The sequence below is a fragment of the Miscanthus floridulus genome, chromosome 1, assembly GCF_019320115.1.
Source record: "Miscanthus floridulus cultivar M001 chromosome 1, ASM1932011v1, whole genome shotgun sequence".
In the NCBI taxonomy this organism is placed as follows: domain Eukaryota; kingdom Viridiplantae; phylum Streptophyta; class Magnoliopsida; order Poales; family Poaceae; genus Miscanthus; species Miscanthus floridulus.
This window is the reverse complement of record NC_089580.1, coordinates 73,293,597-73,365,685: the sequence shown is the minus strand read 5'-3', so window position 1 is coordinate 73,365,685 and position 72,089 is coordinate 73,293,597. Positions and strand designations below refer to the sequence as shown.

The window sequence follows — 72,089 nt, the reverse complement described above, 5'->3', positions numbered from 1 at the left end:
ATACGCTCGTACCTCCCTACACTATCACCTACATCCTAGGCAGTAGTGGCACTGCCCTAGCTGGTCAACATCCGTCCCCTACCCATCTGGGAGCGAGCGGTGTGTACAAAGGGTCCTATGATACAGTTCTCTCGACATACCAGTCCTTAGGGGGACTAGATAGGACATCTTCTCAAGTGAGGTTAACCGACACCCCATGCCTTGACGGCACCTCCTCCCTAGGGGCTCACCCTCACATGTACCCACCACAAGTACCTCTTAGAGGATGCTCAGGTAACACCCTCCCAGCAAGACTTGTCCTAAGGACTCGTCATAAAATCCTATTCGGTCGACTTAACCCTCACCACACACCCAAGACGCACACCAAGATCTCCCCAAGTTATTACCACATTATTGGCACCAAGTGCCTTAGCCACTCACAAATAATCCTCCACCAAACATCACATCATAGATATAATGCGTAGTAGAAGTAAGAAGTAAGTAGTAAGCGAGCATCTAGCCTATCAGCGGGTGTGCAGGGGTAAAGGTTGCATCAAGGTAATGGCTTCAAGCAATTCTACCATGCAACCTATCATAGTTCAATTGCATAAAACAAAGCACTAGCAGCTATATTATTGCATGTCTAATAGGATTCTACAAGGTTGGGTGGGACGTGGCACCTGTTCACTGATCATCTCTGAGATCCTCAGTGTAGCCATTTCCCTCCAAGTCCTGCTATCGTTCATGTGTCCTTCCTCCCACGAGTTCCAGTCCGATCATCGTCATCCTTGATGTAACTACTATGATAGAGCGACAAACAAGGCAAAAAGCAATCAATCCCTAACCAAAATCCAACAACTCCCAAAAGGCAGCAAGAACCAGAAGATTGAATAACACCAAAAGAACACTAAAGGAAAAAGGACTTAGCCTTGTGGAGGATGTCCGATCCTAGGGCTTGAAAGAGATAGGAGTGGTGTCTGCTAAGCACAAGCTCAAGTCATGGCCTAGCCAATACTTCCTAGGCCGATCGTGTCGACCTGTACGGCTTCAAGAATAATGGCCTAGACCCTAGCCCAACTTAAGCAAACACCATGGCAAACAAGGCTAGCCCTCATAGAGCGATTTCGTTTTCCTTAGTCTTAAAAGGGACAAGGGAGAAAGTCAGCTAGGCACGTCCATGTCACATCCTTAGTATAGATAGCACTCTAATGGTCGATCATCGACTCTCATGGTTCCAAGAATACAACATAGACCTAAGCTTCACCAACTAGAAGTGATAGTCTGGTCTTTGATCCAATCGTCATGGCTAAGGATGGGATTGAACAAAGCAAGCTAAGGAGGAAGGGAAATAGTTCTGGCCTCTCTTTTAATCTGTACACCATTGTAGTTGATGAGAATCAAAGAGAGGGTGGAACAGGAAGAGAAAAGAGAGGAGCAGTGGTCTGCTTCTTCCAATCCACATGCCATGGCAAAAGATGGAGCATCAGAAGGAAACAACACACAAAAAAACACGAACACCTGAGCCCACTCGTAGGGTACCTCGACCTACGTGCACTAAATGGCACCAAAACACCCCTAGGGTCTTAGCGGTGTGGTTGTCACCGTGAGAACCTAAAGAGTGCTAAGGTCTAAAATAGGTACAAGCATACAAGAGGCTCGAGCACGAAAGAGCCAAAAGAGGGACAATATGGATTCACATTCCTTTGATCCGCTCACCATAGCAATCGATGGGAATCGAAGGATGGAATCAAGAGAGCAATAAATGAACACCAAAAGATGCAAACAAGCGAAAATGGATTTTTGGTTCCATGGTACTTTGGTCCACATGTCATGGCAATTGATAGGAATAGAAGAAGTTGGAACAAGAGGGCTCAATCCACATCTTACTAAATCGATGAGGATTGAAAGAGGGAACAAGAGAAGGTAGAAGAACGGTATCCGCATCCTTTCAACCAACTCGTCATGGCAACAGATGGAGGTTAAAAGAAAAGAGACAAGTCTCGTGGTCCCTCAATCCACACCAATTCGTAGGGCACCATGACCTATGTGCAATTAGATCGGCACTTTGCTATTCCTCGCGTTCATAGCGGTGCGGTTGTCACCGCAAGAACCAAAGATATGCTACAGTCAATGTGGCACAAACATACGGGGTGGTTAGGATGAGCAAAAGAACAAGGGAGAACAAAAGATCAAAAGAGGTAGAGCCCGATGATCAAGGTGAGGCAACTCACAGCCATGAGCTTTACCTGCATGAGTTGGCTTCCATAAGTTCCATGATGGTCACCCCCTAGTTTGCCTCCTATAGACCAGGTCATGATGGGCTCATCATGTGCGGGTAGGAAGCGCACCGATGTCGAGCCCGTGGTGGCCTCATCCTAGGGCCATAGGAGGGGCCAACCATCACGGCACTACAAAGTCAACTAAAAATGAGGGTTCGGGTTAAGCTCAGCATCATGGCCATGGCAGGATGAACCCATGACCAAAACATTTGAATGAGGTACAATCCCTCAACCAGCTCAAAGGCTCGGTCCATAGACAAACAATACAAACACACAACGAACCACAACACAAATAGCAACCGGAGGAGTGGCACATATCCATAGCAAGAGATAGACACCATAGCATAAGAGATAGACTGGCACGAAGGCACAACATAGGCATGGATAGATAGATCATGTATTACAAGTACGTGATGAAAAGAAAAGCAAGAGCATTGCCGACGTCGAGGATGGCATCGATGGGGTTTAAGGGTTCGACCTTGGAGGCAGAGGGCTGTTGCGGCATGGCATGGTGAGGTACGGCCAGCTACTAGCTACAGCTGGCTGTGGTTGGCTACGACTGGCCAATGGCATGCTGGACATGGCAGCAGATGGCTGGGACGTGGCTGCTATTGCTAGACGCAGCTCTGGTGGCGAGGAAGGCGACCAGCAGGGTGGCATCGACGTCCAGCTTCCAAGCAATGGTGTAGCAGGGTAGTGGCCTCCCTACATAGTGAAGAACAACGACATGAAGGTCGGTTTCAGACAAGAATGCTGGTGAGGTAGAGAAAGGTGGAAGCTTTGGTCTTGGGGAGGCTCACCGGCGGTGGAGAAGCTCTGACGAGGTGGTGCTACTATCCTCTGGTGAGGTGAGGTGCGGTGAGGGCAGGGCATGGTCAGCATTGTTGGCAGCCCCAAGGCAGCGATGTGCTGGGTCATCGGGTGGCCATGGCAACAAGGTAGGGGCTCGACAGGGCGCACTGATGGCCTACAGATGGTGGTCGAGGTCTGGGTGGCTACTGTAGCTCATGGTCATCGAAGGTGACGCCAGCTGCTTGGTCGTGGCAAGGTCGGCGGCCCAAAAGGTAGTAGCTTGGACGTGGACAGGGATGCCGTGGTCACAGAATGTGGTCATGGTTCAGCTCGATGGAGAGGTTCGGTGCGGCTCGGCAAGGACATGGACATTGTGGAGCTGAAGAAGCATGCAAACATGGTGGTGGGTCTCCAGCTCGACGCGACTGCAGAGAATGATGTCGTGGCCTCGAGGTGGTGGCGATGCTCGACGTCATGGCAGCGGGCATTCTTGGCGGGGCAAGGTGGAGCGTGGCATCGTAGAGGAGGCGGTGTCCTCGGCTCCCATCAAGGCATGGATAGAGGAGGCGGCGGAGTGGCCATGGTCATCAAGACGAGACCTTGGCCCGCTCATGGTTGGCTAGGCATGGACGCGACGAGGACAAGGCTGAGCTCGACGTCGTGGTGATGTAGTCATTCAGTGCGGTGGTGACCAGCTTAGAGGCAAAGAAGGTTGCGGTGAGGATGGCGTGAGGAGAAGGTCGCGGTGGTCGAGACCTGCTCGCGGTCAGCATGGTGGACGTGCTGGACGCCCACTGCGGCAACCGTGATGGTGCGTCACGACAATGGCAAATGGAGGCAGCGTCATGAGCGGCTCAGAGCGGAGGAAGAAGAGGTGGACGCGACGCGATCCGAGCTTAGTGAGGTCTGCTGGTGGCTTGGGGAAAGAACGGTGAGGCAGCACACGACCAGCTGTTCAGTGAATGAACCTCATTAGTTTGGTGGAGGTGGGTCATGGCTCCGCTAGTGGCCAGCCCGTAGCGTGGTGTGGCACGATTGTGGCCAGCTGTGGTCGATCGAGCATGGTGGCGCGATGGTAGCGGTGAGGCTGGGACACGCCATGCCCGGCTACGATGTGAGAGAAGTGGCGCAGTGGCTACGAGGAAGAGGGAAAGAGAGTGTTGGCAGCTGGTGGAGGAAATGGAGAAGAGAGTGGCGGCTGCTGCCTCTTATAGGTGCTGCGAGCTAGGGGTATAGGGGCTCCGGTGATCCTCGTCATTCGTGCTATAGACGGGACACACGACGCTAGATGTGGAGCTCATCGTACGGACGCCGAGGCATGGGGTGCGGTGCATGCGGATCCACTCAGGCGGCGGCGGTGTCTGGGAGCCCCTGCTCCCGCTAGGGTTTGGGTAGGGGCGCGTCGGGCCTATGGGGGCCAAGCGCGTGGGCTTGCGAGGGCTCGATGGTGTGGGCTACTGGGCTGCATGTGCGTGGGCCAAGGCGAGGCACGTGGTGCTAGGCCAAAGGCAGGGGTGAGCGGGCCTTTGCGAGAGAATGGAGGGGAGGGCGAGCTAGGCTGCGCGGGAGAGAAGGAGAAATGGGCCGACGGGATGAGGAGATGGGCAGCTGGCCCAAGTAGAAGTGAGGTGGACTGGTTAGGGTAGGAAGGAGGAAAAAGATTCTTTTCTATTTTTGCTAATTAATAAGAGAGGAATTTCAAAGGGATCGAGAGGTGATTCAAAAGGGATTTCAAATGAATTTGCTATAGATTTGAGATGGATTCAATGAGGGAATTTTTGCTATGGATTTTTGCACTCCAAACGAAACTCAAATCCAAAACCAACTCACGAAAATAGGCACTCTCCTAATATCAATTCTATATGAATGTGACCATTTTATTTATAAACTCTCCTAAGTTGACTTAGGTTGGACCTAGAGAATATATGCTTCACACATTGTAGGAAAATTTTTAAAAAGCTCGTATTTTTTGATGTACGAAAACCCAGGTTGTTACACCGAGTCGTACACCAAGTAATATGGAGAAACACCTGTGTTACGACTGGTCTGGGTCTGGAGTCCCCAGACTACCGTTGGCAATTCTTTGAGCCATCTGTCTGGATGCTTCTCATCTTTCTGATACAATCTCTTTTTGAGGACGTCAAAGATCATGCCATTTGCCCGTTCAACCTGACCATTGGCTCTATGGTGGGCAACTGAAACGTACTTGATAAAGATGCACCGGTCTTTGCAGAAATCCCAAAAATCATTACCCGTGAACGTGGACCCTAGGTTGGTGATGATGTTGTTCGGCAGACCAAAACGATGCACAGTTTCTTCTATCAGGTCGGTCGCCTTCTTCGCGGTTGCGGTGGCTAGGGGCTTGTACTTAACCCACTTGGAGAACTTATCAATGGCAACATATACATATTTGAAACCTCCCAAAGCTAGTTTGAAGGGCCCAATCATATCCAATCCCCAGCATGCGAAAGGCCAAGATGCGGGGATGGTCTAAAGGGCTTGTGCTGGCACATGTATCTGCTTGGCAAAAAATTGGCAGCCCTCGTACCGGCGAACGAGTGCATCAGCATCTGCTACAGTGGATGGCCAATAAAACTCAGCTCAAAAAGCCTTGCTGACCAGATTCCTAGACACGGAGTGGTTGCCACATGAATTGGCATGAATCTCGAGCAGTAACTTTTCTCCCTCCTCTTGGGTAATGCATTCTACAGCAGCTCTTTCCTAGCATTCTTCCACATTAGTTTGCTATCGACTAACACATAGTGCTTGCTACGACGAATGAGTTATTCCATCTCTATCTTATTGCTTGAAACCTCAGCCGAGGTGAGATATTTGATAAATTGTTCTCTCCAATAAGGGATAGAAGCAGGTATCGCCATGACTAACTGCTCGGTGGGTGGTGTCTCATCGACTGGCTGCTCTTCCTTGATGGATTGGGTCATGAGGTCTTGAACAAAAACTCCTACTAGAACTTTGGCCCTAGAGGGCCCCAACTTAGATAGGCGATCGGCCGCCTAATTAGCATCTCGAGGAATGTGATGGTAATCGATGCCATAAAATTTTCCTTTGAGTTTCCTAATCTCCGCACAATAAGCGTCCATCTTTTCGTTGGTGCAAGACCAATCTTTATTGACCTAGTTAATGACCAAGGTAGAATCACCGAATACCAAAAGGCGCTTGATGTCGAGCTCGGCGGTGATGCGAAGACCGTGGAGACATGCTTCGTATTCGGCGGCGTTGTTGGAGGCCAAAAAATGAATCCAGAGTACGTAGTGGAGCTCATCCTTGGAGGGAGTAACAAATAGTATGCCTACCTCGACACCTTCAATGTTGAGAGCTCCATCGAAGTACATCTTCCAATGCTCGGGGCGATCGGCTGGGATAGGCTCTTTGAAAGGACCTAGGATGCCGCCTAGAGGGGGGTGAATAGGCGTTTCTAAAAATTAACACCTTTAAATGCAAAAATAATTAGAAAAGGGAGTTTCCAAAATGGAAACTCCAAATTAAGAGTAATACCACCCCTCACAAGTTAGCCATAGAGTAAACAAGGTATAAAGAATATATCTAGAAGCTACAACCCTGCAACATAAAGTTAGAACAGAGATCAAATAATATTTAGTACGGAGTTCTAATACCGAACGTGTCCGGTATACACGATTTCTGCAGAGCAGCCCCAAACTTGCTCCTTTCAATTTCTATCTTCAAACTAAACTGCAAGCACCTACTAGAGATGACAATATACACAGAGAGCCTGCACAAAAGCTGGAGCAACACAAATATCAAATGAAATGCGAATTGAGACACAATATTTGTTTTACCGAAGTTCAGACTCGTTCGAGTCCTACTCTCCATTGAGGGGGCTGCGGGCGACCCAGCGAAGGTCAGCCCTATAGGGTACCATGAAGGTCACTCTAGCCAGAGTCTTTTCAACTCCTTTTCCTCCTTCCACTAGTTGATTCTAAGGTGGTGGAATTGACCGTTACAAACTTTCTGAAGCACACCACAATCTCTCGGGTGCTCTTCGGCGACGTCTAACCGTCTAGGACCAAAGAGTCCAAGAGTAACAAATGCAAATCACGAGATTGACAATATGCACAAGTGCTCAAGTGGTGGCTTGCTCTCTTTTTCAAATTCTCTCTTAACCCACAAATGGATTTTGCGATTTGGATCACATACTCACTAAGAGAGGGTTTAGGAGAGTTGGCAAGGCTAAAAAATGTGTATAGCAACTAGCAAAATCAGCAACCTCCAAAGGTGGAGGCTTGGGGGTATTTATAGCCCCCTTGGAAAAACTAGCCGTTTTATAGCCGTTGCCATAGCGGACACATCCGGTATGACTTACAATACCCCAATGGTAACTAAGTTACAGTGACAATGTGAGGCGTCGCAACTTCCGACCGTCGGAACTCCCGACTCACGTCGGAACTCCTGACCCTCAGCATATTTGAAAACTAAGTAACTGAGTTGAAGTTTGTGAGGTGTCGGAACTCCCGATGCATGCCGGAACTTTTGACCATCGAAACTCCTGACTCACGTCGGAACTCCCTACCCTCAAAGGATAGTGAACCATCTAAGTCAGTTAAGTGTGAGACGTCGAAACTCCCGACCATTACTAAAACTCCCGACTATCGAAACTTCCGACTCATGTTGGAACTCCCGACGAACCAACCTGAGAACAACAAGAATTTTATCGTGGCTGGGCATAAACCGGACACATCCGGTATTTGCCAAATCAGCAAAACACAGGTTAGCTCTTTTGTCACTCAAATACTCAAAACTCACATGGGTTGGCTTGAGAACTTATGAAACATTATCTATCAATATGATGCATCCCTCTTAATAGTATGGCATTCCTATTAACTCAAATTTAAAAGTATAACGAATTTAAACCTTTTGAGTTGATCTCTTTCAACCAAAGCTGTGTATTTCAATCTTCACCAAGTGAGGGTGCCAACATGTCAAATTTGATCTTTTTCACTTGAGCATAGCCATCTTGAGCACGTGACTTGATTCCATTCGTCAAATTTGAATAATCCCAAAATGTATCAACTCACTTCCATCAAACACTCCAATAGTGATTTGATCCTCCACATTGACATGACCATCATAGCTTGATTAGTACCTCAACTAAATGTCTCATTAATTAATTCTTATGAGCTTGCTTTCACACAGTACATAGAAATCCCACAAAAAATAAGCCTTTGCATGAATTCAATTTGCATTGTTGTCTTGTGCTTGAACTAGATTGTTTATACAACAACACATCATTTTTGCTTTCATTAAGTACCTGTGAGATAACCTATTACCTATCCACACTTAGCAAACAGGTTAGACCTTTAATCACGTTGTCATTCAATCATCCAAAACCCACTAAAGGGCTAGATGCACTTTCAATCTCCCCCTTTTTGGTGATTGATGACAACTTGATTAAAGCTTACAAAAGAATATAAGCATTTAAACTTTTGGGTTCAATGATTTATGAGAGGCTCCCCCTTAATATGTGCTTTTGATTAGAATCCACAAAATGACCTCAAATATCAATTGCACATATTAAAACATATAGGAGACTCCCCCTAAATCATTGCATCCATGAGGTGCATGTGTGTGTGATCAAGTAAAACCGTGATGCATATGACAAGATATATCACACAAGAATAAATATAAATGCATCACATCAAATATTTTCATTCTAGCATGCATAGTCTTTATGAAAATAAATATAGCACATGTATTTCACACATAGCACTCATTACACATTTTATCAAGTCCACAAGCCACTAATATAATATAAATAAAGATCATGTCTCAAGAGATACATAGATAAAGCATAAGTAAGTCTCATCTCAAACTCAAGATACATCAATAAAGCTTAGAAATTAAAAAGAAGCTCAAGAAACTATAGCCTGCAGTACATATCTTCAGGTACAAAGATAAGTAAATGAAACTATCCTGAGGCTTTAATCAGTCTCTCTCCCCCTTTGTCATCTATCACCACAAAGGTCCATCAATGACATACTAAGGACAAAGGGGCTGCAAGTTGTCTCTGAAAGCTATGATCACTCATCATCATCTTCATCTCTACCAACATCCTCATCATCCGAGCGTGTAGCACCGGCTGGACGAGAACCACCCGCACTAGACGGGTCATAGAAACTACCCGTGAGGTCACTCCACTAGTCTGAAGCATACTCGTTTGCTACACTGGGACGTGGCTAAGAGTGAGTAGGCACACAAGCCTATAGTGGTAAAGTGTCAGGGTGCTTTGGTGCCTGCTGCTATCGCTGAAGGAACTTAGCAAACTCTGTGTAGTACCTGCCCTGCTGCTACTCTTCAGTCTCAGGCTCACTAGCTGCCAAATCTTATAATGGAGACCTAGGAGGATCAAGCTCAAGTCTAGAAGCTATCTGCTTCAAAGTCTGAGTATCATTCCTCCTAGCCTCCCTCTCCTTTTGCTAATATGTCTGTATGTCCTTGCACATCCCAAAGATAGCACTGAACATCTTGCAAATAGGAGAATGAGGATTACGGTGATGTGAAGAAGAACGTGAAGGAGCATGTGGTAGAGGGGAAGCTCGTCCTGCTACTACACCACCTATAGGTGCATCTGCCTCTAGTGCTACTGCTGCTCCTCCTGGTTGAAAGCACTAGTTTGGTTTTGGTGAATCAGTGAAACCCTAAGTGCTAACCTAGTTTATCAAGTGATCATGACATAGGTAGCACATTCCAAGTGGTGAAGCAAATGAAGATCATAACATGATGATGGTGATGCCATGGTGATGATCAAGTGCTTGAACTTAAAAAGAAGAAAGAGAAAAACAAAAGGCTCAAGGCAAAGGTATAAATGGTAGGAGCTATTTTTGTTTTGGTGATCAAGACACTTAGAGAGTGTGATCACATTTAGGTTTGATAGTCATACTATTAAGAGGGGTAAAACTCGTATCGAAATGCGGTTATCAAAGTGCCACTAGATGCTCTAACTCATTGCATATGCATTTAGGATCTAGTGGAGTGCTAACACCCTTGAAAATGTTTGTGAAAATATGCTAACACATGTGCACAAGGTGATACACTTGGTGGTTGGCACATTTGAGCAAGGGTTAGGAACTTCACCGGCTTAGTGTCTGCCCGTAGAGTGCGGATAGTCCAATGGTGCCACCGGCACCCTAGACAGAAAAGACGGAGGTCACTGTAAGTGACTGGACACTGGTCTCTGAAGGAACGGCGCATCCGGTCAGTAGCAGTAGAAAAAGCATAGCGTCGGTCATCGACCGAACGCTGGTGCTGAAACGACCGAACGCTGGCTGGCTGCGTTCGGTCACACTAACATGGTCACACACAAAGGAGTCACCGAGTGACCGGACGCTGGGTGTGTCTGGTCGAGCATGACCGGACACGTCCGGTCGTGAAAAGTTGTCTCTGGATGCTTACTAGAAACGATCAGACGTTGGGGTTCAGCGTCCGGTCACTTTGAGCTACAGCGTCCGGTCATCACTTGACCGTTGAGATCGGGTGATCAACATTTGAAGAGAGGGGACACATGGCACGCATCGCGTGACCGGACACTAAGGTCCAGTGTCCGATCGATATGACCGGAGCGTCCGGTCACCCCGTGTTGTGCCCAGTGAAGGGGGTACAATGGCTCTATTTCATGGGGGCTTCTATATAAGCCCCATAGCCAGCTCAAGCTCACTCTCTTAGCCATTTGCATTAACATAGCAACCTTGTGAGCTTAGCCAAAGCCCTCCCACTCATCTCCATCATTGATTCATCATCTTTGTGAGATTGGGAGTGAATCCAAGTGCATGGCTTGAGTGTTTGCATCTAGAGGCACTTGGTGTTCATGTTTCGCTATGGGATTCGCTTGTTACTCTTGGTGGTTGCCGCCACCTAGATGGCTTGGAGCAGCGAGGATCGTCGAGCGAAGGTTGGTGATTGTCTCTGGCTCTGATCGTGGTGGTTGTGAGGGGTTCTTGACCTTTCCCTAGCGGAGAGCCAAAAGGTACTCTAGTGGATTGCTCGTGGCTTGTGTGATCCTCAACTTATGTTGGTTGTGCAACACCCTATAGAGGGTTTGGCATGTGATGCCGATTAGCGCGTGAACCTCCAAGTGAGTGAATCGTCACAACAAGGAGTAGCTTGCCGGCAAGCAAGTGAACCTTGGTAAAAAATCATTGTGTTCATCATTTGATTCTGAGGTGATTAGTCTTCATTGGTATTCATTCATGTGATTGGTTGGCTCCTTCTTCGACATGGCGGTATAAATGTCTTGCTCACTCTCTTTACATTACCGCAAACTAGTTGTCAAGCTCTTTAGTGTAGCTAGTTGTGAGAGCTTGTTAGTTTGGTTAGTGTGGCTCTTTAGTTAGCTTAGCTTGTGTGGATAGAAACTATATAAACTAGAATTGTGGTAGGTGGCTTGCTATTTTAGTAGGCTAGCGCAACACTTGCTTCGCCTCATAATTGTCTAACCGGTTTGTTAAGTGTTGTTGTAGATTTTTTAATATGCTATTCACCCCCCCTCTAGCCATTAGGACCTTTCACTGGTCCTACTAGAGGTACCCCAACCTTAGGCAAATATGCAACAATCTTTAGGGCCTTATATATCTTGTCATACTCAAAGGTATGCCCTGTGACCTACTCAATCATGTGTATGATGTAGGGAGCAAAACCATAGCCCTTGAGGGGCCTCTCGCCAATGCTCCTGATCTCACACCATATGGAGTCAAAGACACTGAAGGGTCATGCATCAGGTGCCATCCTATGGAGCAGGTTCCTAGAATAATCTACAATGTTTCCCTTATCTCCACCCTTGCAGCCAATGGTCTTCCTGAACATCCTATCCAGGTATCTATAAGTAGGGTGAAGACCTAGAACCTTCCCTGCTGCTCCTCTCTCACCCCCTGGTGGGTACATGTAGGCATGCTGCTCTAGAGGCAACACCTACTCTGTGTGGATCCTATCTTTCTAAAGATCATCATCTGAGAAGCCAAGTAGAGCTACAAAAGCATCATAATCAACACTGTACCACTGGCCCTCAAGCATCCAGTGCATATGCTTCTCATCCTCCTCAACATACACAGTGGCGTAGAACTAAGCTACCACCTCTGTGTTCTAGTCATGCTAGAACTCCATAATCTCATAAACCCATGTATGCTCATAAATGGCAATAGCGTGATCAATGGAGGTCTTCTGCAAATCTCTGATGTACTTCCAATCAATCCACTGAGACCTGGCAATCACTAGGTTCTTGGCGAGGATCACACTGGTGTAGAAGTCCATATGAAAGGCTGTCTGAAATCGATGATCAAACTGAATCCTAGACAAGCCCCTTGGATCAATTCTTCTTTCATCTCTAGCCCTTCTGGTCATGCCTTTCCCTCGATAGTCAACTTTGAAAACATAAGAGGGTACACTAGGTGGATGTGGCTCAAGTAAACCATAGTGCGTACCCTGACCTAGCTGGTGCTGAGCTGGAGGTACGGCTTGCTCCTCCTCAATCTCTTGCTCATCATCTGAGCTGCCACCATCTAAACCTCTGTCAGTGCTCTTCCTCTTTCTGGTACTGGGCTCCACTCTATACTCCTCTATATCTATGTCAAAGGAAAAACTATTGTCTCCCTCTTTGTACTATGGAGCACCCCTAGTAGCCCTTGAGAGTCCCCTACTGCTGCCTTGCTCCTGCTGACTGTATCTAGGATGCATTTCCTATCTTGCCTTCTTGTATTTCTCCAAAGCTGGATCATGCCTATGTTTAGACCTTGGCTCCTGTCTTTTGCTCATAGCTATTGTCCTATATCCAAAGATTTGCAAGGAATTTTAGATACATGCCCAAACGATAGCTTATTTTAGTTGAAACATAGAAATAAGAATAATTATCCTATGCTTTGTAATCACCTCAACCAAACTAGGTCAAAAAGGTTCACAAAACACAATAGATAATTACACTTAGTCCTAAGAATCAACCACTGAGAAGATTGAAACAAGGGAGAAAAATCTGCTCTGTTGTCCCATACCGAACACGTCCGGTATGTATACTGGAGATGTTCGGTATGAGCAGACAGCAACCCTAACCGGGGTCATTGGCTCAATTTTCAACTAATCCAATCCAAACTTTAGGCATTGCTTCTAGACAGGTAATGTAGCATCTCTACCAAAGGGATTTCAAAATCATGCCCTAACCGCTTAGATCGAATGAGATCCAGGATTAGGGTACTTTGTGAGAGTGAATGAAGATACGATTGGAAATCCAAGTCCTGAAGTCTTCGATCTTGATGCAAATCTCCTCCGATCCAATCTCCCTCTCTTCCTTTTCATGGTAGAAACTCAAAATCACCAATGGAGGTCGAGGAGAGGTGGCTAGGTTGGCTGGAAGGAGGAGAAGCTAACTTGGCCGAAGGGGTATCGGCCGTTTTATAACCCTGCTCATACCGGACATGTCCGATATTTGCGGGCTGGCTGATCTTTTTCCAAATTTCATTCACTTAATTCCAATCCCCTTCTCTATCATTTCTTGATCCAAAAACATGTATGTCCTTGATCCAAACAAGGTGTAAATACTTTTCTTATCCAAATGCCATGAGTAGCACTTCTCTTTTCCAAATATTTGGCATATATAGATCTTGATTACTCGAGAGAGAGATATTGAGAGACATAGTAGATTGTGGACTTAAGAAAGCCATGTCATGTGTAATTAGCCAATCAAACAATCAAGGAGAGTTATAACTATCACATGATAAGGCTAGGTCACAAAGACCAAGATTCAAATAGTTTTTCAAATTCACACCACCTACACATGCTAGTTATGGGTTTTGAAAAACATCTCTCCTATGTCACACAAATGCACATTCTAACATATAAAGGGCCTTAGATGCACTTACAATGCATGTATGTAAATACATACCTCTACCTTGAGCCCACAAGAATACCACTAAGAAGACACATAGCATGATAATCTTTATGTTGACCTTAATTGCCAAATAATCATGCTAGATACGAAATCAATTCTTCATCCAAAGGACTACAAAGAATGCTAGATAAATTTGTTAGTCCACAACATGCAAAATAGAAACTAAGCTCCCCCTAAATAAGTGCTTTAAGTAATTTGAATGACTTTTATCTAGCACTTTATTCTATTAAGAATTTGGGAGTCAATTTTCTATTTTGAACCACAACCAAATAATTAGCCATATTTAAATTTGAGATCAAGAGATGCTCACAATCCATTAAGATTTGATAAACCACAAGCTTCTGAGTACATGAAGGATATATGAAAATATATGGATTAAAGACTCAGTAGCAATCTAATTAGTGTTCGAGTTCCTGCAATACCAGACATGTCTGGAATACGCAGAACAGAAACACTTTCTTTCTATCCCTGGCCATACCAAACACATCAGATAGTAATACCAAACACGTTCGATAGGTGCAGGACAGAACCAATTAATTCACTATTTGTGATTCTTCGTCTAGCTCTATTATTTATTGTATACCTGCATCTCAACAAATGAATTGCTCTACTAGAGAGCTATTAAAAGCATCCTATGGCAAACATGATAATTATTAAGTAAAACTAATTAGCCACTTTCAATTTTTCACAAGAATGCCTATTTGTGAGTCATTGAGCACAAAACAAACAAAGTGGCTATCCTATAACGGTTTAAGTACTTGTTACCAATGGTGAAAATGAAGTAAATGATATATTCATTAAATTATCTTTGGGTCAACCATATAGGAGATTATGATGAGAATTGATTGATAGATTGAGTGAATATTTTCAATTTACTTGCTCAACCACCCTGGAGACTTCATTTCATCACCAAGTACCTACATCATTAACATAAGCACACTTTGGTACCCAACTCTTGTTGGGTCCTTTTGGGTTAGTCAACAAGTGCTTAGGCACCCAAATGGCTTTAGCAATAGTTTGTGGTGAACACATCACCTTGCTAGTGCTAACTCCATTTGTGGTCTTCCTAAGCATATCATTATAAACGAATGTGTTCGGCTTAGGTGTGTTACCGTTTGGGCATTCATATCTTAAATGCCCCTTTCTTCTACAAGCATAGCATATGCAACCTTTGTTTGCTCTATGCTTGCTTTGCTTGTATGGACATCTATCAACCTTGTGGCCCATCTCATTGCATCCATAGCATCTTCTTGTTGCAACTTGGGCTTCCTTTCTTGCCTCTTTGTACATTGGGCATTTCTTGGTAGGATGCCCCAATTTCTTGCTCATGAGACAAGTGCTTTGTCCATCACTTTTCTTTTGGTTGGTCAACTTGTTTGAGGCCTTTTGTTCGGTCGCTTCACACTTGTTGGCCCAACTCTTGTGTGGACACATAGCTCACTCATGTCCATATAATCCACAACCATAGCATAACCTTTTTCCATGTTTCTTGCTCTTGGTTGTGTTGGCCTTACTTGAAATGTAATTCTTTTGTTGGGCTATGGAGGAAGCAAGATTTGAACCCTTCTCAAGCTTCTTCACCATGTTATCACGGTTATCTTGAGAAGGTTGTGCTTTCTCCTTACCCTTCAACCGAATCACATCTTTCTTTAAACTTTTCACCTCTTCTTTGAGCTTTATGTTTTCTACAAGATTTAGCTTTATGTAGAGATCATAAGTGTAGATGGCTCTAATTTGATCTTCAAAGGCTTTAGATATGAGAATCTATACTTGGTTGATTTCAATACTAGTGAAGCTAAATTATCTACATGCTTGTTCACTAAGTCTAGCATGGGTTGGTTATGGCATAGAAGGCTTGGTCATGTTGGAATGAAACAATTGAATAGATTGGTTAAGCATGACTTGGTTAGAGGCTTGAAAGATGTTGTGTTTGAAAAGGATAAGCTTTGTAGCTCTTGTCAAGCCGAAAAACAAGTTGGAAACACCCATCCTAAGAAAAGCATGATGAGCACTAGTAAAGCATTTGAGTTATTGCACATGGATTTGTTTGGGCCAACACAACACATTAGCATTGCTGGTAACAAATATGGCTTTGTGATAGTAGATGATTACACTAGATACACATGGGTATTCTTTCTAGTGGACAAGAGTGATGTGCTTGCAACATTTAAATCATTTATCAAGGGCATTCACAATGAGTTTGAAACAACCATCAAGAGAGTTAGAAGTGACAATGGTAGTGAGTTCAAGAACACTAGAATTAATGAGTTGTGTGATGAATTTGGAATTAGACATCAATTCTCGGCTAAGTACACTCCACAATCAAATGGCCTTGTTGAGAGGAAAAATAGAACACTCATTGATATGGCAAGGTCTATGCTTAGTGAGTATAATGTTAGTCAATCTTTTTGGGCTGAAGCTATCAACACGGCTTGCTATTGTAGCAACTGCCTCTATTGTCACCCATTGAAAGAGAAGACACCATATGAGCTCTTGAATGGTAGAAAGCCCAACATTGCATATTTTTGGGTCTTTGGTTGCAAATGCTATATCTTGAAGAAAGGCACTAGATTGGGCAAGTTTGACAAGAAATGTGATGAAGGATTCCTACTTGGTTATTCTACTACAAGCAAAGCATATAGAGTTTGGAATTTGGATAGTGGCACTCTTGAGGAAGTTCATGATGTTAAATTTGATGAAACCAAGGGTTCACAAGAAGAGAATAATAACTTGGAAGATGTTAGAGGCATTCAACTTTTAAATGCCATGAAGAACATGGATATTGGTGAATTGAGGCCTAGGCAGGTGAATGATGATGAAGATGATCAAGTGCAAGTGCTCTCTAACTTAAATGTGCAAGACGATGCAAATCAAGTTAGCACAAGTGGTTCTCATGACAATGAACAAGATCAAGTGGCTAGCACATTATCTCAACCTAATGATCAAGTAAGTGCAAGCAATCAAGTTCCAATCCTCCTACCAACCAATATTGCAAGGGATCATCCATTGGACACTATCATTGGTGATATTTCAAGAGGTGTGCAAACTAGATCAAGATTGGCTTCATTTTGTGAGCACTTCACATTTATGTCATCCATTGAACCAAAGAAGATAGATGAAGAATTGAAGGATATTGATTGGGTGAATGCTATGCATGAAGAATTGAATAACTTCACGAGAAATCAAGTATGGGAATTAGTAGAGAGACCAAAAGGATACAATGTGATTGGAACCAAATGGGTCTTTAGAAACAAGCAAGATAAAGATGGGATAGTAGTAAGGAACAAAGCAAGATTGGTAGCACAAGGATACACACAAGTTGAAGGTCTTGACTTTGGAGAAACATATGCCCCGGTTGCTAGATTGGAAGCAATTAGAATCTTGCTAGCCTATGCTTGTGCCCACAACATCAAGCTCTACCAAATGGATGTTAAGAGTGCATTTCTCAATGGTTACATCAATGAAGAAGTATATGTTGAGCAACCTCCCGGTTTTGAAGATGACAAGAAGCCCGACCATATGTACAAGTTGAAGAAGGCATTGTATGGCTTGAAGCAAGCACCTAGAGCATGGTATGAGAGATTGAGGGACTTCCTACTCTCTAAAGGGTTCATGATGGGCAAGGTTGACACCACTCTTTTCATCAAGAAGATTGGAAAAGATTTATTTGTGTTGCAAATCTATATAGATGACATCATATTTGGATCAACCAATCAAGATTTTTGTGATGAGTTTGGGAAGATGATGGTGAATGAGTTTGAGATGTCCATGATTGGAGAGTTAAGTTACTTCCTTGGTCTTCAAATCAAGCAATTGAAGAATGGTACATTTGTGAGTCAAGGCAAGTATATCAAGGACATGATCAAGAAGTTTGGCATGAGTGATAACAAGGCAATTAGCACACCAATGGGAACCAATGGCAACTTGGATAGTGATGCAAGTTGAAATATGGTGGATCAAAAATTGTATCGGTCTATGATTGGAAGCCTACTCTATGTGACCATATCAAGGCTGGATGTCATGTTTAGTGTATGCATGTGTGCAAGATTTCAATCCTCACCAAGAGAAAGTCATTTGAAGGCTACAAAGAGAATATTGAGGTACTTGAAGCATACACCAAATGTTGGTTTGTGGTATCCTAAAGGAGCAATGTTTGAGCTAGTTGGTTACTCTAACTCGGATTATGCGGGATGCAAGGTTGAAAGGAAGAGCACCTCAGGCATATGTCAATTGTTAGGAAGATCACTTGTCTCATGGTCATCAAAGAAGCAAAATAGTGTTGCATTATTAACCACTGAAATCGAATACATATCCGCCAATAGTTGTTGTGCACAAGTACTTTGGATGAAGGCCACTTTGAGTGACTTTGGAATCAAGTTCAAGAAAGTGCCATTGCTATGTGACAATGAGAGTGCAATCAAGTTGACCAACAATCCGGTTCAACATGCAAGAACAAAGCACATTGATGTCCGCCACCATTTCATAAGAGATCACCAACAAAAAGGGGACATTTGCATTGAGAGTTTAGGCACCGAAGATCAACTCATCGATATATTCACCAAGCCATTAGATGAGAAAAGGTTTTGCAAGCTAAGGAATGAGTTGAACATATTGGATTTCTCAAATATGTGTTGATGCACCCCCATATGACGTGCCTCTCCTTCGAGTAATCCATGGTAAAAGTTGATTGGCATGGCATACATCCTTGCTAAGGACTTGTTTAGTGCATCTAGACATCTTTCACTTTTAATAGACTCATTCATGAAAATCAAATGAATTTGATAATTGTATGGTACCACTATTGCTTCTATGCTTATTTTGATCTAGTGGTAGCATATGACATGTTTGTGGGCTTGTAAACCTATTGTTTAATCTAGAAAATGAGCTCTAAGTGTTTAACTCAACATGGTACAAGATAACCCTTATTTGGAGGTGTGAAGAAGCTTATCCTTGGATCAAACCGAGTTAAATATCATTGGTAAATGATCTAGATTGGATCAAATTTGGGAATATGATCCTCACCCCATTGATTGACATTGATAATCTCAACCTATCTACATTTTGAACCTTTGTGGTCATTGATGACAAAGGGGGAGAAAAACAAAGATATTAGTGTGCTTAGATTATGAAAAGACAACAAAGGGGGAGAACTTGATATAGGGGGAGAGATATGATAAAGGAAAAGGATCAATTAAAATTTTGAGCACACAAGTAGGGGGAGCAAGCTCATGAACTTGTATGGTGCATTTAAATGTGCATTTCATATGTTTGCTTACATGGCACAAGTTTTAAATTTCAATATTCATGCTTGTGTGGTGTATGCTAGTTATAGGTTTGAATGATGAAATGAAAATCTAGCATGCATAGGTTATCTAGTGATTTCATTTCCAAGTATTTCCAAGTGGTATCAAACTAACCATGGTGCTAAGGATGGTATAATGGTGCACTTCGATTGGTATCACGCTTCAAAGGTCCATCCTTTACACCTTAGCATCATTTGGTAGACATTATCTCCTATATTTCCTATCTAAGCACATGTGCAAGCTACAATCCAAACTCTTAGCACATATGTAGGGGGAGCAATTGCTACCATATGGGGTTCATGAAACTTGTCCATATCCTTTTACACATGGTAAATATGCTTGGGCAAGCAACATGGATTCAATTGAATTTTAATTCATATCTTTGTGAAAGGGTTGTCATCAATTACCAAAAAGGGGGAGATTGAAAGCTCTAGTTTGGTTTTGGTGAATCGATGAAACCCTAAGTGCTAACCTAGTTTATCAAGTGATCATGACATAGGTAGCACATTCCAAGTGGTGAAGCAAATGAAGATCATGGCATCATGATGGTGATGCCATGGTAATGATCAAGTGCTTGAACTTGAAAAGAAGAAAGAGAAAAACAAAAGGCTCAAGGCAAAGGTATAAATAGTAGGAGCTATTTTTGTTTTGTTGATCAAGACACTTAGAGAGTGTGATCACATTTAGGTTTGATAGTCGTACTATTAAGAGGGGTGAAACTCATATCGAAATGCGGTTATCAAAGTGCCACTAGATGCTCTAACTCATTGCATATGCATTTAGGATCTAGTGGAGTGCTAACACCCTTGAAAATGTTTGTGAAAATATGCTAACACATGTGCACAAGGTGATACACTTGGTGGTTGGCACATTTGAGCAAGGGTTAGGAACTTCATCGGCTTAGTGTCTGCCCGTAGAGTGCGGACAGTCCGATGGTGCCACCGGCACCCTAGACAGAAAAGATGGAGGTCACTGTAAGTGACCGGACGCTGGTCTCTGAAGGAACGGCGCGTTCGGTCAGTAGCAGTAGAAAAAGCACAGCGTCGGTCATCGACCGAACACTGGCGCTGAAATGACCGAACGCTGGCTGGCTGCATTTGGTCACACTAACATGGTCACACACAGAGGAGTCACTGAGTGACCGAACGCTGGGTGTGTCTAGTCGAGCATGACCGGACGCGTCCGGTCGTGAAAAGTTGTCTCTGGATGCTTACTAGAAACGATCGGACGCTGGAGTTCAGCATCCGGTCACTTTGAGCTACAGCGTCCGGTCATCACTTGACTGTTGAGATCGGGCGATCAACATTTGAAGAGAGAGGACACGTGGCACGCATCGCGTGACCGGACACTGAGGTCCAGTGTCCGATCGATATGACCGGAGCGTCCGGTCACCCCGTGTTGTGCCCAGTGAAGGGGTACAATGGCTCTATTTCATGGGGGCTTCTATATAAGCCCCATAGCTGGCTCAAGCTCACTCTCTTAGCCATTTGCATTGACATAGCAACCTTGTGAGCTTAGCCAAAGCCCTCCCACTCATCTCCATTATTGATTCATCATCTTTGTGAGATTGGGAGTGAATCCAAGTGCATGGCTTGAGTGTTTGCATCTAGAGGCACTTGGTGTTCATGTTTTGCTATGGGATTCGCTTGTTACTCTTGGTGGTTGCCGCCACCTAGATGGCTTGGAGCAGCGAGGATCGTCGAGCGAAGGTTGGTGATTGTCTCCGGCTCTGATCGTGGTGGTTGTGAGGGGTTCTTGACCTTTCCCTAGCGGAGAGCCAAAAGGTACTCTAGTGGATTGCTCGTGGCTTGTGTGATCCTCAACTTGTGTTGGTTGTGCAACACCCTATAGAGGGTTTGGCATGTGATGCCGATTAGCGCGTGAACCTCCAAGTGAGTGAATCGCCACAACAAGGAGTAGCTTGCCGGCAAGCAAGTGAACCTTGGTAAAAAATCATTGTGTTCATCATTTGATTCTGAGGTGATTAGTCTTCATTGGTATTCATTCGTGTGATTGGTTGGCTCCTTCTTCGACATGGCGGTATAAATGTCTTGCTCACTCTCTTTACATTACCGCAAACTAGTTGTCAAGCTCTTTAGTGTAGCTAGTTGTGAGAGCTTGTTAGTTTGGTTAGTGTGGCTCTTTAGTTAGCTTAGCTTGTGTGGATAGAAACTATATAAACTAGAATTGTGGTAGGTGGCTTGCTATTTTAGTAGGCTAGCGCAACACTTGCTTCGCCTCATAATTGTCTAACCGGTTTGTTAAGTGTTGTTGTAGATTTTTTAATATGCTATTCACCCCCCCCCCTCTAGCCATTAGGACCTTTCACTGGTCCTACTAGAGGTACCCCAACCTTAGGCAAATATGCAACAATCTTTAGGGCCTTATATATCTTGTCATACTCAAAGGTATGCCCTGTGACCTGCTCAATCATGTGTATGATGTAGGGAGCAAAACCATAGCCCTTGAGGGGCCTCTCGCCAATGCTCCTGATCTCACACCATATGGAGTCAAAGACACTGAAGGGTCATGCATCAGGTGCCATCCTATGGAGCAAGTTCCTAGAATAATCTACAATGTTTCCCTTATCTCCACCCTTGCAGCCAATGGTCTTCCTGAACATCCTATCCAGGTATCTATAAGTAGGGTGAAGACCTAGAACCTTCCCTGCTGCTCCTCTCTCACCCCCTGGTGGGTACATGTAGGCATGCTGCTCTAGAGGCAACACCTACTCTGTGTGGATCCTATCTTTCTAAAGATCATCATCTGAGAAGCCAAGTAGAGCTACAAAAGCATCATAATCAACACTGTACCACTGGCCCTCAAGCATCCAGTGCATATGCTTCTCATCCTCCTCAACATACACAGTGGCGTAGAACTGAGCTACCACCTCTGTGTTCTAGTCATGCTAGAACTCCATAATCTCATAAACCCATGTATGCTCATAAATGGCAATAGCGTGATCAATGGAGGTCTTCTGCAAATCTCTGATGTACTTCCAATCAATCCACTGAGACCTGGCAATCACTAGGTTCTTGGCGAGGATCACACTGGTGTAGAAGTCCATATGAAAGGCTGTCTGAAATCGATGATCAAACTGAATCCTAGACAAGCCCCTTGGATCAATTCTTCTTTCATCTCTGGCCCTTCTGGTCATGCCTTTCCCTCGATAGTCAACTTTGGAAACATAAGAGGGTACACTAGGTGGATGTGGCTCAAGTAAACCATAGTGCGTACCCTGACCTGGCTAGTGCTGAGCTGGAGGTACGGCTTGCTCCTCCTCAATCTCTTGCTCATCATCTGAGCTGCCACCATCTAAACCTCTGTCAGTGCTCTTCCTCTTTCTGGTACTGGGCTCCACTCTATACTCCTCTATATCTATGTCAAAGGAAAAACTATTGTCTCCCTCTTTGTACTATGGAGCACCCCTAGTAGCCCTTGAGAGTCCCCTACTGCTGCCTTGCTCCTGCTGACTGTATCTAGGATGCATTTCCTATCTTGCCTTCTTGTATTTCTCCAAAGCTGGATCATGCCTATGTTTAGACCTTGGCTCCTGTCTTTTGCTCATAGCTATTGTCCTATATCCAAAGATTTGCAAGGAATTTTAGATACATGCCCAAACGATAGCTTATTTTAGTTGAAACATAGAAATAAGAATAATTATCCTATGCTTTGTAATCACCTCAACCAAACTAGGTCAAAAAGGTTCACAAAACACAATAGATAATTACACTTAGTCCTAAGAATCAACCACTGAGAATATTGAAACAAGGGAGAAAAATCTGCTCTGTTGTCCCATACCGGACACGTCCGGTATGTATACTGGAGATGTCCGGTATGAGCAGACAGCAACCCTAACCGGGGTCATTGGCTCAATTTTCAACTAATCCAATCCAAACTTTAGGCATTGCTTCTAGACAGGTAATGTAGCATCTCTACCGAAGGGATTTCAAAATCATGCCCTAACCGCTTAGATCGAATGAGATCCAGGATTAGGGTACTTTGTGAGAGTGAATGAAGATACGATTGGAAATCCAAGTCCTGAAGTCTTCGATCTTGATGCAAATCTCCTCCGATCCAATCTCCCTCTCTTCCTTTTCATGGTAGAAACTCAAAATCACCAATGGAGGTCGAGGAGAGGCGGCTGGGTTGGTTGCAAGGAGGAGAAGCTAACTTGGCCGAAGGGGTATCGGCCGTTTTATAACCCTGCTCATACCGGACATGTCCGATATTTGCGGGCTGGCTGATCTTTTTCCAAATTTCATTCACTTAATTCCAATCCCCTTCTCTATCATTTCTTGATCCAAAAACATGTATGTCCTTGATCCAAACAAGGTGTAAATACTTTTCTTATCCAAATGCCATGAGTAGCACTTCTCTTTTCCAAATATTTGGCATATATAGATCTTGATTACTCGAGAGAGAGATATTGAGAGACATAGTAGATTGTGGACTTAAGAAAGCCATGTCATGTGTAATTAGCCAATCAAACAATCAAGGAGAGTTATAACTATCACATGATAAGGCTAGGTCACAAAGACCAAGATTCAAATAGTTTTTCAAATTCACACCACCTACACATGCTAGTTATGGGTTTTGAAAAACATCTCTCCTATGTCACACAAATGCACATTGTAACATATAAAGGGCCTTAGATGCACTTACAATGCATGTATGTAAATACATACCTCTACCTTGAGCCCATAAGAATACCACTAAGAAGACACATAGCATGATAATCTTTATGTTGACCTTAATTGCCAAATAATCATGCTAGATACGAAATCAATTCTTCATCCAAAGGACTACAAAGAATGCTAGATAAATTTGTTAGTCCACAACATGCAAAATAGAAACTAAGCTCCCCCTAAATAAGTGCTTTAAGTAATTTGAATGACTTTTATCTAGCACTTTATTCTATTAAGAATTTGGGAGTCAATTTTCTATTTTGAACCACAACCAAATAATTAGCCATATTTAAATTTGAGATCAAGAGATGCTCACAATCCATTAAGATTTGATAAACCACAAGCTTCTGAGTACATGAAGGATATATGAAAATATATGGATTAAAGACTCAGTAGCAATCTAATTAGTGTTCGAGTTCCTGCAATACCAGACATGTCTGGAATACGCAGAACAGAAACACTTTCTTTCTATCCCTGGCCATACCGAACACATCAGATAGTAATACCAAACACGTTCGATAGGTGCAGGACAGAACCAATTAATTCACTATTTGTGATTCTTCGTCTAGCTCTATTATTTATTGTATACCTGCATCTCAACAAATGAATTGCTCTACTAGAGAGCTATTAAAAGCATCCTATGGCAAACATGATAATTATTAAGTAAAACTAATTAGCCACTTTCAATTTTTCACAAGAATGCCTATTTGTGAGTCATTGAGCACAAAACAAACAAAGTGGCTATCCTATAACGGTTTAAGTACTTGTTACCAATGGTGAAAATGAAGTAAATGATATATTCATTAAATTATCTTTGGGTCAACCATATAGGAGATTATGATGAGAATTGATTGATAGATTGAGTGAATATTTTCAATTTACTTGCTCAACCACCCCGGAGACTTCATTTCATCACCAAGTACCTACATCATTAACATAAGCACACTTTGGTACCCAACTCTTGTTGGGTCCTTTTGGGTTAGTCAACAAGTGCTTAGGCACCCAAATGGCTTTAGCAATAGTTTGTGGTGAACACATCACCTTGCTAGTGCTAACTCCATTTGTGGTCTTCCTAAGCATATCATTATAAACGAATGTGTTCGGCTTAGGTGTGTTACCGTTTGGGCATTCATATCTTAAATGCCCCTTTCTTCTACAAGCATAGCATATGCGACCTTTGTTTGCTCTATGCTTGCTTTGCTTGTATGGACATCTATCAACCTTGTGGCCCATCTCATTGCATCCATAGCATCTTCATGTTGCAACTTGGGCTTCCTTTCTTGCCTCTTTGTACATTGGGCATTTCTTGGTAGGATGCCCCAATTTCTTGCTCATGAGACAAGTGCTTTGTCCATCACTTTTCTTTTGGTTGGTCAACTTGTTTGAGGCCTTTTGTTCGGTCGCTTCACACTTGTTGGCCCAACTCTTGTGTGGACACATAGCTCACTCATGTCCATATAATCCACAACCATAGCATAACCTTTTTCCATGTTTCTTGCTCTTGGTTGTGTTGGCCTTACTTGAAATGTAATTCTTTTGTTGGGCTATGGAGGAAGCAAGATTTGAACCCTTCTCAAGCTTCTTCACCATGTTATCACGGTTATCTTGAGAAGGTTGTGCTTTCTCCTTACCCTTCAACCGAATCACATCTTTCTTTAAACTTTTCACCTCTTCTTTGAGCTTTATGTTTTCTACAAGATTTAGCTCAATCAAAGATTGGCTTGCTTGAGGAGCACACTCATTAATATAAGAAATATTTAATTGAGATGGTGTACTAGTGAGTGAATGTGTAAGAGGTTGAGAAAATTTTACCGATGTGATCACAACCTCATGAGCTACCTCAAGCATGAAGCTTGATTCTACTACTTCATCATGAGAGCACTTTAGATGAACATAGTTTGCTTGTAGCACATTATACTTGCTTGATAGTTCATCTAGCCTTGCCTTAAGCTCAAAGTTTTCCTTCTCAAGTTGTGAAACACTAGAAAAGGAGTTAGTAACTAAAGCATGCTCAATTGACAATTTTTTATACCTTTCACTTAGAGCCTTTAGTTCTTCCACCTTGGAGATGAGAAACAATTCTTGCTTTTGAAGTGATTGCTCTTGCTTCTCAATCTCTTCTTCAAGCTCATCATTCTTTTCTACTATCTTCATGATGATGAACTTGTCCTTGTGGTTGAGATGATCAAGGTTGTAGTTGTCTTCAACTTCAACATTAGTCTTATCTTGATCATCCACTTGTGCTTTCTCCTTTTCTTGATCTTTCTTGTTACTCTTCTTCTTGCTGTTCTTGGCTATGAGACACAAGTAATGAGTATCATGAGATACTGAGGTTGACTCATCACTTGGTCACCATCGGGCTTGAGCATCGTTGCAAATAGCTGCTTGCTGCTCTGCTGCCTCGGCCATACCAGACACGTCCGGTAGGCGTATGTGTAGGCAAACAGCAGGTCATGCGCTGCTTGCACTTCTTGCTCTGGCTTGGTGCTCTTGAGGTCTTGTGAGGCTTCTTCACTGCATGAAGACACAATGGACATACTTTCCATTGACTCGATCTCAAGTGCATCATCACATTTGGATTTTCCATATAAATCAAAAAGTCTAGTCCAAATGAGATGAGCACTCTCCGGAGGTGGTTGTCCATTAAAGATTGCCTCATCTTGAACCTCTACACTCAATGTACTCAACATGACATTAATAGCTTGAGCATTGAGTTGCACACATATCTCTTCCTCTTTTGACAAATTTTTGTAGTTGCTCCAATCAACTATAGGAAGAGGTATGCTTGCATCCATAGTATGCTCAATAAGAGGACTAATATCTGTAAAAGCATTGAGTACATGAATTGACCAATGTAGAAAGTTTGAACCATCATTTTGGAGAAGCACCGGCCCCAACTCAATAGGCGTCGACATCCTTTTCTCATGGCGGTGAAGCTTTAGGTGAGAACCTCGCTCTGATACCAATTGAAAGGACCTAGAATGCCGCCTAGAGGGGGGTGAATAGGTGTTTCTAAAAATTAACACCTTTAAATGCGGAAACAATTAGAAAAGGGAATGGAAACTCCAAATTAAGAGTAATACCACCCCTCACAAGTTAGCCACAGAGTAAACAAGGTATAAAGAATATATCTAGAAGCTACAACCCTACAACACAAAGTTAGAACAGAGATCAAATAATATTCAGCACTAAGCTCTAATACCGGACGTGTCCGGTATACATGATTTCTATAGAGCAGCCCTGAACTTGCTCCTTTCGATTTCTATCTTCAAACCAAACTGCAGGCACCTACTAGAGATGACAATATACACAGAGAGCCCGCACAAAAGCTAGAGCAACACAAATATCAAATAAAATGTGAATTGAGACATGATATTTATTTTACCGAAGTTCGGACTCATTCGAGTCCTACTCTCCGTTGAGGGGGCTGCGGGTGACCCAGCGAAGGTCAGCCCTAGAGGGTACCATGAAGATCACTCTAGCCGAAGTCTTTTCCAACTTCTTTTCCTCCTTCCACTAGTTGATTCCGAGGCGGCGGAATCGACGGTTACAAACTTTCCGAGACACACCACAATCTCTTGGGTGCTCTCCGGTGACGCCTAACCGTCTAGGACCGAAGAGTCCAAGAGTAACAAATGCAAATCACTAGATTGACAATATGCACAAGTGCTCAAGTGGTGGCTTGCTCTCTTTTTCAAATTCTCTCTTAACCCACAAATAGATTTTGCGATTTGGATCACACACTCACTAAGAGAGGGTTTAGGAGAGTTGGCAAGGCTCAAAAATGTGTATAGCAACCAGCAAAATCAGTAGCCTCCAAAGGTGGAGGCTTGGGGGTATGTATAGCCCCCTTGGAAAAACTAGCCGTTTTATAGCCATTGCCATACCGGAGCATACCGGACACGTCTGGTATGACTTACACTGACCCAATGGTAACTAAGTTATAGTGACAATGTGAGGCGTTGCAACTCCCGATGAATGCCAGAACTTTCGACCATCGGAACTTCTGACCCACGTTGAAACTCCTGACCCTCAGCATATTTGAAAACTAAGTAACTGAGTTGAAGTTTGTGAGGTGTCGGAACTCCCGACGCATGCCAAAACTTCTGACCGTTGGAACTCCCGACCCTCAAGGCATTTGAAAACTAGCCGTTGGCCTCTGGTCGTCCATATCAGACACGTTCGGTATGACCAGGACAGTGAACCATCTAAGTCAATTAAGCATGAGACGTCAGAACTCCTAACCATTACCAACCCGAGAACAACAAGAATTTTATCATGGCTGGGCATATACCGAACATGTTCGGTATCAATACCGGACACGTCTTGTATTTGCCAGATCAGCAAAACACAGGTTAGCTCTTTTGTCACTCAAATACTCAAAACTCACATGGGTTGGCTTGAGCACTTATGAAACATTATCTATCAACATGATGCATCCCTCTTAATAGTATGGCATTTCTATTAACTCAAATTTAAAAGTATAACAAATTTAAACCTTTTGAGTTGATCTCTTTCAACCGAAGCCGTGTATTCCAATCTTCACCAAGTGAGGGTGCCAACATGTCAACTTTGATCTTTTTCACTTGAGCATAGCCATCTTGAGCACGTGACTTGATTCTATTCATCAAATTTGAATAATCCCAAAATATATCAAGTCACTTCCATCAAACACTCCAATAGTGATTTGATCCTCCACATTAATATGGCCATCATAGCTTGATTAGTACCTCAACTAAATACAAGTACTTCCTTCTTCACCCTAGCTAGGTTCTTCAGCCGCCAAGCCGTCACTTGCCCTTCACCCTTGCTTAGTACCTCGAAGCCTTTCCTTGCTATCTTCACCATCTCAAGCCATCAAGTCACATCTTGTGTTGAATCATCCATTCATTTGTATTGTTATCTTTTTCATTTCAATTTAGCAAGCTTCAAATATGAGACCATTCCATATGCAATCCCTCATGTCTCATTAATTAATTCTTACAAGCTTGCTTTCATACAGTACATGGAAATCCTATAATAAATAAGCCTTTGCATGAATTCAATTTGCATTGTTGTCTTGTGCTTGAACTAGATTGTTTATACAACAACACATCATTTTGGCTTTCATTAAGTACTTGTGAGATAACCTATTATCTATCCACACTTAGCAAACATGTTAGACCTTTAATTATGTTGTCATTCAATCATCCAAAACCCACTAAAGGGCTACATGCACTTTCACTCTTGGATCTTGGTCCATTCGGTGATGAAATCAGCCAAAACTTGCTACTTGATGGTTGGTTAGCTCCTAAACTCGATGGAGTATGTTCCAAGCTCAACCACCCACTTGATGATGCGGCCATTGGCTTCTTTGTTGTGGAGAATATCATCGAGTGGGAATTCAGAGACCACGACGATCTTGTAAAACTTGAGTAATGGTGGATCTTGCGGGATGTAATTAGGACTGCATACAATAGCTTCTGAACCTGAGGATACTAAGTCTTGGACTTGTTTAGGACCTCACAGATGAAGTAGACTGGTCGCTGGACCTTGTACGTGTGCCTAGCCTCCTCGCGCTCAACGATAATAGCCGTACTAACAACCTGGGGAGTCGCGATGATGTAGATCAATAAAGTCTCACCAGGCTATGGCGCAGTCATAATTGGAGGCGAAGTTAAGAACTATTTGAGCCTGGTGAAAGCTTCATCAGCTTCCTCCGTCCACTCAAAATGTTCGCTAGCCTTAAGCAGCTTGAAGAAGGGGAGACCTTTCTCTCCAAGGTGTGATATGAAGTGGCTGAGAGCCGCCATGCATCTCGTAAGCTTCTGGACATCTTTTACATAGGTCAGCCACTTCATTCGGGTGATGGCCAAAACCTTTTTGGGGTTTGCCTCGATGCCCCTAGCGCTAAGGATGTAGCCTAGGAGGATGCCGGATGGAACACCGAATATACACTTGGTAGGATTCAGCTTCCATCGGTATTTCTTGAGGGCCTTGAATGTTTGCTTGAGGTCGGCGATGAGTTTATCGGTGGTCTTGCACTTAACGACTACGTCGTCGATGTAGGCCTCAATGTTGTGCCCTATTTGATCTTTAAGGCAACGCTGAATGGCCCTCTAATATGTCGCACCAGCATTTTTGAGTCCAAAGGACATGGTGGTGTAACAATAGGCACCGAATGGTGTGATGAAGGATGTTTTGCAGATCTGGTGATAATCAGAATAGCAATCTAAAAAAGAAAGTAATTCGCAACTAATGGTAGAATCAATGACCTCGTCGATGCGAGGAAGACTGAAGGAGTCTTTAGGGCAGTATTTGTTGAGATTAGTATAATCAACACACATTCTCCATTCTTTATTCTTCTTTTGAATGAGCACTGGGTTAGCTAGACACTCAGGATGATACACCTCTTTAATAAATCTAGCTGCTAAAAGCCGGTTTAACTCTACCCTAATAGCCGCCTTCTTGTCTTGTGTGGATCGTTAGAGCTTCTGCTTGATCGGCTTGGTGGTCGGCGAGATGTGTAAGGAGTGCTCCATCAGCTCCCTTGGTACCCTAGGCATGTCTACAGGTTTCCATGCAAACACATCTATGTTGGTACGCAGGAAGCTAATGAGCGTGCCTTCCTATTTGGGGTCTAGGTGGGCCCCAATCTTCACGATCTTAGACGGGTCAGCGAGGCCAAGGCTCACCTCCTTGGTTTCCTTGGCCTTAGTAGCTTCACAAGGCGCCACCATCGTCAGGATCTCCTGTTCTTCTAGGGGCACCTTCTTTGACTCGGCGAGGCAGGCATCCATGCGAACAGAGAGGTCGATTGCCTTAGCGAGGGAAAGACTCTCCTTCTCACAGGCATAGGTGACGGTGAGGTTAGCCTACAAGGTAAGGACTCCTTCGGGCACTGGCATCTTGAGCACCATATAAGGATAGTGCAGTATGGCCATGAACTTGGTTAAGGTCGTGCGACCGAGGATGGCATGGTAGGCGGTGTCGAAATCGACCACCAGGAAGCTGATGTACTCGATGTGGAACATCTCGATGGTGTTGTACTGCACTGGTGATGTAATCTCGCCCAGGGGCTGGCATGCCTTTCCTAGGACGACCCCCTAGAAAGGAGAGTTGATGGGGGTGAGATCTTCCTTAGAGAGGCCTAGTTCAGACAAGGCGCTGGCAAAGAGGATGTTGAGGGCACTACCACCATCGATGAGGACCTTCATGAAGCGTACCTTGCATATGATAGTGTCAAGTACGAGGGGGAAGCATCCTGTGTATGGGATCTCTGCCCACTGGTCAGCCCTGCTGAAGGTGATGGGCTGCTCTGACCAGGGGAGATATCTAGGGTCGGCAATGGTGTCGATACCCCTGACGGCTAAGATTCGTCGGGTGGTAACTTCTTATCGCGCTTGTTCTCAATGGCAGCTAGACCTCCGAAGATCATATGAACGGTCTTGCTAGGATCTTGGAAAGCTCTACCCGCGTTGTGAGGCTGGCGATCCTTGCTGTCGTTGTCACGGTCGTCATGCCTCTTGTTTTCTTAGTCTTGGAAGACCTTGGCTAAGCCCATGCACTCTTCATGGTATGTTTCACGCCCTTATGGATCGAACACAGACCATCGAGAAGTTTTTCAAACTACGCGTTATAGTTGCGCTTGGCATGAGGCTGGTCGACGGATGTGACAAAATTCTCTGGTCGACGACATCGGAGCTGTCCTGTCATCGAGGTCTCCTACTCCTCGCGATGATCATGGCTGTCATGGCGGCGCTCACAGTCATCGTAGCGTTGGTCGCAATCATCGCTGCATCATTCATCGCGGTGTTCATCGTTCCGACATGGTGGGCGATCAGGCTGAGGGACCCGGGCGGTGTCATCACGATGGCATAGGTTGGCCTCCTTAGCGTCCACATACTCGTTGGCAGTTGTAAACATCTTACCAATCGATGCTGGGGGCTTCCTATTTAACTTTATATGGAGCTCATCATGATGATAGAGTCCATGGATAAAGGCGGTGATGACCTTAGACTCCAGGATGTTCGAAATACAATTCCTAACCTCGGACAAACGCCTAATGTAGCTCTGAAGGAGCTCGCTAGGCTTCTGATAGACTCTGGCCAGGTCATGCTTTGTCCCCGACCGCTCACATGTAGCCTTGTAGTTCTCAACGAACAACCTTGCTCTTGAGATCATCCCATGAGTCGATGATGTTCGATTGGAGGATTGTGAGCCAGTTCATCACGGCGGGCTTAAGCATAATGGGCAAATAATTTGCCATGACATCGGTGTTGCTACCACCGGCCCGCATGGCGATGGCGTAGCTCATGAGCCATTACTTAGGGTTGGCGTGACCATCGTACTGCTCAACACCAGAGATCTTAAAGTTAGGGGGGCACTATATAGCCCATAGCTTTGCGGTGAATGCTCGCGGACCATCAATATCGTCGGTGACGATGACGTTGCCAGCGGCTGGTCGGGCGGCATTGCCTACAGCGGGCCGAGTGGTGTTTTTGGTGAGCTAGGCAATGTTGGCAGAGTGAACCAGCTGGATCAGCTTAAACACCGCCTCAGGGTTGCCCTAGGCTTCTTTGTATTGTTGATGGCGAAGGATCTCCTCCGCGTGGCTTGAATTGCGCCGATTCTCAAGATGGTGGCGAACGTCATGATGATTATTAAGATGCGATCGTAAGTCGCCAGCACGTTGTTCAACCTCTTGGTTAGCATTAAGGTTGGCGTACTACAGCTGTTCCCCAGGATTGATGACATATTCCTGGAGGCGACTACCACCAGGTCGCTGGGATCAGGACCTCTGTGGCCAGGCGGATGGGTTTGAAGCGGTGGAGTGTGATGGCTCCTGGTTCTGGCGATTCTCGTGAACTTGAACCGCTACTACCTTAAGCATGGCAGTGGCTTTGGTGAGCTCTGGTGTCGGTGAGAGCCTACCTAGCTCGTTCATGGCGACAGCGAGGTTGGCGCTCGGTGTCGGCAAGATCTCATGCCCGTCAACTTAGACAAACTCTTCATTGAGGTTATGAACGACACGGTGCCCTCCATGTTGATAGGCAGCACCACCACCGATGGCCATGCTAGGATTGGCATTCACTACAGCTATAGAGGCATCTGCTTCTCTACGGCGTCGAGCATGATCGGCATTTCTTCCTTCTCATGCAACACGTTGAGAGTCAATTTCCCCATCGCGAGCAGCACTATCGGCGCTGATCATGAAGATTTCCCCAGGAAAGCGACTAGATGGGGATGGAGTGCTGGTGTTGAAGGTAGTTAACAATCATTATAAACTATCAATAAAACATGTATAAGGGCACAATGGAGATCACCAACAAAGGTCTAGGGGTTTAAACTAACAAATTCCACTAGTTTTGATGAATCTGTGATTTCTACAGGGTTTATCTAGAAAACCATCAAGGTGGACCTACATGTCAGATTAAATTGCGCTTATCCATCGTGAAACGGACATTGGAAGGTTCTAGAGGACACCACGCTGAGGCAGAGGCAGAGGCTACCATGTGGGGTCGGCCGGCCCCACCTATAGGCTGCTCGGCCCCTGGGCCCACCTATCAGCCTCCGCGTTGCAATGTCGGTTCTCCACCGCTTCCTAGGTTGCATCTACGACGTTCCTTAAGTCAGTTTGATCCAAGGGCTCATGTTGGACGCTCTGACCTATATATATCAGCCCCTGTCCCCCTAAAGGCATCAAGTCATTTGAGAAGACAGAAACCCTAATCATCCTCAGAGCTCCATCATATTCTAGGGCATAGCTACTTAGGCTAGGTCTAGAGGGAGGCAAGCAGGCTTCGCTTGGATTCCCGATCGTGTCAAGAGCGTAGTTCAGTATAATCCTTGTACCCCCTCTCTCTTTTGTATCTCCATTACTTTTATATGCTTGCTACAATTGTTATGACAATATTAGTATTCATCTTATTCATGTTCTTCGTTATAATGTTCATTGTCTACTTTGATTATATACCTAGTATAGTTGGATTATCATCATATTCATGCATATGTTCGTATAGCGCTCACCCTAAGGATCCATGGGTGGGTAGTCAACATTTTGTAAGTGTGGTGCTTATATGTTGTTTACCTGCGGATACACCCTATATTCTGGGTCATGTGGTAGATCGTGGACGTGACACTCTCATTGAGTCCTTTTAGTCCACTCCCCGATATAGGTAGCATGTAGGATCTGGTTATGAAGGGGGGACAAGCTCTGTTCTTAATCTCCCTTAGTAATATCCCTTATGTGTAGATATGAAGATGATCTTAGCAATGACTATTAGATGTAATTGCACTAATCAATGTATGCTTTGACTTATAATTAAGAATGACTTATGAATTATTCCTCTAATATTCTACCTGACCATGCTAATGCCATAGAAAGGAGTACTCTGAATGATTTATCATTATCATTGATCAATACTTATCATATATATATATATATATATATATATATATATATATATATATATATATATATATATATATATATGTTATGACAATATTAGTATTCATCTTATTCATGTTCTTCGTTATAATGTTCATTGTCTACTTTGATTATATACCTAGTATAGTTGGATTATCATCATATTCATGCATATGTTCGTATAGCGCTCACCCTAAGGATCCATGGGTGGGTAGTCAACATTTTGTAAGAGTGGTGCTTATACGTTGTTTACCTGTGGATACACCTTATATTCCGGGTCTTGTGGTAGATCGTGGACGTGACACTCCCGTTGAGTCCTTTTAGTCCATTCCCCGATGTAGGTAGCATGTAGGATCTGGTTATGAAGGGGGGACAAGCTATGTTCTTAATCTTCCTTAGTAATATCCCTTATGTGTAGATATAAAGATGATCTTAGCAATGACTATTAGATGTAATTGCACTAATCAATGTATGATTTGACTTATAATTAAGAATGACTTAGGAATTATTTCTCTAATATTCTACCTGACCATGCTAATGCCATAGAAAGAAGTACTCTGAGTGATTTATCATTATCATTGATCAATACTTATCATATATATATATATATATATATATATATATATATATATATATATATATATATATATATATATATATATATATATATATATATATATATATATATATATATATATATATTATCCTATGACGTACCCCTGTTATGAGTAGAATATTGGTTATGGTTTACTTCTCTATCAATAGTATAAGTTATCAATACTTATCCTTGCTAGACCTTTCCTGTGGTAAAATTATAAATAACGATACCTGGATACTCCCAGGTGAAGTGCTACAATGGTATATTATATGTGTGCTTGTATACCCCTTTTTATTCATATCTTTATATTCTTTCTAATCACATAAATTATTAAAAAACTACTTAGAGTTATTCTAATAGTAATGCTAGGTAGTACCAACAAGTATCTCCGGTATCATCACTAAGGATGACAACCTAGTAAAGTAATGTTAGGAGATATAGGTTTATAATAGGTGGCTAATAAAACAAGTGACAAGTTAATAAATACCAATAAGTATTTCTGGCGCAAAACAGAGACGGTCCATAATAGGGCTGGTAGAACAACTATTTAGCAATGGGAACACGAATAGGTACAACAATTTTGGAAATGGGGAAGGAGAGGAAGCAAAGGCTAAGGACTAGTAGAACAGTTATTTGGCAAAATTTAGCGCTGCTGTCAAGACGGTCTCTCTCCCTCTCTCAATAGAATGCTAGACACAAATTCTGCAGAACATTGGACAGCGTGAGGAGCACACACGCTATTTCTTTATAATAATAATAATACTGCATTCATGCCTCCAAACAATTCACGACATTTTAGACCTCGTTTGAATTGAAACGCAGAAATTTCACAGGAATTTTATAGAAATTATTTTATTTTTCACAAGAAAAAACATAGAAGTAGAAAAAATCCCGCGTTCCAAAGGCGGTCTTATTCCATAATCCATACATAATATTAGTGCACCTGAAAAAAAATCGAAATCCAACTGAACTGAAACGCATTGAAGGTACGGTACGGTAGGTATGTACTAGTCCTATCTAGTAGCCAGCTGGGGCGTTGGCGAGCAGCGCTTGTGCTTGTGTGTCGTACTTAAATCCTTGGCTCCTGGAATGATCGGCAGCCCAGATGAAGATCCCGTAGAGCTTGCCCTGCGACTGCAGCGTCTGGCAAGCGCTGAGCGACGTGTTGATGGACACCGACGTCGTGGTGGGCGCCGTGGTGAAGCTGGCCAGGATGTTGCCCCCGGGGTAGTTGACGAGCTGCTGGTCGAAGAAGTCCACGTACTGCGCCTCCGTCGTGCTGGCGCCGTAGGCGTAGAACTGGAAGTTGACGTAGTCTATGACGCTCCCGTAGCTCGCCCACAGCGCCTGGTAATGGCGCTGCACGTCGGCGTTGCCGTACGGCGCGATGGACGCGAACTTGATCACGCCGTTGCTCTTGAGCGTGGTCACCAGGCGGCCGATGCACTCGGCGAAGGTGGCCGGGTCGGCCTGGAACTGCTCGTAGTCGATGTCGATGCCGTCAAGGTTGTACTCCTGGACGATGGTGGTCAGGGAGGAGACGGCGTTCTGCACCCAGGACTCCACGGAGGTGATGTTGAAGAACACCGGCCGGTCGTTCACGGTGGCGCCGCCGAGGCTGACGGCCACCCGCACGTTCGGGTTGCTCTGCTTGATGGCGGCCACCGCGGAGGCCGTCAGCACCGAGTTCTGCCAGAAGATGTTGAACTGCCCGTTGGTCGGGGTGGGCGGCTCCGTGGCGGTGGTGTAGTCGATGACGAAGGCCATGATGAAGTCGAACCGGACCCTCGGGTTGATGGGAACGTCGGTGAACTTGACGCCGTTGAAGATGGCGCCGATGTAGTCCCGGAACAGGTTGGAGTTCGCTGCGCTGGCCATTGGGACATGGACATGGACGGCTACAAGAGCCGGGACAAGTACTAACGCAATCAGCTTCGAGCAGCCCATTGTTAAAGTGTCTTGCTTTGCAATGGCCAATGGTTGGTCGGATTGGTGGAGGTGGAGCTGCAAATTGAAAGAACAATAATCGGTGTATTTATATATCTGTATGTATGGGCCGGCGAACCTCAATCGAGATTATCAGATTAGTATAAATATATTTTTTTCAAAGAAAATTAAATGGCGTTGAACGTTGAACAGTAGACTTTTCTCAGTAAGTCTGATCGTAGCAGATCAGGTCAGAGATGTCAGCGTCCAGATTGAAGGAAGCTGGTCAAAGTGAAACTGAATGTGCTCCTCAGGAGCTGACCCTTACCCATGCAGTCAATGGATACGGAAGTAGTAATGCTAGCAGAAAAGGTAGACGATCGAAGAGAATAGATTACTGAAGATTATAACATTCTCTAAGTGTTAGGTGTGCTACTGTGTTTTGATCTTCATTCCAGCGCGTTGCTTCTTCCAAACAAATCTCGCAGCAGGTACAGTTGAAGGTCTGGCAACAGCTCAGAGAAACGACTAATCTTGCAAACACATCTTGTTGGTCCACTTCCAGAAGATACAAATGACAGGCTAGCTACAGCTGACTTCAGAGATCAAATAGGAGTACTGTCTATGTTGGCTTGGAATTTATCAAAGGTACTATGGGAAAAAAATTGCTCTTGTTTGATCTAGATGCGCAGTTTGTGGGCGTGGGGCTAAATCCCTCACTTTCTCTGTTCTTATTAGTTACAGTGACAGGAGAAAAGGAAAGCGCAGCTGCTTTGTTGGACTGTTTCAAATGGATTACATAGGAGTAAGAGTTGGTGTTAGGCCTGCAGCCTGCTATTGGATACAAGTTCTAGCTTCAGGCTACAAACTTTGACCGAGAACGACGTGGAACATGTACAATACACTGAAAAGGACATGACAACATCAATTGGAAGAAGCAATGCTTTAGTTTTCTGGTAGAGATTCGAGAAGATATGCATTCAATGGAAATCTGATGCAGCGCCGGCTAATGATTCGTACAAGTAGCACTTGCCTGGACGTTTGCCTCCACTGGCACTACATAACCCATACTCTTATATGAAACACTACTGATTTAACCAGCACCAATAAGTTGTAGCCATCACAAGTTACCGGCTTCGTTGTGGCCTCTCACTTCTCACGGCCCCAAAGATAGAAATTGAGAGTTGCACCAACTACTGAAGAAGATTCAGAAGACAATCCGAATTCCAAATACAATAGACAGACATGAACCTGGACAAAAGGAAAAGTATCGGGTTTTAATTGTAAACCTGATAGGTAGTTCAGACATGACAATTGAGGTATTTGTCGTTGTAGTGCCCAGTCTAGATTTCTTCTTTTGAATATAATCAGCAGCTCCCCTGCTTGATTCTTTAAAAAAAAAAAATCAAACCTAGAGAAGACGCAACAAACGAAACTTGAGGCAATTGAAATTTGGCAAAAGGATCCGTACATCCCAAGAACATTCTATTGTAGTATTAGGTTTGGAGGTGAGACAGGGACGAGATGGGATATCCCACCTCATCCTAGTGTTTGGCTCGGGAACATTGTGGATGGAGTCGCTCCTCGTGAATCGGAGAGACGCAGGCATCCCCACCTGACATCGTTTCCTCGTGTCCGCGCATCTTCTTCCTTGCATCCGCGCGTCTTTTGCTTCCTCGTGTCTGTGCTGGCAGAAGGGAGGGCGATGTCTTGTGCGACAGTAGCGGCAGTTGGCCTCAGCCCTAGCACATGAGCCTAGCAATAGCGGCGGTCGGCCACAGCCCCGACGCATGAGCCCTGCGCGGAGGGGTCAGAGGTTGGGGCGGGCCGAGACAGTCAGGGGCAATGGCCAGATCTAAGCATAGAAGAAGGGGTGCGTGTGTAGAGACTGACTGGTGGGTCCCATGTGTGAGAAGTGGCTGACAATGGGCCCATAGCTAACGGAACCTAACTGGACAAAAAACTTACATCCAATCTATTTACTTTATCCTTCTAACCAAACATAGAATAGGAACATCCTCGTCCCCTCAACCAAATGCAGAACGGGGACGTCCCCATCCCAGAAAACCGGAATGGATCCATCCCCTCCCTTCTCGTCTCCAAACTAAATGCAAAGATTCTAAACAGACAGGCAACCTGACATACTATGAGAAAAACATAGACTTCTGCCAAGCAAGTACTCGGCTCGTTTGGTTAATTAAAAACAGAGAATGGGAGTTTAGAGATAGGAGTTTAGAAATCTTTTATTTATTTTGTTGGTCAGGGATAACTGAAAGTAGAGAATGAGTTAAAAAAAAGAAAGCAGAGAATGGGAGTTTAGAGACAGGAGTTTAGTAATATTTCTTTTTTTTTTGTGGGAATGAGAGTTTTGCTGGGAATGGGAATGAGAGTTTAGAGGATCAACTCCCACTAATCAATCCCCTAGAGTAGGGGTGATAATTGGGTGGGAAATGTGGTCTTAATAAAATAAAAATATATCATCACCGTCAATCATGATTTGTCATATAATTTCTCCCTCAAACACCCCCACCCACACCAAACAAGGAATATGAATTCCCTATTCAATTCCCTTTCTTATTTGCATTCACCAACCAAACAAGGGATCGAAATGTACTAAAATTCAATTTGCTACCTTAACTCTCTCATTCAACTACGAACCAAACAAGGGATCGAAATGTACTAAAAGTCAATTTGCTACCTTAACTCTCTCTATCAACTCTCACCACTAATTGTTATACCCCTTCCCACATCGTTAGTTGCTAAACACACCCGTAGGGAAAGAATAGACAGGTTAGGGTACAATAGAAATATATGTCTATATCCAAATGTACACTACCGGAAACAGGGCCGTTGCCAAGAGCCAGCGTCTTTGCCGAGAGCTAAATGTCGGGCTCTCGGCAAAGAAAGCTTTGACGAGAGTCGGCCCTCGGCAAAGGTAGGCCGTCGGCAAAACCATATTTGCCGAGGGCTAGGCCGTCGGCAAAGAATTCCTCTCGGCAACCGGACCCTTTGCCGAGGGTCCGACCGTCGGCAAAGAAAGGCCGTCGGCAACCTGTGACGGCAGGCAAACGGCCTTCACTGCCGTCTGTTTTGTCGAGGGTCAGAATTTGGCCCTCGGCAAAGAATTACTTTGCCGAGTGTCGTTTCTGTGCCCTCAGCAAAAAAAAAAATTTTGCTTTTTTTGCTTCCAAATTTTTTTCCCTGGGTTTACTGTTGTACCTTAAAGTACATATTAAAATTTGGAGTTTTTTTTATTTTATTAGCTATATTTAATAAGTTTATTTCATTTATTTGAATTCTTCCCGGTAATTCAAATTTAACTGCAGGTGCATCGAATATTGGAATTGAGTGATTCAAAAAATCATATTCATGGTATTGTATGTGGTGTGAGACCGTATCCAGTGACAGATGCCAAATTTGGCGCATCGTTTTCACTGAACACGGCGAGGAACTTGCGTGTAAAGTATTTTTAAATTATATAAAATGGAAACGAAGTCCAAAATTCACGAAACTTGTCGAGGTGTCATTTCATCGCATGTATAGGCTGTGATAAAAAATTGAGTGGGTTTCGAGCAAGTTGCGACGTCCGATGCCTAAAACCCAGACATCTCCGCACGGTGTACTTGCGTGGTCCCGCGAAGCTCCCGCGTCGACCAATACCTGAAGCGGCCCGCCCGCTGATCACACCTTATGGGGATAGGTAAGTAACTTAAGATGTGCTCGAAACTTCTTCATTTGAAATGTTGAAAATCAAAATACAAACTAATACTTTTTGTAATCACTTGTGCAGGAACTGGAAACTTGTGGAGACTGGAGCCAAGGCACGCAAAGTGAAATGGCATCCTAGGAGGTCTGTGCAGGGAGCACTACCCTGGCCTGGTGGAGGTGAGCCCGGACATGTTCGAGCCAGTCACTCAGTTCGACCACTACGAATTGGTCGCCGATGCCATGGATCGTAGTGGCCACAGATATAGGAACAAGGCGGAGCGGGTCGTCAGGGACCTGTCGGTAAGTCTTTCAGGCACACATTGTATTCTTTTAGCCACAGATACATCGTATTCATTGGGCATTCTTCTAATAAGTAATTGATACCTCACGCCTTTATGCAGGATTTCTTTAGAATCGAGGAGGGCAAGGAGCACAGGGCGTACCAGGTGGCGATCGCTTCTTGTAAGAAGCGCGTCACGGACATGATTCACGACGCGCGTCATCAGGCGCACATTTGGCACTACGCGAAGGTCCAAGGGCGTAGCATCAAAAAGGACGAGGCAAGACAGGTGGTGCTGACCAAGGAGGAGTACCTTGCGGTAAATACGGAACATTACTATTGATTTCTTCTGAGATTAAGTTTCCTTAATTTGATCTTCTAATATATCGTTTGCTTGATGGCCTGTAGGCGATTCCAAACTAGTGCAATCGGCATCCGGATGCCTAGAAGAGGATTGTGGACATGTGGCTCAGTCAGGACTAGAAGAAGGAGCATGATGAAGCACGCGAGCGCTGTTTGCTGATGCAAGGAGTACCACACCATCAAGGCAGCCGCAACCTCTTTGAATTCTCAGAAGCTTGGGTAAGGCGAAACCATTTCTCTAACCTAACACTCAATTCTGCAACAACTCTAACAATGTTATTGTCTTTCTCGCAGTCGGCGTCACATGGTGGCCGCCCTTATGGTCACCTCAAGGCATATGCCTTGTCCCACTTGGGCAAGGCGGCGTCCGCCACCGACTGGACCCCAGAAGTCCCTGCCGAGTCGTTCACCAACGCCAGCATTGCCCCTGGCATCTCTGCGTACACAGAGATGGCAAGGTCAGTCCACGGGCCAGACTATGACCCGACCACCGAGGAGCGGCTTGATCCAGAGCTCGTGATGAGGGTGGGGCAAGGCAAGAAGCACGGGCGGTTCTGGCTTGGCGACGGTGTCCTCGACACGACCTCTGTTCCTCCGCTGCACCAGATCCGAGCAGCGAGCACGAGCTCAATGCCGGCCATACGCCAGCGCCCGACCGTGGTGTCGACACCCTAGGTAAGTGTTCTCTTCCATTCCTAGTTCTTTGACTTTTACATACCTTAGCTCTGCAATCTTGAAACATTGGCGTCAAATGTTGCAGGCACAGCTGCAGGCGATGGAGGCCGAGTGGGAGCAGCAGCGGCAGAGGCTGGCAGCTTTGGAGGCCGAGCGGGAGCTCGAGCGGCAGAGGCTGGCAGCTTTAGAGGCCAAGCAGGAGCAGGATCAGCGGCAGATGGCAGAGGTGCTCTCCTACGTGCGGGGTCTTGCGATGACCCAAGGTGGAACGGTCCCACAGTTCCTGCTCGGTCAGCTGCAGCCTACACCTCCACCTCAGCTTGATTCTACTCCGGTGAGTATGACAAATGTTTTAGTTTCTCTAAATGTGAAACCTAGTAAAACCTAGTGAAACCTAGTGAAACCTAGTGCTAGTGGTGATGGTGGTGGGTGGTGGTGGCGGCGTGGTTGGTGGTGGTGGTGGCGTGGTCGTGGTGGTGGCTGCGTGGTTGGTGGAGGTGGTGGCGTGGTGGGTGGTTGGTGGTGGTGGTAGTAGTGGTGTGGTTGTGGTGGTGGCGTGGTGGTGGTGGTGGTGGTGGCGTGGTGGTGTGCTTGTTGGTTAGTAGTAGTGTGGTGGTGGCATGGTGGTGGTGGTGGTGTGGTCGTGGTGGTGGTGTCGCGTGGTTGGTGGTGGTGGCGGTGGTGTGGTCGTGGTGGTAAAAAGTACATGTAGTGCTTGGTTATCTATTTATGTTGTCTAACACGTTCTGCATCTTCTTTGTTTGTGTAGCGTCAGTCGGCGGCGTCGAACGACCCTAACCTTCTCCTCGTCAACTCCCTAAGATCGCACGCGGCGCCTTCTCAGCCCGGACCGTCGCCGTGACCAGTTTGGCGCCTCCTATGCCTCTTGTTTATGTTGCTTGTCGAACTTTACACTTGTGGTTGTCTATGTGTCGAGATTTGTTTGTGACTTCGAACTTCGAGACTTCTATGTGATGTGGATGTGAATTATGTGATGTGGATGTGAATTATGTGATGTGGATGTGGTTATTGATATGTGGATGTGCTTATTGTGATGTGGATGTCATGTATATGTTTATTTGTTGACTGGAAATGCAAAAAACAAAAACAAAAATAAAACTGGTTGTGGCTTTGCCGAGGGCTATGGTCATGCCCTCGACAAAGCTGGGAATTCTGGAACACACAGAATCCCAGCTTTGCCGAGCGCATGACCATAGCGCTCGGCAAAGAGGAAGCCTTTGCCGAGAGCTGAGACATAGCTCTCGGCACAAAAAATGTCAAAAAAAATTATCAATATTTTTTGCCGAGAGCTCTTCTGACAGACGCTCGGCAAAGTTTTTTGGAAAAAAAATTCAGAAATTCTTTGCCGAGAGCTTGCTAAGGCTCACGGCAAAGATCAACTTTACCGTGACCTCTCCCCGTCACGGCGAAAATTTTTACCAACGGCCGGCTAACCCTCGGCAAATCCTTTGCCGAGAGCCCGAGATGCGGCTCTCGGCAAAGTAGCCTTTGCCGTGAGGTACTGTGCCGATCGGCCTTTGCCTTGCCGAGGGCAAAGGCTTCTTTGCCGAGCGTATCCGGCCCTCAGCAAAGAACCTCGTTACAGTTGTGGTAGACTAGATAGCTAACGAGACGTGTCATCAGTACACGACACAAACACAAACACTTGCAGTGCTTAGTAGTTACAAATTTTATCTCACTGAACCATATTTTACTATTCTTATTTAGGTGTAAGTTCTATGTTTAATTGGTGTAAATTGATTGTAAATGAGAATGGTCAGAACTACTAGAACAATTATCTAATCTTTTTTTTTTTTTTGCTTTTTTGTATGTTTTATTTGGTTGTCCTTTGAAACCTTCCAATTTAGCTTTCGTAGAAATAATCTGACATATTTTTGCATTATTTTGATAAGTTTTATTTAGTCCATTTGATCTGAATCAAAAGGTCATGATAATCGAGTATTCCCTAGATCAGAAACACTCGATTTTGTTTTTTCCCCTAATCAGGTGTTTAGGTGGCATCCAACACTCAGGTGTCAGATGCCCCTAAAACACCGATCGAAGTGCTGAGTAGACAGATTCAATCCTTATACTCCTTCCCACGTCGTTAGTTGCTAAGCACACCCGTAGGTAAAGAATAGACAAGCAAGGGTACAAAAGAAATATATGTCTATGCAAATGTAGACTAGTTAGCTGACGAGATGCGTCAGCAGTAGACGACACATACACAAAAACTTGTAGTAGAATGGAAGTAGAATTTCAAGAGCACATGCATTATCTTAACAAAAGGATTCCTCAAAAAAAATTTATCTTAAACAAAGGGTCACAGCGACTTAGCAACTGACAATTTGAGCGAGATTATTTTATTCTCCATTATATTCTTGAAACAACATTTTATTTTCCATATTATTTACAGTAATAAAGGGGTAATAATAAATAGTTGAAGCAAGGTCCAGTCCAGCTGCAAAATATATCTACTGGCTGGTGGCGTTGGCCAACAGTGCCTGCGCTTGTGTCTCGTACTTGAACCCTTGGCTCTTAGAGTAATCCGCAGCCCAGATGAAGATGCCGTAGAGCTTTCCCTGCGACTGCAGAGTCTGGCAGGCGCTGAGCGCCGTATCAACCGGCACCGAGGTAGTCGTCGGCGCCGTGGTGAAGCTGGCCAGGATGTTGCCGCCGGGGTAGTTCACCATCTGCTCGTCGAAGTAGTTCACGTACTGGTCCGCGGTTGTGCTCGCGTCGTACGCGTAGAACTGGAAGTTGATGTAGTCTATCACGCTAATCCCATAGCTCGCCCACAGCGCCTGGTAATGGCTCTGCACGTCGGCGTCGGCGAACGGCGCGATGGACGCGAACTTGATCACCCCGTTGCTCTTGAGCGTCGTCACCAGGCGGCCGATGCACTCGGCGAAGGTGGCCGGGTCCGCCTGGAACTGCTCGTAGTCGATGTCGATGCCGTCCAGGCCGTACTGCTGGACGATGCTGGTCAGGGAGGAGACGGCGTTGTCGACCCACGAGTCGGCGGAGGTGACGTTGAAGAACACCGGGCTGTTGTTCACGGTGGCGCCGCCCAGGCTGACGGCCACCCGCACGTTCGGGTTGCTCTGCTTGATGGCGGCCACCGCGGACGGCGTCAGCACCGAGTCCTGCCAGAAGATGCTGAACTGCCCGTTGGTCGGAGATGGAGGATCGGTTGTGGTGGTGTAGTCGATGACGAAGGAGAGGATGAAGTCGAACTGGACGTCTTGGTTGATCGGCACGTCGCTGAACTGGACACCGTTGAAGATGGCGCCGATGTAGTCGCGGAAGAGGTTGGAGTTTGCTGCTGTGGTCGTTGGGGCATGGAGGAGGGCGATGACAAGGGCAGCAGCTGGGAGAAGAACGGCTGCAATGAGCTTTGAGGAGCCCATGGCTGGTAGCTTTTCCTTTTGTAGAAGAGAACCGGTTTGCACTGCTGCTTGCAATGGTTGGAGATGCGACTGCGGAAGGATCCTGTATTTATAGATTGTCTTGAACTAACTTCAATAAGAATTTTATTCTTTTTCAAACTTAAAGCAAATGATTCTTAAGGTTGAATGGACTTTGGTATCTCTCATCTCATCTAAATGTCAGCTTCTTGATTGGAAGAAGCTGAAACTTGAATGTTGCAGTCATTGGGTACAGAGGAGGATACAGTAACACTTGTACAAACAGGGGTAAGGGGGGATTTACGTGTGTTTGAGTGCAGTGCAGTTCTGACCTTCCAACTGGCAGTGCAATGTCAGCCTGGGCACTTTTTCACCGAAGACCGAACACCGAACCGAACTGAACCGAAACCGAACCGAATAGTCGGTAGTTCGGTTTTTCGGTTCGGTTTCGGTTTCCAGTTCTGTGAAGTTCGGTTTTTCGGTTCGGTTTCGGTTTCTATGCCATACCGAACCGAAAAACCGAAATACCGAGAAACCTGTTTTTTTCCTGTTGTTTATCAAAACTGATGGAGTAATGTGGTTTATTATCAAGAATGAACTGTAAATTTGTAATATTTGATTTGAGCATTGAATTGTTAAGTTTGTAACAGTCTTGAGTCTTCAAATAATATACTGTGTTGTGCAAGTTTGTACTGTGTTGTGCTGTAAGTTCTAAGTCATGTCTGATATTTGGTTTATTCGGTTTTAACCGAAAAACCGAATTAAAAAACCGAACCAAAATTGGTCGGTTTTTAAAATTTTAGCAAACCGATCGGGAGTCATTTTCTAAAAACCGAAATTCTGAAAAACCGAAAAAACCGAACACGGTCGGTTAAAACCGAACGCCCAGACTGAGTGCAATGTCTTATCCAACTTGGATGTCTTTGGAAATACACCAACAGCGTCACAAAAATGACTACTCGAACTCGCAAACAAACATTGCTGGCGCACTTCCAGAAGATCCGATAGCAACCAGTAGGTACATAATGCAGCATAAAGTTGACTTCCAGGCCAAATATATCGTGTGTCCTTAAACCTGCCTTGATTCGTTTATTTTTTCATCGGAAACAGTATTTTTCTCTCACAAATTCTTCCAGAATCATCCAGTCCAAAATTCCTCCAAGCGAACGGAGCCATTGTCTTCTTAGTTTGGAATCTTAGGGAAGGTACAAGGAAAAAATTGCCTTTCTTGTATGCTTTAGTTCCGCAGTTTGCAGTTGTGAGGCTTAACTTTGAATCCTTGACTTTCTCTGCTCTCGTAAAAAAACTCATATCAACAACTCTCAAACTCACCTCCCAATATGTTGGCACTCGAAAAAAACCATCCCCACGCACTTAAGGTTGCGTGTGCGTATCCTCATCCCAATTTGAGGTGGAAGTATGTGGAGAAGGAAAAAAAAGTAGGACATGATTCCTGATGCAAATATACATGAGAAAAATAAAGTATAAAAGTGGTTAGTGTGATTTAGAAATAATTTAGGATTCCTGATGTAAAATTACCTTCTATTTTTTAGGCGCGAGATTTTGAAAACTGTTGGAGTTGTAGCTTTTTTATATCTCCCAATATATTTTGCAAAGGTTGGAAAACCTGTTTTTGGGAGTATTTTTTAGATACTGTTGGAGATGCTCTTAGTTACATAAAGTCAGACTGTTCCAATGTATCACCCGTGAACCCTACAAGGTTGGGTCAACACAGGTCCAAGAATGAGGCTTGTCTAGAGGTAAAGGTTGAAAGGAGCTTAGCAATTTGATTCAATGTTTGGATGTATGCCTAGGCCACCTAAGTTTGAGTTCTCTTCGATTTGAATTTAGGTGCTAGTTTCTTCTCAATATAAAGTCTCATAGGTTGGTCGTCTAGTTTGTGCTCCCCCTAGGTTGGTCTATATGTGATAGAGATTCTACTTTTAGGCTACCAACTTTGACTCCGAAAGAGAAAAATAATACATTGAAAAGGAATGATAACATCATTCAAACAATAATAATGCATTTTTCTGCACGAAGTATGCAATAAACTGAAATCTATAATAGCAGAAAAACTGATTGGAAGAAACATCACTTACCTGAGAGTGCCCTTAGCATGGTTGCCTCACTACATAAAGAGCAACTAACATTGTCGAAGTTTATTTATATTGTTGTATTTGCCATAAAAAGCCTACCAATTTGCAAGGACACTTCTTTTTGGCTTAAATCCCATGTATCTGTAAAAAAAATCTGAGAGAGAACTTCATATCATTATCACATTTGAAGCGAGCTTACTATTACAATAATCCTCATAAGATGTGGTAGTAAAAAAAATTCTAAAGTTCTCACAATAATAGAAAACAAAGTAACCTCTACATTTGCATTCTTACCTATATATGTTGTTATGAAAAAAAATATAAAGTAACACATTTTTATTTGTATAATTATCCATCTCAGTCATCATAAATAAATAATAAAAATCTCTCTTAAATCTACATATAAACACTAATATAAACTATCATGACAAATAATTTAATATTCATAAAGTACGCTATACATATTCTAAATTACACACTTCTATAACTGTAAAGTTAAAAGTAAGCATAATGCTACAAAGTTTTAGATCTCATCAAAAGCTATAATTTTTTTTTACAAAAATTATCTCCATATAACCTTATATAAAAAAACATATTTTTTTTTTCTAAAATAGGATAGTCTTGTCAACGGACCAATAGAAATGACATGACAAAATATACGCTGGTATCTGGCGTGTTTTAGCGTGACACACCTTACCATGCATATGGGCTGGTAGCGTGATTTTGCCAACACTATGTTACCGTTGTTAGAATTAGAATTAAAAATAAAAGTTGTGTTGGTTATTTTTAAATATGATTAAATAAAAATGTTGATGGGTCCCAAAAGCAGTGACAAGGTCCAATTTCTGCATGTCCCACGGGCCAGTGAGACAACCGATGTCCAAACTCGAAAGCACATCCTTCTCTCCCCTCTTCTCGCACCGCGAACAAGCGGAACACCTCGGAAGCTTCCGGCTCCCAGATCTCCCGAAGAACCCTAACCCCCAACCTTCTAGAACCTCCCCTCTTCCCCCGCATGGACGGCCTCGCTGCGCCGTCGCCGTCCCACTCCGGCGCCACCTCCGGCGGCGGGGCCTCCCACCGCAAGCGGAAGCTCCCGCCGTCGTCGCTCTCCGACGCCACCGCCGACGAGGACGACGACACCACCGCTCCGTCATCCCCCTCCACGGCCCCATCCTCGCCCTCCCGACCGTCCTCTCCATCTTCCTCACACTCTGACGATGACGACGACGACTCGCTCCACACGTTCAATGCCGCGCGCCTCGACGGCGCGCCGGGTGGGGGCTCCGCCTCCGGCCGTCCTCCGAAGCCGGATTCCTCATCAGTGTCTGCTGCGGCGGCCGCCGCCGCGGCTGCGGCTGGCGGAGGGCCCAAGCCGGAGCCCGGCTCGGCGACCGCTGGCGACGGGAAGGAGGACCCAAAGGGGTTGTTCACGGACAACCTTCAGACCAGCGGCGCGTACAGCGCCCGTGAGGAGGGCCTCAAACGCGAGGTCAATGCTTCTTTTTTATTTATTTTGTTTCACTTTTCCCTGCCCGCTGATAGTATCAGTTGATTTGTGGCGGAGAGTCTGAGACAGTTGAATCTGTTCAGGAAGATTCGGGAAGGCTAAAATTTCTCTGTTATTCTAACGATGGTGTTGATGAACACATGATATGGTTAGTAGCATTTCTGACTACTCTGTTGAGCAGTATGGCGCTAGTTTTTATGAATTATGTGTCTTCCGCAGGTTGGTAGGTTTGAAGAATATCTTCGCCCGGCAGCTTCCTAATATGCCCAAAGAATATATTGTGCGCCTTGTCATGGATAGGTAATGCCCAATATAATCCGCCTATGGTTTAGCATTTACTCATAATCTTTGCGGCTTTGGAAATGGGAATAAGATTAAATTCCTTCTGTGGTAGTTAAGGGCCTGTTTGCTTAGTACCCTGGAAACTTGCCAGGCACAGGCTTGCAGTCCCAGGCGTAGGATTTCATCTGCCTGTGGTCCAGATTGTTGCCTGGGAGGCAGCATCCAAACAGGCTCTAACTCCTTGTGTCATATGCCACAGAACTCACAAGTCAATGATGGTTATCAGGAACAATATTGTCGTGGGAGGCATTACTTATCGCCCTTATGCAAGGTAATGCTGCCACTTTGGTTACTTTACTATTTGTTATGTTATATTTGATATTTCATATGTGCTCTTTCTATTTGAAGATCCAATAGTTCTTTGCAACTAAAAGCAAATGGCTCGCAACTGACACCACTCACTTTATGAGCAAATGTTGGCCGATCAAGATATTGCGTTGTAACTTCGCACTTATTCAGGAAATTCACTGCTTTGATAATATTAAAACAGCTGGCAAGTTAGAATGTAGGATGGAAACATGTGCATGCTTTTGTTTATCCCGCATTTTTTTATTGTGCTAATTTTTATTTTTGGAAATCATAGCCAGAGGTTTGGAGAAATAGCGTTTTGTGCTATCACAGCTGATGAGCAAGTTAAAGGCTATGGAACAAGATTAATGAATCATTTGAAGCAACATGCACGGGATGCTGATGGGCTCACACATTTCTTAACCTATGCTGATAATAATGCTGTTGGCTATTTTGTAAAGCAGGTATGGCTGCCTGACCTTTTACTTTATATAATCTATTTCTTTCAATTTCTTGTTTGCATGTATCAGTAACTAAAAAACTTCAGAAACTACATGTGTGACATATGTAGTACACCTAACCTCACACAATAGATATAACTCAAAATACTTAAAGACCTCTTTATGCTTTAGAAGGTTGTGGAGTATTGATGGGTTGGATTGAATGTCCTGTATAATCAATATTGGGCACAATGTTTCTGATAATCATTAATATCAATTTGAACTTTAACATCCCAATTTATCTGCAAGCAATTTCTTAGTCAGGTATAGATTAATTCTCTTAGGTATGACGTCCAAAATAATTGTTTTCATACTTGTTAGGAAAAAAATTGCATTGCAAAAGGACGTGATTTGCCCCTTTTTTTTTCTTATTTTCTCATTGGCAACGTATAGGGTTTCACAAAGGAGATCACATTGGACAAAGAAAGATGGCAAGGGTAAGCCTGTCATTTACATGTCTTTGTTTCCAATTATATCGTTCCATATTCTTTTTAGGAGTTTATTTGCCAATGTTGAACTTAACAGTTTGCTGGTTCTAGGTACATTAAAGACTATGATGGAGGAATATTGATGGAGTGTAAAATTGACCCAAAGCTGCCATATGTTGATCTGGCAACAATGATTCGACGTCAAAGGCAGGTAAAGTAATAATAGGCTAATGACTGCACAAAACAGAATGCATCCAGCTCATGATTAAATATGTCCTTTTCCTTTTGTCGTTCACTGTATTACATTTCTACAGGCCATTGATGAGAAGATCAGAGAGCTTTCTAACTGCCATATTGTTTATCCAGGAATTGATTTTCAGAAGGTTAGCTTTTTCCTTCATGGGCTCAACTATATTGGGGGTGTGCTTCATCTAAACACCCCTTATTTTTGTACTCTGGTGGAACAGGAGGGGGGGGGGGGGGGGGGGACCTGCTAGGTTGCTAGGTACAAAGAAACTCCTTTTTTTCTCAAACACACAAGAAGATTTCGTATCATTTTGTTAAGGAGAGTACACAGGAAGAAAAAAAATTCCTCCCTGAAACAACACAAACAAGACACACAACACCAGTACACTTACAAATTGCTAGGTATAAAGAGACTCGGTAGTTGATTCTCTTTGTAGAGTAAATTACTTCTAGGAATAATTTGTTTTGTCAGCTGCACAAAAATTACCTTTAGGAAAAGAGGCTGGTACGCCTTGTTATGAATGAGGCTTGCCTGCACCAATCACCATGCATATTTTGTTCTCTTTGGGTTTGTGCTAGATAGTATACGAATACAAATGAAGAATAGTAAGAATGTAAGATCTATCATTTATAAGTATCTCATATTTGTTTCTTTGTAGAAAGAAGCTGGCATTCCAAGAAGACTGATAAAGCCAGAAGATATCCCTGGTCTGAGTAAGTTGTTATATTCAGACTTGTTTTGTTGTTCGCCCTTGATAGTTTTTGACAGTTAGGAGGACTATCTTGGATATTTTATTGTTCACCCTCTATGATCAGGTTTTGGCATTTAGGAGGTCCATCTTGGATGTTGTATTTTTAATTTGGTAAAATCCCGATTTTATAAACATGCTGCATGCTGAATTATCTGCAGCTGATATATTCAAAAGGTGTTTCAAATTTCTGAGTGCATTAGTGTTGGTTTGTTTTGAAAATCTCAAATAAGTAACAGCATCAGGAGTAAATACTAGGGACTGTTAAACATACAATACCTATCTTTGTAAGAGAAAGCTGTTTATTTCCATTTTTTTTATTATGTCTTTACTGTTGATTTAGTAATGATAGAAGTCTGAGCTTGGCTATTAATGTGATGCAGGGGAAGCTGGGTGGACGCCTGATCAGTGGGGTCATTCTAAATCACGATCAGCATTCTCCCCGGACTATAATACTTACAGGCAACAACTTACTAACCTTATGCGGATATTGTTGAAGGCAAGTTATCTATTTATCTGCACAAATCTTAGCAGATGGTACATGTTACATAGTACTCCCTTCCAAATGCAAGTCACTTTAGCCTTGTCCTAATTTAGACTTCTCTACTTTGACCAAGTTTGTTAAAAAATGCAGAAACATCTACAACATCAAACCATTAGATACACCATGAAATATTTTCATAGTGTATTTATTTGATATTGTAGATGTTAACATATTTTTCTACAAACTTTTCAAAGCTAGAGAAGTTTGACTTAGGACAAAGTTAAAATGACTTACAATTTGGAACGGAGAGGGTAGTTCCTACAAGTTGATTGCACTGAACATATTATAAAGATGTACCTTGATACCAACCATAGATTTATGTAGTTCCATACCAAAGATATGGCAAATCAGCTAAAAAGACATACTCCTGCTCATGTGAAATTGAGAAAGACATCAAATGATTTATTTTTACTTGTAACACGGACATCCCATTGCAGAATCTGAGTGAACATCCTGATGCTTGGCCATTTAAAGAGCCTGTGGATTCACGAGATGTTCCAGACTATTATGATATCATCAAAGATCCTATTGGTGAGTTTGAACCGCGTCTATATCTCCTTTATACAATCAAAGTGACATTTTATTTAGGTGAACAACCAGTGTTCAAAATGCATGCCTGTCTGCAGATTTAAAGACGATGTTAAGAAGAGTCGACTCTGATCAATATTATGTGACCCTAGAGATGTTTGTAGCCGACATGAAGAGAATGTTCAACAATGCAAGAACTTACAATTCTCCAGATACTATCTATTACAAATGTGCGACACGGTGAGTTCTTTTTATGTACTTTGTTCTCGCAGCCAGGGATGTATGTTCCTGGCCAGTCAGCTGGAAACTGAGTGACATCTGGTTTTCGGAGATTTTCTAGTTGGCTGCTTTATCATGTTCACATTATCTAACCTATATAATCAACCATGCCATTCTATCTTCTAAATGGCACAATGCCCAGCTTAAATCTGGTTGATACAGTTTACACCAGCTGGCAGACTAGGGCTGAAAACCTTGCAACTGTGGCCTCTGGTTACCTCAAGCTTTTGGAATCCACCATGTGACTATCGATTTTGTTGTTTTTGGTCACGCAGGCTTGAAAATTTCTTCTCGACCAAAATTGCTTCACTGGTTGCACAAGCCTCAACCAAGAGCTAGACTGGCGTGGGTTCACTGGACACTGTTGTCGCATGTTGTAACATTATTAAGTTGTATCTGATATAGTTGTCGCCTTGCTGAATGTTCCGCACGGCGATGAACTTTTAGTTTAGCATGCTCTCTTTATTTTAACCAGGAGGGACACTGATTTTTACATATTGGGGCTCAACCTGGTGGGCCTACTAACATAGATTGAGGAGATTCTGTAGTTTCCAGCACCTATGGGTAAAGATGTTTTTCAGCATCCTTGGAGAAGTACAAATTATAACCTACTCATAAATTTGTACTGTAGCATGAACTACATCTGTTTACCCCTTGTCAGGTACTGTAGCATGAACTAGAATCCTTGCAGCCGTGATGGCTTAAATCTGCAGCGAACAGGCCTACTATGGGTGCTAGTAAAAATTATGACTTACAATTTGGAATGGAGGGAGTAGACTGTTAAAGAAAACTTAATAGATGTGAAGTCATGAATTAAGGCATCATAGCTGAATGGGTAAAAGGGTTGTCTAATTCATAACAATAGAATCAAGTATCTGCATAAAAGGACCCAGAATGTCGTATGAGGTAATGAAGCCACAAGCCAGTGCGAATCAGTTTTTTTTTCTTTTTTCACAAGAAAGTTTGAAGTTTGAAGTCATGGTCAGGTTAAGGAGCACTCGACAGATATTTGAAGTCCATGGTCGCCTGGTACCTCATCCGAATGGACCACCACCGAGCGCCGGAGCTAGTGCTGATGCTAGCAACCGTTGGCATTTGCGTCGCCGCTCGCTGCTGGCTCCGACCCTGACGGTTGGAATCGACTAGCCCTGACCTCTCCCATGTTGTAAACGCACGTTTCAAGTTCATAGGTATGTTGTAAGTGTTTCATACGGATATCGTAAAAGTAGATCGGGATGCTGCATATATTGCAGTGGTTGTAGATGTATGTTGCATGCTCTTGTTCTCAATGTTTCATCTGTTTTTTTCCGACGTATGTTACGAGTGTGTCTATCTGGATGTTCCATATATTTTCACACATATAATGCAAGTGTTTTATTTGGATGTTGCGTATGTTTGCAATGATTTCAAGTGTTTTTGCAAGTGTTTCAGACGCATGTTTCAAATATTTCATTTGTTTTCAGACGTATGTTGCAATTGTTGCATCTGGATGTTTTAAAACTTGATCGGGTGTTGTATCTCCCTCCTCGCCTTATGTTGTCTCGCCTCATTGTCAGGCGCGAAAAGCGAGCGCAAGCGGAGGCGGTCCCCACTGGCGTGGGCACCCCCACGTGCTTGCGGGCGAGCGCAGCAGGCGAGATATGGGCGGGCAGGCGCGGGACGGGGCAGCGGCATGGGCGTCCGGAGGGGGGGGACTAGCGTCCGGAAGTCCATAGCCCAAGTTAGAAAAATTGAAAGAATGGTGGGCTTGTGGCCCGTTTAACCCTGGACGATTTGGCTCCCCGTCGCATATGTGACGTACACCTTTGTGTTATTATGTCGTCTTAGTTTTTTTCTAAATCAAAGTTGTCTTTTTCTCTCTCGAACGTGCCATCTACACGGTATTCATTAAGCAGATGAAGAGTTACAAATTAAAGCTGGGACGGTAATTTGTGGTTACCGAACCAAAAAACCGAAAGAGCTCACAGTTGTGATTAAAAAAAGAAAACTACAAAGCGACCGTGAAGAGGATCAAGCATAGGGACAAACACCGCAGGCCCTGAACTCAGCGGCTAAAAAACGTCATGCTCGAAGCCAGTGAGGTTCAGCTCCATGGCCATCGGATTGAAATCTAGAGCGAAGAGCGCCTGAAGGGCCTCCTGTTTGGAGGGCAACAACGGTGCAGCGAAGAATGCCTTGATACTATCCAAAGCCACAGGTTCTGGAATCTGCGCCTTGTTTGTGATCTCTAGCTTTTGCTTCAGCACATTTTGTGCCTCGACAATCGGGTTGGAGGCCTTGGTCTTAGCAGCAAGCCTCCGACTCCGACGCACCTATAAGAAAAATAGACCCTAGGCCCATTTACTTTGGATTTTGTTGTTTGATGACCAACACAACCAAATTGGACTAATGAATTTGCAAGTAATTGTTTTGTAGTTCGATAGGGTGCAAGACATGACTTGGACGAAGGCAACATGATGATCCCACAATCAACACCATAAGCAAGACCCTAGAAGCACAAGAGAAGACCCAACATATCAAGCAAAGTCCAAGCACGAAGATGGGAACCAAACCGTACGCAAGATCGTGAAGAAACGAGCTCGACAGAGGTGACCCGAGGTGGCCCTATGAGTGACCGGACGTGTCCGATCAGTTGTTCGGCAACAACAGGCGTCAGCAGCAGCGACCAAACGCTGAGCGAGGTAGTGACCGGACGCACGGACTTCACTGTTCATCGTCGCAGCAATAATTCAGCGTGACCGGACGCAGCGGCTGTGGACGACCGGACGTGCCAGGCAGTGGCGTCCGATCGAGTCCAGAAAGGTTCTAGAGCGGCACCAGCGCGACCGGACGCGTCCGATCGATGATGATCGGACTCGATAATGGGAATGGGGATCCCGATCTTCTGTCAGGTAGAGGTAACTATCGTTGTGGCGGAGAATGACACACCGATCCGGCTTCAGATCGAAAGATCGAACCCTGCAATCTTAGCACCACAACTCCTCTGGTTATCAACCGAGACACGGATCCGGTTGACCTCGCCAAGAAGGCTAATCCCTGCTTACGCAATGAAGAACACAAGCAAGAACAAGAAAGAAAGCAACCAAATTGCAGATGATTGATTAATCTCACGAAGTTGGGGTCTCACAAACCGATGAACGACGAAACTGTTCTTGACAGATTAATCTAAGCAAAACCCCAAAACCTAATAGCGGCGGCGGCGTATGATTATAAAGGTCTTAGGGTCGTCGCCTACCCTGGACGCGCCCCCTAATAGGCCCAAACACGATACACGGTCCATCGGACCAAAAGACGGTGTCGCAGCACCCTGGCAGATTCTGGATGCTGACTTGTTTCAACGATTCCCGTTGATTCTGGAGGTCTTTTGATGTGAGACCACTTGGATTGGCTTCCTTATCAAATTAGCTTTCCAACCATATGTGGATCATAAAAAACAAAGTCCGGATGTGTCCTGGGTGACCAGTTTAAGGAAGACTGGTCCTGGAGGCCGAGGCACACTCGAACTTGAGTTGCTTTGGGCCTCCACCTCGGGGACTCGAACCGAATTAGCCTCGGGCTTCCTTCTTGACTTGGACACCCTTGCTGGCCTCCTACCCCTCCATACCATGTGCCAAACATGGTCATATGCATGGGTGTCATGTCCTCATCATCCTCTCCTTCTTGACGAAAAGCCGTCCTCGGCGTTGATTGTGCTTGAAATTGATCCTACACAACATAAAGGAGAACGGGGTTACGAAGACAAAGGGAACTGAAATAAGTGTGAGAAGGAACATGACCATGTTGCCAAGAAATTTCAGCAAGCATGTAAACTCCATGATCCGAATGCACACGATGTATGTCAACACTATCCTGCAAAAGATTAGAACTAACCAAAGACAATGTAGGAATAGATGATCTAGCAGACATAGGTAGCAACCAACAATGCTCCCCTTCTTGGAAGTGAACTTGTTTCTTTGAGGAACATGAGAAAATGTTTGTATTATTATGACTGCCCTCTAAACGATCATAATCTTGTACAACAAAAGAAAAATTCATATTACTACGAATGTATACTCGATGTATCATATATTGTCCCTTATTGTTATATTTGCCAATAACATGATATGTGTGTTTAGAAAACCAAAGCAAATCAACATATTTAAAAAGGCTCTCCTTCAAACAATCTAGGTTACACAAAACATCAAATTCAATGTAACCCAAAGTATGTAAAGAAGACAACAGTTTGAACTCATCAGTTTTATTAGCAATATGAACAACATGTTTAATTTCAGCATAAGTGACTGGTTCTAAAACATGTAAAACTGAAGCATCATCAACCAATTCATCTTTATCACAAGGAACTTCAAGCAAATTATCATGGGATAGAGATAAATCAAGAGAGGGTTCCACTAACAATTGATCTATGATAGCATGGTTTGTGAAAAAATTTAGTACATTAAAACAATTCTCACCTTTCATGAGTGTAGCACCATGGGCATTACCTATGTTCTCAGCAGGAGTAATAGGTGCATTGTGAAGTGATGGTTCTGAATTTGCATATGAGGTTGTGAGCTCCTCATTTTCTTCCATGTCATCCTCTCGCTTATGTACATTATCCTGCAGAAGGTTAGTCATAGCAAGAGGAATAATAACAGACTCTTCCTCTAAATGGTGCACCTCAGCATATGAAGTCAAAACAGGAGGTGGATTAACAAAGGTTTCTCGCATAAGGAGTTTTATATCATTCTAAGTTTGAGGTTTATCAAAAGAAGCTAAAGAATCCCACCAAGATAAAAGCAGAATGTCGCAAAACACTAGCTGCATTTTTTACCTTCCTCCTTGGACACATAAAGCGAGTAGCAAATATATTATCTATGGCAATTTCCCACTCCATGTACTCATCAGCACCTATACCATCATAAGTCGGTGGATACGAACAACCTGTCATTGTTATAAGACAGCAAAAGACAACGCAAAAGTATTATCCCTATCAAATGACTACGTGGTTGTCGTGGTGTCACTTTTCACAGCAAGTGGAAGCGTCTTACCAAGCTCTTACAAAGTTCTTACCAACGCAAGCAGTGGGCGGTACAACCGGCGGCTGGTTCGTGATACCTGTGAGGCAGTGGTACCAAGATTGCAAGGCCCTTTTTCTGTACTGATCTGAAGAGTTTGTGGAGCTTGGAAGGCACACAAAGAATAATATGTATATCTGGCACATAAGTCAGTAACAGAAAGTAATGTTGAATTATAGTCCAAAGTACTTGTTCTCGTTGCTGGTCTAAAATGTTCTAAGTACCAGGTGTGTAACAAACAAGTATGGTGGATAGCAAGGTGACAGGGGTGTGAAAAACAAGCATGGTGGATGGCAACAGCAACACAAACAAGAAACCAGACAACACACGCTAACACAACTCACTTTGGCCTTCTCTATGTGCTCCTCTAGATATTGTTCCTCTTTTGCCCCTCTCTTTTTTTTAATTTTTTTGCTGTCGTTGTTTTTTTTTGGGAAATTTTGACTTTTTATTTTTATTTTTTTGATATTTTTCCTTCACTTAGGAGTACAAAAGAAGTAACCACATAAAATATGAGTCTAAACAAGTGAAAGACGTGGCCTGTGGAAATTTTAGAAGACGTGCTCAAAAATGACAAAAAGCTTGTGACCACGAAAAGAGAATCTTGTGACCAGTTTTTGAGCAAATTAAAATTCTCCGACCCCAACATAGCGGGGGATGGACGGATCCGAAATTTTTTTCTGATCGATTTTGATATATGGAACGTCGAAATCCGAGTTCGTATGCGAAAACTAGACCAGTTTTAAGAATTGACTCCGAATTAGAGGACAAAACGGGAACAATGTGCGCAAAATTGGTCACCGAAGCAAAGATTTGATGGAAATTATGGGGGAAAACACACGAACTGGACTCTAACACGACCTAACCAGCAACAAAACCTCGACTAGGACACAAACTCAACACGACGAACTCTGAAACTTAAATATGCAAAGGCTATGGCGCGGAAGGTTCTAGGACCGAAAAAAACAAGTATGGCACTAGACTATGGGACGAATGTGAAACACTCAAAACCAGAGGATAAATGTGAACCTAACGGTATACCTTAGCTCTGATTACCACTTAATGGGAATGGGGATCCTGATCTTCTGTCAGGTAGAGGTAACTATCGTTGTGGCGGAGAATGACACACCGATCCGGCTTCAGATCGAAAGATCAAACCCTGCAATCTTAGCACCACAACTCCTCTGGTTATCAACCGAGACACGGATCTAGTTGACCTCACCAAGAAGGCTAATCCCTGCCTATGCAATGAAGAACACAAGCAAGAACAAGAAAGAAAGCAACCAAATTGCACATGATTGATTAATCTCACGAAGTTGGGGTCTCACAAACCGATGACCGGCGAAACTGTTCTTGACAGATTAATCTAAGTAAAACCCCAAAACCTAATAGCGGCGATAGCATATGATTATAAAGGTCTTAGGGTCATCGCCTACCCTAGACGCGCCACCTAATGGGCCTAGACACGATACACGGTCCATCGGACCAAAAGACGGTGTCGCAACACCCTGATAGATTCTAGATGCTAACTTATTTTAACGATTCCCGTTGATTCTGGAAGTCTTTTGATGTGAGACCACTTAGATTGGCTCCTTTATCAAATTAGCTTTCCAACCATATGTGGATCATAAAAAACGAAGTCCGAATGCGTCTTGGGTGACCAGTTTAAGGCAGACTGGTCCTAGAGGCCGAGGCAGACTCGAACTTGAGTTGCTTTGGGCCTCCACCTCGGGGACTCGAACCGAATTAGCCTCGGGCCTCCTTCTTGACTTCGACACCCTTGCTGGCCTCCAACCCCTCCATACCATGTGCCAAACATGGTCATATGCATGGGTGTCATGTCCTCATCACTCGGCTGAGTCCGATCAACGCGCGCGCTCCAACGGTCGGGACGACTAGACGTGTCCGATCAGGACGACCTACGCGTCTGGTCAATGGCAGAAAGCTGGATTTTGTCCCTAATGGCTACTTTCTCTATGTGACTTATAAATAGACCCCCCAACCGACCATTTGAGTAGTGGAGAGCTAAGGAAACATACCAAGGGTGTTGATACACTATTTTAGTGATCTTCACTTGCATAGTGCTTAGTGATTTATTAGGTGATTAGCGTAGGTGCTTTGTGAAGTGCTTAGGTTGATTATACCACCACTTATACGCTTGCTCCAGGTTTAGGCCTAGTGTTTAGTGAGGTTTGCACACCTCTTATCACTCAGTGCTTGCGCGCTCCGTTGTTGTACATCAGAGGGGCTTGTAGTCTTGCGAGATCACACCAACCGCGTTTGTGGTGTGGCCGCCATCGTATACCGAAGGGAACAAGACCCGCGGTGGTTTGGCCGGAAGCTTGATAGTGAAGACGGCGGGGAGCATCCGGGAGAGGCTTGTCGGAAGGCATGTCGGAGACCCACTTGCATGTGGGGAAGGCCCTAGGCTATCAATGGAGTTACTCGACCGGGAGCTTGGCCCTTGCGAGGGATTCCTTGCGAGGGGCTCCAACGAGGACTAGGGGAAAGCTTGCGTGTTTCTCGATACCTCGGTAAAAATACCGGAGTCGTCGATAGGAGTTTGCATATCTCTACCTTACTCTTTAGCTTCCGCATTTACATTGCAATCTTGGTGTGTGCTTTACTTTCCTAGCTTAGTGATAGGCTAGTTGATAGATTTGGAACCTAGGTTGCATAACTCCTTTTGCGGTAGGGATAGCAACATACTAGCAAAATCGTAGTTGCACATTTAGATAGTTTATCTTTTGCATAAGTTTTGCTAAGGGTAGAAAAAGAGACCATAGTTTAGAGTTAGAGTTTTAAGTTGCCTAATTCACCCTCCCCCTATGCGTCACGGTCCCTTTTAATTGGTATCAGAGCCAGGTTGGCTCAATTTGGACCTTTGGCTTTACCGCCGTTGAGCCGATGCTATTTAGAGTGGTTGAGATGGATATATCTAGGCCTCCATACTTTGACGGCACTAACTTCCTCTACTATAAAGCTAGAATGACTTGTCACCTTAAGGCGGTAGATTTGGGTGTTTGGAGAGTCACTCATGACGGGGATGAAACCCATTAAGAATCCTGATAAACCCACAAAGAGTGAAGAAAAAGAAATTCATTTCAATGCTAGAGCTAAAAATTGCTTGTTTGAATCTTTTAGCATGGATGTGTTTAACCAAGTGTTCACTTTAAATACGGCACATAAAATTTGGTTAAAACTCCAAGAGCTCCATGATGGCACAACTAATGTCCGTGAGCAAAAACATTGTCTAGCTAAACAAAATTATGATTCCTTTAAAATAAATGATGATGAGCTTGTTCGTGATATGTATTCTTGTTTGAATCTAATTATCAATGAGCTCCATTCAATAGGATTAACGAAACTAGATGATGCGAACATCGTGAGGAAGATCATCTATGTGCTACCATAAAAGAAATATGCAAGCATCATCACCATTCTTCACAACATGGAGGACTTGAGCATCATAACCCCGGCCATAGTCATTGGCAAGATAATGGCATTTGAAATGTCACAGAAAATGGGTCAAGAAGAAGCCTCATCATCAAGCAAAGGCAAAGCTCTCGCATGTAGTGAGAAAAAGAAGATGAAGGGCAAGCAAGTTGAGACAAGCTCAAGCTCAAGCTCCTCAAGTGAAAAAGAAGAAGATGAGGATGATGATGAAGACTCAAGTGATGATGATCAATCTTCCTCCTCCACCTCTGACCTTGATGAAGAATCAATTAAACTTATCAACAAGGTGGAAAAGATGATCCAAAGGCTCAATGTTAAGGGTGTGCCTATCCAAATTCAAGATTTCATCTTCACCAATCAAAGAAATGAGCAAAGAAAGAAAGGATGCTATAGATGCAGCGAGTTGGGGTACTTTGTGGAAGTTTGTCCAAACAAGCCCACACCCAAGACAAAGAAGAAGGCTTGCAAGGATAAAGCCCTCACATCAATAAGGTCATAGGATAATTCTTCAAGTGAAGAAGAAGACCACCACAAGAGGCGTGGGCACAAGCACTCATCATCAAGCACTTCATGTGTGTGCCTTATGGCATGAGGTAACAAAAAACCTGTCCCTAGTGATAGTGACAATGATAGTGATGATGAGCTACCTTCTTATGATGAAATTGTGCAAGAAAATCTTAACTTGGCTAAAGTTTGCCCTAGTCAACAAAAGAAGCTTGAAAAATTAAAAGAAAAACTAGATAGCTCACAATAAGCTTATGCTACTTTGCTTGAACAATATGAAACTTTTGCCAATCCTAATATGGAGCTATCTACTAAACTTGAGCAACTTGAGACTAGTGCAAACACAAATAATTGCACAATCAATAATGAGCAACTTGTAAAGAAAAATGGAAAATTAAAGGAAAAGTTAGCTAGCTCACAAGATGATTATAAAATTCTGCTCGCTAAAATGGAAACCATGTGCAAACATTGTGATGAGCTAACTAATAAAGTTGCTAATCTTGAAGCCGTCAATACAACCCTCACTAAGGCACCTAAAAAGAAAAGTTCTATCTTTGACATTCCTAAAAAGGATGCTTGTACTTCTTGCAATGATTTATATTTAGACTCACCCTTGTGCAACCAAGTTTGTGTTGAAAAAATTGTTGTAGATACATGCACACAAGAGGTTGCAATGGAGAATGAGCAACTCAAGCAAGAAGTGGCTCGCCTTACCAAGGACTTGACTCAAGTAAAAGGCAAAATGGAGCAAGCCCAACTTCATCAAGATAACACTGTCAAGGGAGTGAAGAAGCTTGATGAAGGACAAACCGTGGTTTGCTACATGTGAAGGGTTATGAGGATGCTACGCTAGCCGGAAAACAAAAATTCAACCTCATAAACCAGGATCTACTGCTAGTTATAGATCACGGGATTACCACTAGACGCGCAGGTGCAGCAAAAGCGACTCGATGTAGTCGAACGCATCGTAGCAGTGCCGTGCAGTTGCGAGGTCATCCGTCCATCCATCCCCTTCGTGCGGTTCATCCTTGTGCTCCAGATGCAGCACCTCTGAGGTATCCACACATACAGGGAGGAAGCGTTGCGCCTCCGGACTGCTAGGTCCATGAGGAGCAGCAAGCGCGAGCGTAGGATGGGCGGCGGCGACTGCCAAAAGGCGTGGATTGCTTAGCCCTATTGCCCACCCCACATATTTATAGGCGTCCCTAATGAGCTCCCGAGTTGGAGGCCCATTAGTAACCCTAAGCCTTGTCTAATTTGGATCCAATCCGAATTAGGCTTCTAGCCCCTTAAAAGTGCGATCCTATGGGTTCACGCACACATAGACATGGCCTGAGTACTCCTACTCGGCCATTAGTTGATAGCGGCCTCTAGCAAGGCATGTCAACTCCTATGTGTACGCAAAGATCATATCAGACGAACCACCACAAAGCCACATACTTATTATTCCCTTTGCCTCACGATATTTGGTCCAACTCATAGGTTAACACTTAACCCAAGCACGGCCATGCATTTCTTGATCTAATCATTAGAGTGATCTAGTGATATCTCTCTCATATATAGAGAGGGGCAAATTCCATCTTGATTGTCTATGTCTCATAGCATGTTTCCCGACAAACCTGAAAATCACCTTTATAACTACCCTGTTACAGAGTAGCGTTTGATAGTCCGTGAGTAGGTCGTTTCACATCTTGAATATATACAACAATCTCAGGTCTAAGGACATAACGTACATGATGTGAATAGAGATAATAACAACATCTCACGTTGGGTCAGTCTAGCCCCATGTCATACATGTGCCTACATTATTAGTTTGACATCTCCATGTCTATGACTTGTGAAACATAGTCATCAACTAATAATGTGCTGATCCATTATTCATGTGTGTCCTCACACGAACTCTGACCAGGGACAACATTAGAATAACCATACAAGTAAAAGAGTTTCACAAACAATTCACATAATTGCTAATCGATACAGATTGTCTTTAATGGAAATTCAATGAACTCATAATATATCATGGATACAAGGCAATATAAGCATCTCTATGATTATCTCTAGGGCATACTCCCAACAATCTCCCACTTGCACTAGAGCTAATCTCGAAGATATCTAATACCCATAGCTCTTATGTGCGCCTCATGCTTAGGCTGTGGAAGAGCCTTTGTCAAAGGATCTGCAACATTCAAATCTGTATGTATCTTGCACATCTTGATCTCATCTCATCTAACGAACTCTCGAATGAGGTGAAATTTTGGCAGTACATGTTTGCTCTTTTGGTGATTCCTTGGCTCCTTAGCCTGCACAATTGCCCCATTGTTGTCACAATGTAGATTCAATGGGCTAGACGCATTCAAAAACACACCAAGTTCAATGAGGAACCTCCTCATCCCAACACCTTCCTTCGTAGCTCCAGAAGCTGCAATGTACTCGGCCTCTGTTGTAGAATCGGTCACCATCTCCTGCTTGGAACTTTTCCAACTTACAACACCACCATTTATTGTGAACACAAAACTTGATTGAGACTGTGAATCATTCGTGTCAGTTTGGAAGCTAGCATCGGTGTAACCATTTACAACGAGCTCCTCCTCACCTCCATAGATTAGGAACACATCTTTAGTCCTTCTCAAGTACTTAAGAATGTTTTTAACAAGTGTCCAGTGACTCTCTCTCCTAGATCAGCTTGGTACCTGCTCGCAACACTTAGAGCATATGAGACATCTGGGCGAGTACATATCATGGCGTACATGATGGAACCAACTGCCGAGGCATATGGAACCTTACTCATGCGCTTCCGCTCATCAGCTGTCGAAGGACACTGTTTATCGCTAAAGCACATACCATGTGACATAGGCAAGAACCCTTTCTTGGACTGTTCCATATTGAATTGTTTCAACACCTTGTCAATGTACGTATCTTGGCTTAATCCTAGAAGCCTCTTCGATCTATCTCTATAGATCTTGATGCCCAAAATGTATGCTGCTTCTCCTAAATCCTTCATAGAAAAATTATTATTCAGTGAAGTCTTTACGGATTACAACATAGGAATTTCATTCCCAATCAATAATATGTCATCCACATACAAGATCAAAAATACAACAGCGCTCCCACTTTCCTTCTTGTAAACACAAGGTTCTTCTTCATTCTGATGGAAGCCAAACCCTTTGACCACTTCATCAAAACGAATGTTCCAACTCTGAGATGCTTGCTTTAACCCATAAATGGATTTCTGAAGCTTGCAAATTTTTCCAGCATTATTTGGATCAACAAAACCTTCGGGCTGTATCATATATACGTCCTCATCCAAATTTCTATTTAGAAAGGCTGTTTTAACATCCATCTGCCATATCTCATAATCGAAATAAGCAGCTATTGCTAGAATGATCCGGATAGATTTAAGCATCGCTATCGGCGAGAAAGTCTCATCGTAGTCAATTCCTTGAACTTGCTGAAAACCCTTTGCAACAAGTCGAGCTTTATAGATGTGAACATTTCCATCCATATCCTTTTTCTTTTTATAGATCCATTTGCACTCTATGGGTCTAACCCCATCAGGCGGGTCAACCAAGTTCCAAACTTGATTGTTTCCCATGGAATCTATCTCGGATCTTATGGCACTTTGCCATTTCTCAGAATCTGGGTCCATCATTGCTTCTGCATAAGTCGTAGGTTCATCATTGTCTAACAATAACAAATCCCCATGTAACTCATGGATTCTTGCTGACCTTCATGGTTGTGGCAGTGTTTCTATTGCCACGGGTATCTCAACTTGTTCTGCTACATTTGCATCACTCATAGAGTCCTTCCCAACTGGCTCATCTTGAACTTCTTCAAGATACACCTTCTGTCCACTTTTCTCTCTTTTGAGAAACTCTTTCTCTAAGAAAACACCATTCCGAGCAACAAACACTTTGTCCTCTGATCAGTTGTAGAAGTAATACCCTAAAGTTTCCTTCGGATATCCCACGAAAAAGCATTTGTCTGATTTGGGTGTTAGTTTATCTGTCATAAGTCGTTTGACATAAACTTCACAACCCCAAATTTTTAGAAAAGACAAACTAGGACTCTTACCAGTCCACATCTCATGTGGTGTCTTAACTACTGACTTAGATGGTACCCTATTCAATGTGAAAGCGGCTATTTCTAGAGTGTATCCCCAAAATGATAACGGTAGGTCTAACTGGCTCATCATAGACCGAACCATGTCCAACAAAGTCCGATTATGTCGCTCAGACATGCCATTTCTCTGAGGCATTCTAGGTGGCGTAAGCTGTGGAACAATTCTGCAACTCTTTAGATGATTGCTAAACTCGTGGCTCAAATATTCACCTCCATGATCAGATCGCAAAGCCTTAATTTTTTGCCACATTGATTCTCTACTTCACTCTGAAACTCCTTGAACTTTTCAAATGTCTCAGACTTATGTTTCATTAAGTAGACATAGCCATATCTACTAAAGTCATCAGTGAAGGTTATGAAGTATTGGAATCCGCATCTTGCTGTCGTACTCATTGGTCCGCACACATCAGTATGTATGAGTTCCAGCAAGTCTGCCGCCCTCTCAGGAAAACCTGTGAAAGGCGTCTTGGTCATCTTGCCTAGCAGGCAAGCCTCACATGTCTCGTATGATTCAAAATCAAACAAAGTTAAAAGCCCATCAGAATGGAGCCTCTTCATGTGATTCTCACTTATATGACCTAAACGACAATGCCACATATAGGTAGGACTTAACTCATTAAGCCGAGGCCTTTTAGCACTTATATTATAGATAGGAGCATCTTCAAGATTTAAAATAGATAACCCATTCACAATGGATGCATAAGCCACAAACATGTCATTTTTAGAGATCACACAACCATTCAGCCTGTTCGCTTGCTCGTAAACGATCGTAAATTTCCAGCCGGGAACAGTGTTTTCTCTCACACCAAACCAGCCAGCAGTAAATAATCCACGATACGATATAGCCTCCCGAACAGGCTAATTGTCTTTACTCGCAAATGAATAACCATCCTTCATCAAACATGAAGGTGACACAATGTTTTGACTTAAACTAGGAACAAAATAACAATTATTCAACTCCATAATAAATCCTGACGGGAGGTGGAGTTGCATCATCCCGATGTTCAACGCAGCAACTCTTGCATTATTGCCCACGCGGAAATCAACTTCTCCCTTTTCCATGCTTCTACTTCTTATCATTCCCTGCATCGTATTGCAAATATGAGCAACCGATCCGGTATCAAATACCCAAGAATTAATATAAAAATTAACAAGGAAAATGTCCGTAACATAAACAACAAGTGTACAAGCTGTGGGAGTACCTTTACTGTCGCGATCCTTTATGGATTCCAGGTATAGCTTGCAGTTCCTCTTCCAGTGACCTTTCCCATGACAATGAAAGCACTCAGCATCAGCAGGTGGTCTAGCCTTGGGTGCAGGTGGGTTTGGCTTAGAGATCTCATCTTTAGCCTTGCCCTTTTTCTTCTTCCAAGAATTGCCCTTCTTCTTAAACTTAGGCTTGTTTTGGACCGCCAGCACCTTTCTTGATATCAGCCTCTGCTGTTTTAAGCATGCCACATAATTCATTCAAGCCCTTCTCTGCCCCATGCATATGGTAGTTCGTGACGAAATTTCCATAGCTGGGCGGAAGAGACGCGAGAATAAAATCAGTAGCTAATTCAGGGCCAATTGGGAAGCCCAGCTTCTCCAACCTCTGAGTGTAACCAACCATTTTGATCACATGTGGCCCAACTGCTGCGCCCTCTGCTAGCTTGGTTTTAGCAAAAGCCTTTGAGACATTGAACCTTTCAGTCCTGGCTTGAGTCTAGAACATATCATTGAGCGCCACGATCATATCATGCGCTGCATGGTTATTGTCAAACTGCAACTACAGATCTAGTTCCATACAAGCAAGCATAAGGCAACTCACTTCAAGATCAGCATCACATGCTTTCTTGTAAGTGTTTTTCTCTACAGCAGGTGCATTATCAGCAGGCTCATCTGGTAATGGGGTGTCTAGAATTTCTTCCTTTTTCTCAGCCCTAAGAACCATTCTCAGGTTGCGGATCCAATCCTCATAGTTTGTTCCATTCAACTTATCTTTCTCAAGAATTGAACGCAAAGTAAATGGTTGATTGCTAGGTGCCATTTATCTACAACAAAAGTAATGCAAAATACTAAGACAATGTATCCAAGATAGAGTAAACAATATTAAACCTTTAATAGAATCTACTCCCACTAAAATCAATATCCCTCTCTTGAAACTTAGTGATTCAAGACCCACAACTAACAAGTCTACTAGTGAGCTTTAGCATCACCGTTAGAAGACATGGTAGATTGGTAAGCAACTCTTTGCTAATCATATCACATATGACTCTGGTTGTTGGGTAGCATCTCTATGCTTTGGTGCCCAACTACTCATGCTCCAAGGTCCCTAACCGTTAGGATGACCTTGTCCAAGTAGCCAACCCTTCTGCTGTAAGTATCCGATACGAACCTGTCTAGTTAAGGAAAATCAGTGGCACCCTAATTTCATAGACCCACCACCGATTGTACAAGACACATGATAGTGCAAGGTTTGGGGAAGCATTTTAACTTAAACATTGCCGAGGGATCGTTCTACTTCACCATCGCATGTAGACAAAAACATTATCGCACGTGAAAGTAGAACATAGTAAGAACAACATTAACACGGATGTGACATGGTATAGCCCAATGTTCCTTTGGGGATCTCCATCTCCATCAAACTATTCCTCATGATGATCTCCATCTCCATGATCCATGTATGCCATCCTTCAGTGATGAGTCCACCAAGACTAGCTATCACTAACGCAAGGCAGTGAAGAAGATTACATAGTCGCGGATAGGATCATCATAGTTTGGCACGCAGGCCATTACATCAATTTGACAATATCATAGTGGATCCAGCCATATTGTCATACTCATGACATGCAAGCCATGAATTAATTACATACATGCATCACATACACGTAAGGACTATACCAGTCACAAATTCCTGCAAAACAGAGTTAACCGATTCCGACATCTAATCTTAAAACGCCAAAAACACCATCTTCCCGGCCATTTTTCACAAATCTAATTTCAGCGAAACCACCAAAGGAGGTGAGAATCGGATGTAAAAATTTTTTCTCTACAATTTTCATATAGAATTCGTCTCAATCTGAGGTCGTATGCAAAAGTTATGGCTGTTTTACCGAATAGCACTTTTTTCTTGCACCTCGGCGCCCGGTAGTAGATCCAATCTATCACCGCTGCGCATCACATGCGCTTGGCACTTGACCTAGGTTCGATTCGATCAATCTGATTGATCTCCATCTTGCCATGACTGGATTTACATGTATCACTTAACTCGGATGGCGTAATTCCGACCGGTACGAGTAGATCATTACAAGACCAACACGGTAAAATCACGAACCATGATCAGAGACTCATCTACAACCACGCATATGTCCATACGCACTCATCCAAACCTATAACAACGCAGTAACGGCTTTGATACCACTGAAGGGTTATGAGGATGCTACGCTAGCCGAAAAACAAAAATTTGACCTCATAAACCAGGATCTACTGCTAGTTATAGATCACGGGATTACCACTAGACGCGCAGGTGTAGCGGAAGCGACTCAATGTAGTCGAACAAGTCATAGCAGTGCTGTGTAGTTGCGAGGTCATCCGTCCGTTCGTCCCCTTCGTGCGGTTCGTCCTTGTGCTCCAGATGCAGCACCTCCGAGGTATCCACACGTACAGGGAGGAAGCGTTGCGCCTCCAGACTGCTAGGTCCACGAGGACCAGCAGGCGCGGGCGTAGGATGGGTGGCGGCGGCTGCCAAAAGGCATGGATTGCTTAGCCCTGTTGCCCACCCCACATATTTATAGGCGTCCCTAATGAGCTCCCGAGTTGGAGGCTCATTAGTAACCCTAAGCCTTGTCTAATTCGGATCCAATCCGAATTAGGCTTCTAGCCCCTTAAGCGTGCGACCCTATGGGTTCACGCACACATAGACATGGCCCGAGTACTCCTACTCGGCCATTAGTTGATAGCGGCCTCTAGCAAGGCATGTCAACTCCTATGTGTACGCAAAGATCATATCAGACGAACCACCACAAAACCACATACTTGTTATTCCCTTTGCCTCACGATATTTGGTCCAACTCATAGGTTAACACTTAACCCAAGCACGGCCATGCATTTCTTGATCTAATCATTAGAGTGATCCAGTGATATCTCTCTCATATATAAAGAGGGGCAAATTCCATCTTGATTGTCTATGTCTCATAGCATGTTTCCCGACAAACCCAAAAACCACCTTTATAACTACCCTGTTACGGAGTAGCATTTGATAGTCCCTGAGTAGGTTGTTTCACATCTTGAATACATACAACAATCTTAGGTCTAAGGACATAACGTACATGATGTGAATAGAGATAATAACGACATCTCACGTTGGGTCAGTCCAGCCCCATGTCATACATGTGCCCACATTATTAGTTTGACATCTCCATGTCTATGACTTGTGAAACATAGTCATCAACTAATAATGTGTTGATCCATTATTCATGTGTGTCCTCACACGAACTCTGACCAGGGACAACATTAGAATAACCATACAAGTAAAATAGTTTCACAAACAATTCACATAATTGCTAATCGATACAGGTTGTCTTTAATGGAAATTCAATGAACTCATAATATATCATGGATACAAGGCAATATAATCATCTCTATGATTATCTCTAGGGCATACTCCCAACACTATGAGTGCAAGGTGAAAAATGGGGGAGGAGCTAAGAAGAAAGAGAAAAATAAAAAGGAAACAAGCAAACTCTCCAACACCTACCCAACAAGGTGGACAAAAAGGCCTCCACACCTTATCTTTTGAAGAAGAAGAAAAATGACAAGGTGGTGGTCATCAAGGTGAACAAGCAAGCCAACAATGGGGCCAAACGCATTTGGGTGCCAAAGGAGATCATTTCCAACATGAAGAGTGAAAGCATCTAGGCCCCTAGTTGGGTTTTGGTGATTAATGACAATACGAGATTACTATGACTAACGTGTGTTTTGTAGAGGCAATGAATTTAGGTCATGGTAATAACAATTGATTGGGCAATCATGGTTGTCATGCCCTTACGATGGAAAACATTTTGGTTTTCAAAGGATGGATGACAAGGTTAATCATGGACTAGTTCTAAGTGTCGTTTAGGGTTGAAGAGACACTTAGAGTAGTTTAGGACTTTGTTTTTCCTTTGGCCATACTATTAAGGCAGGTATGGACTAGTAGCTTGACCTAGGTGAGTCTAGTGGGTTAGGTGTGGTGCACACTTATCAAATCTAACACTAGGTAGCTCCGAAGTATCCCTAAGATCAATTGGAGCAAACTTCATTCACATATAATTTCGAGTTGGAAGTGAATGAAGGGTCAAATGTTGACCGGACGCTGATCCAGTTGTGACCGAACGCTGGCAGTAGAGTCTGGTCAGTTTATTTGATCAAGGAGAAGTCGTCTGGTTGTGACCGGATGCTGAGAGAAATGTGATCGGACACTGGGTGCTAGAGTTCGATCAACTCCAGAGAGGATCCAGAGAGGGAGAATCCTGATCGAATGCATCCGATCAGTGCTGACCGGACGCTGGTCAAGTTCCAGTTACTGACCGGACGCTGAACAACAAAGTGATCGGACTCTGGGTGCCAGCATCCGGTCAACATCAGTAAGGTTCCAGAGAGTAGTTTTTGTGACCGAACACGTCCGGTTAGTGCTGACCGGACTCAGGTCAATCCGGTCACAACTTAAAGGCTCTGTGGCGGGGATAACTTACCGGAGCGTCCAGTCACCTTTACTGGAGCGTCTGGTCACCCCGTAGAGTGCTGACTCAACCTCCTAACAGTTCGTTTTGAATGAGGAGATATAAATATTTCCTCTATTCATCCAAGGGAGGTCTCTTGCCCATTTGACCAGCTGAGAAACACCCTTGAGAGTGCTTTAGAGAGAAAGAGCCTAGTGAGGTGATTGAGATTTGAGAATCCAAGATTAAGGCCTCATTAGTGCAAGGAGAGTAGCAAGTGTGCATCCACCCTTCTCATTAGGCTTGTTGTGGTCAAGTGAGAGTTTGTGCTTATTACTCTTGGTGATCACCATCACCTAGATGGCTTGGTGATGATCGGGAGTTTGGTGATCATCCAACGGAGCTTCTGGATGACCCAACTCAACTTGTGAGCGGTTGTGGGCGATTCACCGT

At 43.7% G+C, this 72,089-nt stretch overlaps 3 protein-coding genes across 3 annotated transcripts; 1 reads left to right on the top strand and 2 right to left on the bottom strand.

Annotated features, from left to right (window-relative positions):
* Positions 1-35,823: 35,823 nt before the first annotated feature.
* On the bottom strand, positions 35,824-36,979 carry LOC136487116 (chitinase 2-like). Its single transcript, XM_066484248.1, has one exon. It carries the CDS (start codon positions 36,898-36,900, stop codon positions 35,971-35,973), a length of 930 nt encoding a protein of 309 aa, XP_066340345.1. The 5' UTR covers positions 36,901-36,979; the 3' UTR covers positions 35,824-35,970.
* A 7,305-nt stretch (positions 36,980-44,284) lies between these two features.
* Positions 44,285-45,348, bottom strand: LOC136487106 (chitinase 2-like). Its single transcript, XM_066484240.1, has one exon. The coding sequence runs from the start codon at positions 45,313-45,315 to the stop codon at positions 44,380-44,382; it is 936 nt and encodes a 311-aa protein (XP_066340337.1). The 5' UTR covers positions 45,316-45,348; the 3' UTR covers positions 44,285-44,379.
* A 2,939-nt stretch (positions 45,349-48,287) lies between these two features.
* LOC136487095 (histone acetyltransferase GCN5) lies at positions 48,288-53,433 on the top strand. The gene is made up of 13 exons (XM_066484231.1): positions 48,288-48,900; positions 49,002-49,066; positions 49,138-49,218; positions 49,460-49,531; positions 49,844-50,012; positions 50,442-50,485; positions 50,588-50,687; positions 50,791-50,859; positions 51,382-51,436; positions 51,855-51,970; positions 52,453-52,546; positions 52,642-52,783; positions 53,098-53,433. The coding sequence occupies exons 1-13, from the start codon at positions 48,424-48,426 to the stop codon at positions 53,159-53,161; spliced, it is 1,548 nt and encodes a 515-aa protein (XP_066340328.1). The 5' UTR covers positions 48,288-48,423; the 3' UTR covers positions 53,162-53,433.
* Positions 53,434-72,089: the final 18,656 nt, after the last annotated feature.

What these genes read in the sequence shown, in the direction of transcription:
- LOC136487116 (XM_066484248.1), bottom strand. Translation starts at nt 36,900, where the DNA reads ATGGGCTGCTCGAAGCTGATTGCGTTAGTACTTGTCCCGGCTCTTGTA.
- LOC136487106 (XM_066484240.1), bottom strand. Translation starts at nt 45,315, where the DNA reads ATGGGCTCCTCAAAGCTCATTGCAGCCGTTCTTCTCCCAGCTGCTGCC.
- LOC136487095 (XM_066484231.1), top strand. Translation starts at nt 48,424, where the DNA reads ATGGACGGCCTCGCTGCGCCGTCGCCGTCCCACTCCGGCGCCACCTCC. An exon ending in GACAAAGAAAGATGGCAAGG is followed by an intron (nt 50,486 to 50,587) that starts GTAAGCCTGTCA and finishes TGCTGGTTCTAG; the next exon opens with GTACATTAAAGACTATGATG. An exon ending in CAGGAATTGATTTTCAGAAG is followed by an intron (nt 50,860 to 51,381) that starts GTTAGCTTTTTC and finishes GTTTCTTTGTAG; the next exon opens with AAAGAAGCTGGCATTCCAAG.